The following is a 72,089-nucleotide window of genomic DNA, read 5'->3' as shown; positions in this document are numbered from 1 at the left end:
AAAGATCTATTTTCCATGTTTATATTGTATGAAACTGATTACATGTTGTGTAATTGGTTTGTTTGTTTCTTCTGCATGCTCATTTAAAGATAAATCCCTCTAAGAGGTTTGGAAGTAAGGTTCAACATTTCAATGACAAGAGTGTAATTAATGACTTGAAAGCTAAGTTGACCAAAAGTCAGAAAGCATTGTTTAAGAAGACGCCATTTGGGCACTTCTTAGAAGTATCTGATATTCATTTCCAAACCCAACTTGCCCAACTGGTGTTGTTGAGAGAGGTGTCTCACGAGAGGGAGGAAGAGGAGATGTGGTTTAAGTTGGGTCGTAGAGTTTGTAGATTTTCTGTTGAGGAGTTTGCCCTAGTTACAGGTCTTAAATGTGATGGTGTTTTTTATTTAAGTCTTTTTCAAAAAAAAGAAAGTTCTGTTTAAGAAAAAAATATTTTGTCGTTTTGTTGGTAAAGTGTCAAAGGCCGAATTGCGAAATGCTTTCATTAGTAAGGACTTAGTTGATGATGTCGTGAAATTGGGTATAGTTCATATTTTAGTAAACTATTTGTATGGGTATACTAGTGAGAAGTTGGTTGAGATGGTTAATCGTGATATATCTGAATTGGGAAATATTAGTTTTGGGAAGTTTGTTTGGGATAGAAGTTTTCATTATTTGAAAATTGCTTTGAAGGGTAGAAATAAAATTTTTGATGGAGTTTTTGTTGATGGAAGGTTGGTGTTGACCGCATTTTTGGCGAACGACGTGTAGACGTCAAAACGACAAAAACCTTCAAGAGAAATAAACGACACAGACGATTTTTATAGTGGTTCAACCCCAATGTGTTGGTAATAGCCTAATCCACTTAGAGTTGTGATTATAGATCTACACTCAAGATCAGATGAACCTGAGTCAACTGAGATTCTTTAGTGCAGATTACAAGAATACAAGAGTTTTCTCAAGATACAAGTACTCTCTCTCTAGAAAATTAGAATCTGAATCAAAAGTCCTTTTTATGATGCCATAAGCCTTGTATTTATAGGCCCAGGATCGTACAGATGATGTCCCTCATAATCGGGATATTTTGTTATTCTCACCATATTTAATTTACAATAATATTCAAAATATAACGATACACTATATTCATGGGATAATCTGAGAGATTCTTGGGCAAGCCAAGACCGATTCTTGCTGATGCCGTTTCTGGGATTTTTTACGTAGCCCTACTCTGTCTAGTCGATCCATATCACATTCAGGCTGGTCGGCCAAACCTTCACTGGGCGAACACGCACCTGACTGGACAGACATGCACTTGGCTAGGCAGACATGCACCTAACTGGGCAGACATGCACTTGGCTGGGCAGACATGCACTTGACTGGTCGGACATGGTCATGACTGGTCGGACAAGGTCATGCCTGGGCAGACAAACATGTGACTGGTCGGACAAGGTCATGCCTAGTCAGTCATGACACTTGACTGGCCAGTCAAAATTCTTCACTGGTCTACCGGGTCACTCCTAAGCCAGATCACCCAACCATTCCTTGCCATTTGTCATTTCTATTGCCACGTCATCGTTTTCAAATTTTGGGGATAACATTTGCCCCCCAAGTTTATTATATGATGTTCTCACATAATAAACTTTTTTCTCCACAGCTAACGGCATAATTAAAAAAAAACTAACTGTTCATCTTCCCGCCCATGCAACAGACCATGACTCCATAGCAGACCACGATCACTGCAATTAACTGCTCATAGTCGTGGGGAGAAAAAATATCTAAGGAATTCCAAGGGTCCAAAAATAAGTGACAATTCCCACTTTTTTCCTTTAAATAGATACATGTCCACACTCCCACAAACACAATAGAGCAAAAAATCAAAAAAAATTCTCATCTTCCCTTTTTCCTTTCTTTGGCTGAAACCCACAAGTTTCTCTCCTCTCTTGGCCGAAAGTTCAAGGATCTTCAAGGAGGAGCTCTTATTTCTTCAAGCCTTCTCCAAGCAAATCCAAGGGCTCTTCAAGATTGGGTAAGTCCTTCTCCTTCATCTTCACTTGTATTGTTGTTTTTTTTTTCAAAATTTCATGAAAATATGGGTGTTGGCCGAAACCCTCTTGGAAAATTTCCCCTTGAATCTATGTGTGAATCTTTGAAATGCAATGTATTTTGTGGCTAGTTTGATGTTGTTTAGGTTATGGGTAACTCAATTTTACCTTCAATTTCATAGAAATTTAAAGAAAAATGAGTTTTTCAACCTAAATACATGTATGGTTTTATGGGCAATGGATGATATGAATATGGTCTCTAGAACATTTGAAACTTTACAAATTCCTCATTTTGATCTTGTGGTTATGTGTTTTGGATGAGAAATTGTGTTTATGTCCTAGGGATTTAGGGGTTTTGTTTTTCGGCATAGGTTTAGGGTTGTGGTATGGGGTATGGTCGATTGGCCATTACTTTTTATACTTTGAAAGCTTTAGTCCGATCGGATGCCTAGCCTTGGGCTCGGTCTAGGGCCTCACTACTCGGACTAAGGACTCACTGCTCCTCGGTCACACACACCTCGGACACATTGGGCTCCTCGGACACAGGTGCTGCTAGTCGGACACCCTCAGCATGCCCCTCGGACACCAGGCGAGTTGCTCGGACACCCTCAGCGTGCCCCTCGAACACCAGGCAAGCTGCTCGGACATCCTCGGTGTGCCCCTTGGACACCAGGCGAGCCGCTCGGACACCCTCGGCGTGCCCCTCGGACACCAAGCGAGCCGCTCAGACACCATGTGAGTTGCTCGGACACCCTCGGCGTGCCCCTCGGACACCATGTGAGCTGCTCGGACGCCAGCCTTTTTTAACACTCTTAGCACTTTTAGGCACTAAAATTATTTTTTCCTCATGCATATTAAAATTTTACTACTTAGATAAATTTTTTCTAAGTAGAAAAATAAACATTGCTCTGTTGATTTACATTTGTATGGTTACTCACCTCCCCATTTTTATTTTTTGTAGATGAATCTCTTCGACTATAGGGGAGGTGACAACCACACAAACTCTGACACGTCCGTCCCGCAGTCGAGCGATACTCCTCAAAGCAGCGACTCCTCGTCGAAGTCTCCTGACAGTCGCACTCCTGAGGATCGCCTCTGCCGTTTTAAGAAGATCCTCCCCCGTTCAGCTTTATATTTTCTTCACGAAGAGCAGTTCCTCCATCAACAAGCTGAACAGTCAACAATGAGGGTAAAGAAGTCCAACAGACTCCCGCAGGACCAGGATCCTTAAGTAGCCCGCAGAGCGGTACAAAAAGTGGTGGAACACAATGAGGTCCGAACTGCGGCTTCTTCAAGACCACCCCGCTAGACGCCAAAACCAAATAAGCCTCGGAGAAAAATTACCCAAAAATTCGCTACCGAGATCCAGCGTCTGGCTGTCCAAAAACCAAGGAAGGAAGGAGAAGAAACACTTTCTTGGTTTACCGCCAAACCTACAAAACTTAACCCTGGGATGTTCGACAAACACATCCAAGCCTTGGGCTTGAGAGGGGTGAATGTGATATGTCCGCGTCCTCATCAGAGAGCTAACAGGCCTGGCAGACCTTACTGTGCTTGGTCTAGGCACCATATATATGCAGGAGCTACTATCCCGCAACACCCCTTCTTCCGATCAGTAGCAGATTATTTCAACGTCTCTCCCTTCCAGATCGCTCCTAACGGGATTCAGGCGTTGTCCGCCCTGTTCATCCTTTATTTCCTGCAAGGCTGGGATCCGCCTACTCCTCACGAAATACACTACCTATTCGACTTCAGAACCAACCTGAGCCATAAGAACACATGTTTTTTTCCACCTCTTTCATAGGCATAAAGGGGTTAAATACCTTTATGGCATTGCTCACAAGTCGAATCCTGGGAAATACTATACAGAGTATTTTCTCACTTCGGACATCAAAGCCAACAACCTGGCTTTCACGCATGCGGGTCCATTTCACCAACCCTTGCCTACAAAAGAAATGTTTGACCGAGCAGAGGAGTTGGCCAATATGTGCATCGAGGAGAAGGATGTGAAAATTTTGGTTACTGTAGACAATCTTCATATGGTGAGCCTACTACCAAGTAACCAGAACATCACAGTGGAGAGCACCACCGAAGAAGCTAATGCAACTGATCAGTCCAACACCGGCACTGTAATGCCCCGAATTCTTCGTTATGGTTTAATGACGGGAATAGTAGGCCGGGAGGGCCATACTTGTTTAATTATGCCATTAATTGATAAAATGCATGTATATGTGGATTATATTATAATATGATGTGAAATGCATGCATGTGAGTCCATATTTCTAATTACAGGGGTGTGATGGTAATTTGGCCCGTTGAGGGTAAATTGTATATTTGTATGCATGTCGATGATATATGTTGAGACCACATTATCATGTGGGTTTGTTCGAGCCATTTGGCATGAGACGACCATGGTATGCTAATTAGCGGTTTGGTCATAACAGGTTTGAGTTCGAGGCTCGGGAGGAGTCTCGGGGTGATTTTGATGATTAGAGTGTTACCGGGAATTATAGGGTAATGGGATATGAATTATTGGTGTTTGAGATTATCGGGATTAGCGGGAATTGGAGAGCGTTAATTATGATTAACGAGATAGGTGGAAAATACCGATTTTACCCTTGGGATGACTTTAGAAACCTTAAATGACCTAGGGGCATTTAGGTCATTTGGTTTGGATTTATATGATGCTTTAGTTGGCTGTAGAAAATAGAACAAAATAGAGCAAGGTTTTTTCTCCTTCCCGTACATCATTTTCTCTCATTTTCCCTTTGGAGTTTTTGAACTCAAAGTGAGGAATCAAGCTAGGAAATCAAGGAGCTGAGTTCATAGGATTGGTTCATCCATTGAAGGGGGTTTAATTTCAAGTTTGAGGTGAGTTTCAGCCATTAACAATCTGGTTTTACTCTGTTTTGGTTTAAGTTTTCAGCTTGTAATTCTTTCGTGGATAGTTGGAATTAATGGAAGCTAGGTTGATGTTTAACTTGGGTTTTGATGAGGGTGAGTTGTAGATGAAGTTTAGGGGTTGAATTGGGTGTTAGGTTGATTTTTGGGATTGGTTTGAAGGGTTGGTTTCAAGGAAGAACGCAGGGGAGAAATTCTGGTTTTTGCTGATTTGCGTAATGAGTCGCGGCATGGCAATGGTGAGCCGTGGCCCACGATGCTTGACAGGGAAAGGCCGCCTCTATTTGAGGGGCAAGCCGCGGCGCAACTAAGGAGGGCCGCGGCCCATAGGGCATTTTTGGCCAAAAATGGATTTTTAGCTTGGGGATTCAAGCCTTAGGCCTCGGGGTCAATCCTACTACCCAGTTTAGTAGTGTTTGATGTCTCGGAGGCTAGGTTTTGGTTTGGGAACCCTTTGTTATTCATTTTATTGATGGAATCCCATAATTGGTTATGACCAGGTAACCGCTAAAGGACTAAAAGCTAAACCGTTCTCAAGGGTCGTTCTTTTATTCATTCTAGCTCGAACCAGAGGTAAGAAAACTGCACCCCAAATGTGACATGCGTGGTTATTCATGAGGCATGTTGGTTGTATGAATGTGGACATGAATCGATTGTGGAATACTTAGCAAATGTTGCTCACTTGTGCATGGTACTGACTCATTAGTCAGATTTGGCAAAGGTGCTAGTATCAATTATGAAGCTGTGACTCATTAGTCAGGTTCGGCAGTGGTACTGGGCACTGGTCACATAGCGCTGACTCATTAGTCAGGATGGCCTTAGCGTGTTCAACACAAGCCAATAAAGATTAGATCTAATCAACTTTCTGCATTGAATGACTCAAAGAGCATTAATGCCGGACCGACCTCAAGTTTGATGAATATTATAAGCGCTTAAAGGCTAGTGGCTTACCTAGCAGCCACTCTTCCATTTGAATTAGTGACCTGCTTGTCAGTCACTCAGTATGGTTTACCAGAACCTCAAGTGATATTCACTCATCTGTTTGAAAACTATGAGCTCTGTGTGATTATAATGATAATCATTTGATGACGTTTACATATAATGCTATGTTTTCTTGCTGGGCTTTGGCTCATGGGTGCTATGTGGTGCAGGTAAAGGGAAAGAAAAACTCACCCAGCCTTGAGTGGAGAGCTTAGGTGGTGATGTGTACATATGCGGCCGCTTAACCACCACGGCCAAGGAGTTCTCAGAGGAACTAGGGGGTTTACCCTATTTTGCCGCTTAGGTCGGCGGGGTTTGAAACTTTGAAACTATAACGACCTTTTTGAGTTGTAAATGTTCTTGTGGGCCCATGAACAGTTTTATGTATCAAATAAAATATATCCTTTCCTTTTTATTGGTTTTCACCTTAGCCTATTAATAACACTTAGAACACGTTTTTAACCAAAGGACTCAGGCAATGGGTCAAATTTCCGGTTCACCGTAACTGTTCTGGGGTAACCAGGGCGTTACGGGCACTGAGGTAGTGACCGATCAGTTCTCTCCTGGACCATCTCCTCACTCCCGCAGACCAAGTGATCTCATCATTAGGGAGCCCCAGCCAGACGACCAGCGCAGACCTGCTATTCCCACACAGCCTGGGAAGGGGAAGGCCATCCAGCTTGAGAGGTCATCATCCGACGACGAGGATGACTTCCTCGACCAAATCCTCAACTCAGGTCTAGAAGTCATAGTGAGATGTTTGATAACTTTGTTATATGGGATTTATAGAACTGTCTAGTAGTAGTAATGTACTTATCCACATATTTCTTTATTTTTCTTTTACTAACAAATCTTGTGCTTTCTCTTTTGCAGATTCAGAGATGTTTAGGCATTTCAACGCCCCTCCTGCCCCAAAGAGGAAATCCAGGGAAGGAAGTGGCTCCACTCCTCTGAGAAAAGTCCCAAGGACCATTCCACCCAGCCAAGGGAGGCAACCCAATGAGTCGACCGTAATCCCGCAGCTGACTCCTTCCTCGCTTCCTCCCTCTGCGAGCCTAACTCCTACTCGCTTGACTGGCTTGAGTGAGGTCCTTCGCACCGCTAGTGGCCTCAGAAAGGAACTGCTTGACGAGACTATCCATGATACTTCAATGCTTCAAAGCTTCGAATCCTTTCCTCGGCTTAGCGTTGAAGTCGTCTTAAGAAGAGGGCTTGCTCAGTTGATGAATGTAAGTGTTTTATCTTAAGACAATTTGTTATTAATAATTTCACTTGTAATAACCTCCTGTTTTCCATGCAGTCGCTTGTCACCATCAGTCACGCTCAGCTCCGAGCAGTTGATTATAAGGAGTTGATCAAGGTCCTAAATGATCAACTAGTGGATGCCCAAGCTAGAGTGGAGACTCTAACTGCTTCGGAGAAAGACCTCACATCCAAGCTGGAGCAGGCAGAGAGGACCGTGGCTGAGCGGGATGAGTCTCTTAGGAGACTGTCTGATTAGAATCAACAACAAATTCAAACCAACAAGTCACTAACTGATCAGCTAGAGAAACTGACTCGTGAGAACGAGGAGTTGACTCGCGAGAATGAGGAGCTAAGGCGGGAGAAAGAAGCCGATCTTGCTCGTTACGAGGAAATCTGTTTCAACTGCTTTTACCAGGTGTGGAAACTGAACAAGCCTCTCAACCTCGATTTTCTCACAGAGGAGGTCAAGGCAGAGGAGCTTGCGAAATGTGAGGCAAAGGCTGCCGAGGAAGCAGCTAATCCTGCCGGCACTACATCTGTTTCCCCCACGCTGTCATTCCGACCGGAAGAAGCAGCTGATGCTGAGGAAGGGGTTGATCAACCTGCCATAGCCGACCAGTGAGCTCCCATCTGACCAGAGAGGCCTTCATCCGACTAGACAAGTTGTCATCCGACCAGCTGACTAGTAGACTTTTGTTTTGTATTTTGCTACTGCACTTTTGCTCGTATGGCCGAGCTATAAACACTTTACTTTTATAGACTTAATCATTTAAAAGTTTTATTACATAGATGCCTTATATTTTCATGTGAGTACTTAGTTTTCTAACTTAGAAATTCTAGACATTTCATAAGTTCATACTAAGCATACTTTCTCACACTCTTATTGCTCTAACATTTTATGAGCCTAATGTTTATTGCCACACGAATATTTGCTTCTAACTTAAAATTTTGAAAAAATAAAATTCCAAGTTAATTAAGCTTTGTAAAACAAGTTAGCTTAACGACCCTTTCGACTTCAAAAACTTCAAAGTCAGCCTAAAAACAAATATCTTTGCTCGTGCTCTTATTGCCTGTGTTGAAGTGTATGCCAGTATACCCTATGTGCCCCCCAAGTGATTGAGGGTTGAAAAATCCTTGATCACTTGCTACTTGACCGAATTTGTCTGAGCAGTTATTACTCGTGAAACACATAGAATATACAAAAATATTTCAGCAGTTAACCACTGCAAAAACATGCAACTATGTAAACGTTGGTCATTCATCTGATGGATACCGACCAGTTGAACACTGCCCGGTATTTCTTTTAGAAGACCTTTTTTGTTTTAAGTGTAATGACAGTTGAACACTGCTAAAGCAAGAATAATCAACACATATGCAAAATTTGTAGCAAGATTTGACCGCGCTGCGCGTGATCTCTTTTATTACTCGTAAAAAAAAGGACAAAACATGTCTAATTACAAGTCTCAAACAAAAGAACATTGTTCAAAATAACATGACTGGTTAGCAAATAGCAAGTTCACAAACAAACTTAAATAACAAGTTAAGCACTTGATACAAAGCTACTACTCTGTAAGCAGTATTCATTGATAATATTTCCTCAAGTGCTCGCCATTCCAATAGTTCCTCATCAACTCTCCATTTAACCGAGCAAGCTTGTAAGTGCCAGGTGGCAAGACATGCTCAATTTGATACGGTCCCTCCCAGTTTGGTCCTAGTACTCCAGCCACCGGGTCTCTGATGAACACCTTTCTGAGGACCAAATCTCCGACCTAGAACTTTCGATCTCTGACTTTGGAATTAAAATAGCGTGCCACCTTTTGCTGATGAGCAGCAACTCTCAAGCTTGCTTTTTCTTGTCTCTCCTCGAGGAAATCTAAAGATTCAGCTAGCAATTGGTGATTCTCCTGCTGGTCATACGTGGCTCTTCGATGAGATGGTGGGTCTACTTCCACAGGTAACATGGCCTCATACCCATATGCCAAGGAAAAGGGGGTATGACTAGTTGCTGTCCGGGCAGTAGTCCTATATGACCAAAGGACTTCAGGTAATTCTTCCACCCAAGCACCCTTAGCTTGCTCTAGACGTTTTTTTAAAGTATCCTTCAGAGTTTTATTTACAGCTTCAACTTGCCCATTGGCTTGTGGATGGGCTACTGAGGAGAAGCTTTTTGTGATGCCATGCCGAGTGCAGAAATCGGTAAATATGTCACTGTCAAACTGAGTGTCGTTGTCAGACACTATCTTCTTGGGTAGACCATAGCGACATATTGTATTCTTAACCACAAAGTCTAACACTTTCTTCGAGGTGATCGTGGCTAGTGGTTCGGCTTCAGTCCACTTGGTGAAATAATCCACAGCAACCACTGCAAACTGTACTCCTCCTTTCCCTTTAGGTAATTTCTCGATCAGATCAATACCCCATACTGCAAAAGGCCATGGGCTCTGCATTTGCTTCAAGACATTCGGAGGTGCCCTGGGCACTTTAGAAAATCTCTGGCATTTATCACACTTCTTTACGTACTCCATAGAATCCTCATTCATTGTAGGCCAGAAAAATCATTGCCGCAAAATCTTTTTGGATAGACTCTGCCCCCCAGCATGATCTCCACAGAACCCCTCGTGCACTTCAGCTAATAAGTTTTTTGACTGGTCGGGTACTATGCACCTGAGTAGAGGCAAAGATTACCCTCTTCTATACAGCACCCCATCCATCATAATGTACCTAGCAGTTTGCCTCATAATCTTCTTTGCTTCATTACGATCATCTGGGAGGGTTCCTTGCTCAAGGTAAGCAATGATGGGTGTCATCCAAGTGTCAACTATTGTGATGGGCATGGCTTCTTGTTCAGTAATGCTCGGCTCCGCCAAGTATTCCACCGGTACTATATTTAGAGTTTCAGCATCTTTTGCACTAGCTAGTTTTGCTAGAGCGTCTGCGTTAGAGTTATGTTCCCGTGGTACCAACTTAATGGTATACTCCTCAAATTGTGCTAGCAGATCCTTGGTCTTATTTAAGTACGCCATCATGCATAGGCCCCTTGCTTGATATTCCCCAAAGACTTGGTAGACCACCAATTGGGAATCACTGTTCACTTCAACTGACTGGGCACGAACATCTCTAGCCAAGCGCAAGCCTGCTAGGAGGGCTTCATACTCCGCCTCATTATTAGAAGCATTGAATCCGAATCTTAATGCACAATGAATTCAGTGCTTCTCTGGCGTGACCAATATAATTCCAGCTCCTGAATGATGCTCGTTCAACGACCCATCAATAAAAAGTTGCCAAGTAGGAAGATCCTCTTTCTGCCCAGTGACACGGTCTTGTTGGTCGGGAACATCAGTGATCCTAGTACATTCAACGATGAAATCCGCCAAAGCCTGACCCTTAATAGCAGATCTCGGTTGGTACTTGATTTCGAATTGGCCCAATTCAACCGCCCATTTAAGTAGCCGACCAGATGACTCCGGCTTCTGCAAAACTTGACGTAGGGGTTGGTTGGTAAGGACTTTAATGGGATGTGCCTGGAAGTACGGCCGCAACTTACGTGATGCAAGTACCAAGCAATAGGCCAACTTCTCGATCATGGGATACCGAGATTCTGCTCCTATCAATCGCTTGCTAACGTAGTACACCGGATGCTGCACTTTATCTTCTTCTCGTACTAGGGCAACACTAATAGCATGCTTCGTGACTGCTAGGTAAATAAAGAGGTCTTATCCATCAACTGGCTTCGAAAGGATAGGAGGTTGGGCCAAGTGTTCCTTTATGCTCGGAAAGCCTGCTCACATTCTACCGTCCATTCAAACTTCTTGCTCCCTCTAAGCATGTTAAAAAACGGGACACACTTGTCCGTCAATTTAGAGATGAACCTGCTTAGAGTTGCAATCCGCCTAGTCAAGCTTTGCACATCCTTAATTCTGGCCGGAGACTTCATTTCTGCGAGCGCCCTTATCTTTTCTGGATTTGCCTCTATTCCTCGGGAGTTCACAATAAACCCAAGAAATTTTCCAGAACTTACTCCAAATGAGCATTTGAGGGGGTTTAACTTCATGTTTTACTTCCTCAATATTGCAAAGCATTCCTCCAGGTCTCGTACATGTCCTTCAGCTTCCTTTGACTTTACCAGCATATTGTTTACGGACACCTCCATGTTCTTGCCGATTAAGTCACGGAACATACCATTCACCAAACGCTGGTAGGTAGCTCCCACGTTTTTCAATCCAAAGGGCATGACCTTATAGCAGTACAACCCTATGTCTGTTCGAAAACTGGTATGCTCTTCATCAGGAGGATGCATGCTAATCTGGTTATACCCCGAATACGCATCAATGAAGGACAATTTTTCATGACCAGAGGTCGCGTCACCAACTGGTCTATTCTTGGCAAAGGAAAATAGTCATTTGGGCATGCTTTGTTCAGGTCGGTAAAGTACACACAAGTTCTCCATTTTCCATTGGGCTTGGACACTAACACTAGGTTTGAAACCCAGGCAGGGTAATATGCTTCCCTTATGAACCCGTTTTCCTTTAGCCGCTCCACCTCCTCCTTGAGAGCCTTTGCTCGATCTTTGTCAAGCAATCTCCTCTTCTGTTGCACTGCTGGATAGCTTTCATCCACGTTGAGCACGTGGCTGATCACAGTTGGTGAGATACCCAACATATCCTTGTGAGACCAGGCGAAGACATCTTGATTCCTTCGCAAAAATTCTATCAGTTGTGCTTTCACTTCTGACTTCAACTTTTTTCCAACTTTGACTCCTCTGGTCGGGTCATTCTAATCTATTAGGACCTCCTCTAACTCCTCGGACGGTCCCACCTCACTTTCATAATCCCCAAAGCGAGGATCAAAGTCCCTTCCCTCGCTTTGGGCAACGCCCTATTTGGTGACTTCATCACCGGATGGGGCTTTTTGTTCTCTTAAACCAAGAATGCTTTCTTGGCCAAACTCCTCTAGCATTTCTTCCTGATCGACTACGACTGTGAAACTTTGATCGACATCCATCTCGTCTACCTCCTCTTTCTCGGCACATACAATCATGTTGCTCTCCTTGGCCCCCTTCCTTGCTTTAGCTACCGAGGCATTATAACATTCCCTAGCCTCTCTTTGGTCTCCTCGGACGCAGCCTATGCTGGCACTGGTCAGGAGCTTCATGGAAAGGTGCCATATAGAGACTGCTGCGTGCAAGGCTGTGAGCAGTGGCCGACCAATAACCACATTATAGGCGGACGGGCAGTCAACTATCAAAAATTCTGTCATCACTGTCTCATGGTTGGGAGTATCCCTCGTTGTGACTGGCAACTTGATCGTTCTAGCTGGTGACAATCCTTCTCCAGTGAATCCATAAATGACTTGAGAGCATGGCTTCAAGTCATTGATAGATAGCTTCATCCTCTCAAAGGATGATTTATAAATAATGTTCACATAACTCCCTGTGTCGACCAAACATCTCTTTACTTTCATATTCGCAATTTGGACTGTCACGACGAGAGGGTCATTATGAGGATATCTCACGTGTCGAGCATCTTCTTCAGTGAAAGTGAGGGACTCACTTTCGTATCGTGGGTTCTTCGGAGGCTGCTCCTCCACAACCATAACTTCGGAGGTTGATGCTGCTTCCAACTCATGACGAAGGGTACGAGCATACCTCTCCCTTGCCTTGTTGCTGTCCCCTACCAGATGTGGACCTCCACATATGGTGTCTAGAGTGAAATCCACAGGCTTGGGTTGCAAAGGCGGGGACCATTGCTGCTTGAACCCAGGATTGTTGTTACTTCCCTCTCCTTGGGTCTTCTCTACTCGATACTTTTTCAATTTCCCCGACTGGAGGAGAAACTCTATCTCATCCTTGAGATGATTGCACTCATTCGTGCCGTGCCCATAGTCTCCATGGAAGCAACAGAACTTGTTCATATCTCTTTTACTCATCTCCTTCTTGATTGATGGGGGTTTCCGGTAGGGGACCTCCTGATGACTTGCGAGATATATCTCCGCTTGGCTCACTGAAAGAGTTGTGTAATTGGTGAATCGAGGTTCGTACTTAGTTGGCTTGTCGTTTGACCCCAACTTAGCCTTCTTTTCATTGTGGCGGTCAGACTCGTTATTCCCACGTTTCTTACCACCACTTTGGTCATTTCCACCATTCTTGGGAGGATCAGTCGATCCACTCGAATTATTCAGGCCCTTCTCTCCCTTCTCAATTGCGTCATCCAATTTCATATACTTGTCTGCCCGGTCAAGAAATTGTTGTAACATTGAAATTGGATTGCGATGAATGCTGTCCCACAAAGGACTCCGATAGATTATGCCGGAAGAAATTGCCACCATCTTCCCCTCATCTCCAGCTGCAGTAGCTCGGTTAGCTTCTCTCATGAACCTTTGTATATAGTTCTTGAGAGACTCGTCCTTCCCTTGTTTAATATCCGCCAAGTGATTGGCGTAAACTGGAGGGGTCCGGGCAGCACTGAACTGCTTGCAAAATTCCTTCCTAAAACTTTCCCAAGAAGTGATGGAGTTTGGCTTAAACTTCCAATACCACTCCTGGGCAGTGTCGGACAATGTGGTGGGGAAGACTCTGCATCGATAGTCATCACTCACTCCGAGAAGCTCCATCTGGTCTTCGAATTTCCCTACATGCCTTATCGGATCTGCCTTTTCTGTATAAACTGGCAGTACCAGTGCTTTGTACTTCGCTGGTGGCTGGGCTGCCACTCCTGTGGTCTACTGGATCGATCGCAGAGGGTCGTTTCGACAGACCCTGAACTGCTGTTGTCAGAGCATCAAGCTGGGCTTGGATGCCTGGGGCCACTGCTTGGGACTCATTCTCGGGACCGCCTAGTCAGGCGCTCCTGTCCGGCACACCATCATCAAGTATTTCTACTTGATTGGTAGGTCGGTTCGGATCTCGCCCTTCGACCGGGACAGTCCTTCTCCTATTAGCAATGACGTCTCTTAGATCCTTTTGAGCGGTGTGCCTCCCTAACTGATTGAACACCGTACTCCAAGTCTTTTCGGAAGGCTTGCCATGCGAAACATGCTCCTTGCCACTACGTTGGTTGGGATGCAGTGGTGGTCTTCCTGTCTGCGCTGGGCGATCTTTTCCTCCTCGATGGTTGTTATCATTCTTCTCCTTCGACTGGTTAGTGTGATGACTATCAGCTTCACCACGACCATGCCCATCTTTGAAGTGTGAAGCTTCTTTACCTCGAGGAGCTCTATTTTGCTCCTGCTCAGGTGGAGTTTTCTTGCTACCTGATTTATGACTTCCGGATTTAGAAGTCTCTGATCGGTGGCTCCTTGAGGGGATTCTGGAGTTCCCCCTTTGGGTTGAGGCAGTGCCCGATCGGACCCCATCCTCTTCCCTACTAGGTGGGTTACTACCACTCCTGTTTGGCCCTCGAGAATTGGGTCTATCAGTGTTTTTGCGACCAGCTTCTGTGGTCCTTGCTCCTGGGGTGGCTGCTCCTCGTGTTGCTGTTGGTTTTTATTGATCAAATCAGAGATTATGCACAGCGGAACAACAATCAAATTGTCAGATTAATCCCATAAGATTTCTAGATCTACTTCTTCACACTCATATATATATTGAATCAAGGACAAGAATAGAAAAAATTACCTCAGGTCCTTCCTTGCTGCTATCTTTTCGTATGGCTGAATCCTTGAGATCTCACACCAAGATCTTCCAAAATGTTCTCAGGCACACAAAGAACGAGTGTGGGCTCGCTATACAAATAATAGGCAATAACTATTTATCAGATGTTCTCAACACATGAGATCTGATAAAGTTTGGACCTAGGTTTTGTGAAGAACAATGACCTTTGTTTTTGTAACTGTTCTCTTTTCTCTGAGAGAATCCTAGATATTTTTCTATCCCTGAAAACTTACGTTCTGTGAAAACTAATATCCCATATTTAATAATATCCAATATATTAAAATATTTGTTATTTTAAACAAATTCAAAATAACTGATCAGTTATCAGATTTTTGTTTAAATAATAATATTTTAATCATATTAAAATATCTCATTATTTATTTAATATTTAAATAACTAAAATTGTGGAATCAAGAGACTCAGTCCATCTCTTATGCGTGTAGCACAGTGCCTGTGCACTGTGCCACACGTGTACCACATGCATGTGCAGGCATGTGATTTTTCCCAATTTTTATTATTATTTAAATACCAAAAAATAAATTAATTCAAAATTAATTATATTTTTGTTAAATCAAATAATTAATTAATTACACATAATTAAACAATAATTATGTTTGATACATAGAAAAATATTTTACTTATCACATAAGTCCTTTTTGCCCATTTTTGTATTTGCCTTTGACAGTGATTGTGTTGAGCCATTTTGGGGACCATGGACCTATAACATTAAGCTTCAATAAATTAAAATTAAATAATTAAACTCTTTAATTATAATAGTTAATTTATTAATTCTGATATTACTCCACTATAAATTCAGAATTGCACTCTTTATGTTATAGATATACTTTTACAGAAATCTTTTTCTTAAGTCGTCCATTGATATAACCATCTTACAATAGTTCAACCCTCTAATTAATTAGTTTATAAATTAGAATGGGAGAATTACCATTTAACCTTTCTAATTTACTTCTTATTCCTTAAGTACCATTAATTCACTAGTGAATAATTAATCTATAATCTAATTATAGATTTGAGCTCAAAATCATTCAGTTCCAGAATTAACCCTTAAGGGAACTAATATACGATCCGTTAGGAAAGATTAGATTCCGTATTGTTGATACATATTCCCAGCCATCCATGATATTAAATCTCCAAAACAAAAGTCATTAGCCTCATTCTTTGAAGAGACCTTAACGAATGAATCAAAAGATTTAATAAACATGAACAGGAGTTCATGAACACTCAGGATTTAGGTTGATCTATAAATGATCATCAGTTATGATATGAATTACAAGTCTTTATTATTAAATGGTTTTTGGATAAAGACTTTAATTCATATCGGTCCATGTCATATATAATCATATTATATAAAGCACCTTTACCAAGATGTCTTACCACATCAATAATCCGAATCTAAATTATTTGTATCATTATGATACTCAGTAAACCGTACTTACAACTCCAATTAAAGAATTCCATAACTTTAATTTGTTGTTGTTGACTATTTTTATTCATTCATGTGATCTTAATTCTCTCGTACTAATACAAGATCACATCCTCAATAATGAATATGGAATTTTTCTGATATTTACAAAATTATTCAAACAATAATTTAACAATCTAAATATGATAATAATAATAAACCATTGTATTCATTTATTCACAGAAAAAACAAATGTCTTTACATGCTTTTAGGACACACTCCTAACAGCTGCAGCTTAGGCATTGGCCTGGGTCAGCTGCGTAGCTACCTCCAGAGCGAGTGCAGCCTCGCGATGTCGCCTATCGGCCTCCTCCTGCTATCGCCGGATCTCCTCACTCCTAGCGTCCATCTCCCGTCTTTGCTGCTCGAATGCAGCCTTCTGCCTAGCCATTTCTTCAGCGAATGCCTCCTGTCTGGCGTTGAATTGTGCCATTTCCTCCTGGAAGGTCCCCATGGCCTCCTGGATTTGTTCAACCTCTGGAGTTACGTCCTCGAGCATGACTCTTGGCTCAGTTTCATGGTCTTGTGGGCCAGGACCTTCTGATCTGGCAGGCTCTTTAGAGGAACCTGTCTTCTTGGAGGCTGCATTGGTGTTCTTAGGCGCCATCACACTACAGGGATCGTCTATCTTTCTCTTCAGGCTCTCAATGAAAGCACCAAAATGTTGACCGCGTTTTTGGCCAACGACGTGTAGGCGTCAAAACGACAAAAACCTTCAAGAGAAATAAACGACACAGATGATTTTCATAGTGGTTCAGCCCCAATGTGTTGGTAATAGCCTAATCCACTTAGAGTTGTGATTATAGATCTACACTCAAGATCAGATGAACCTGAGTCAACTGAGATTCTTTAGTGCAGATTACAAGAATACAAGAGTTTTCTCAAGATACAAGTACTCTCTCTAGAAAATCAGAATCCGAATCAAAAGTCCTTTTTATGATGCCATAAGCCTTGTATTTATAGGCCTAGGATCGTACAGATGATGTCCCTCATAATCAGGATATTTTGTTATTCTCACCATATTTAATTTACAATAATATTCAAAATATAACGATACACTATATTCATGGGATAATCTGAGAGATTCTTGGGCAAGCCAAGACCGATTCTTGCTGATGCCGTTTCTGGGATTTTTTACGTATTCTTGCTCTGACTAGTCAATCCATATCACATTCAGGCTGGTCGGCCAAACCTTCACTGGGCGAACACGCACCTGACTGGGCAGACATGCACCTGGCTGGGCAGACATGCACCTGGCTGGGCAGACATGCACCTGGCTGGTCGGACATGATCATGACTGGTCGGACAAGGTCATGCCTGGGCAGACAAACATGTGACTGGTCGGACAAGGTCATGCCTGGTCGGACAAGGTCATGCCTGGTCGGTCATGACACTTGACTGGCCAGTCAAAATTCTTCATTGGTCTACCGGGTCACTCCTAAGCTAGATTACCCAACCATTCCTTGCCATCTGTCATTTCTATTGCCACGTCATCGTTTTCATATTTTGGGGATAACAGTTGGGCTTCACCCTTACAAACTTCTTGGTTTTCCAATTGCTTTTCTGGTTTGGATATATGAATCTATATCTGAATTGAATCCTGAGTTTTGTCAGAGGGTTGGGAAAAAATATCCCCGTTTGTTGAATAGGAAGAGTACTGATAATGCCTTCTATTCAAAACTTGGTGGCAAAGATTTATAACAACCAAAAGGTATAATATTTTGTTTTGTAATTGGTTACTTGCTAAATTTGTTTTATTCATTTTAGGATTTTTGTTTGTAAACCTGGTTACAGATCATGGTAACCAGTTTCTTGGTTTTTTTTAATATATATTTTTTTATTTATTCAGTTGACTATCTTGAATGTTTATCCAACTTCTGAGATGAGGAAGAAACCAGTAGTGAAAAAGTTTAAGTTTGAGCCTTTATATTTGCCAAAGGAGTGTGCTGACGATGGAGATAGTAGTTCGGGTACCCCAGGTACTTGTTAGTGTTGGTGTTTGTTTTAGTTAAAAAAAAAAAGAAATATTATTTTGTTTGAAATTTATAGGTTTGTTTTTATTTTTATTTTTTGCTGTTTTGTAAATTATTTTATTATGTTTTTTCAGGGTGATAGTGAAAAATTGAGATTGATTTGTGAATCAATATCTTCAATAAAAGAGAGCCAACAATATATTATTAGTGATATTGCAATTATGAGATCTGAGCTCATGGGGAAACTCAGTGATTTGTCTGCAATGATTGCAAAAATTGTTGAAAAAAATTCAGAAAAAGTTGGAAGTTCTAGTGATGAAAGTGCTGGATATAATGAAGTGAAAAAGCCAGCTGATTTTGATAAAGTATCCAGCCCTATTTATGATGATTCTAAGGTAACTTGTTTGTTCTATGCTTTATTGTTTTTTTTAACCATTTTTTGTTGTAATCAGATTGTTTTTTTTTTTTTTGGTCCAGACTTGTGGGATGGATTTAGGTGAAGATTTTGATGGTAGTAAGGTAACTGGTTTATGTTTCTTAATAGTATGTTGTTTTTTGTTAGTTTATTAGTGTAACCAGTTATTGGTGTAACCAGATTCATTTTTTATTTTAGGGTGTTGGGAAGGATTTAAGTGAAGATTTTGATGTTGTTTATGTAACGCCCCATGTCACTATGGCTGCTTCCTGGAATGACGACTGGCCCTACAAACCAACACGAGTCTTTCCAGCGTGCTTTGTCCTCACTCGCACGCTTCCTGGGAAAACTTCATAGGAGGTCACCCATCTTGAGATTACTCTACGTCAAGCACGCTTAACTTTGGAGTTCTCAAGTGATGGACTACCGAAAAGAAGATGCATCTTGTTGGCATAGGTAGTACCCATCAATCCATTTAAGCCCTCTTCAACTGTGTAGTCCCATACCTACATAGTCTTAGAATCATCACACTTGACCTTCCCCAAGCAGTGTGGGATTGCACAGCTTTACTCGGTCTTTCCCCCTACGGACGCTCTGGATAGCCAAGACCGCTACACTGTGTACTTATAAAGGTGCATGACTTGCAAATCAAGTCATTTAGTGAAAAACATGATACAAAAACCACTAATGAACTAGGGTTAAAAGGTTTTGGTCTCAAAAGGGTACATTTCATATAGCTAAACATTTTTACACATGGGATCCCAAAAAGGAACAACGTTCAAAAGTCAGTCAGCAAAATTTCCAAAGTTTAAACAGTCATTAGCCACTCTAAGGGCAAAACAGACATTTCTCGTTCTCCTGTTCCTGTCTCCCTCTCAACCGTGGCGGCTGAGCAGCTGATCATGTACATTATGCTCTCAGAGCTCTCCGAATCAGGGCTGATCAAGCTTGCCCTTGCCTTTACCTGCACCACAAAGCACCCGTGAGCCAAGGCCCAGCAAGAAAACATATCATATTATATAACAAGCAATAATAACATTTGGATAACCCTTTAAGCATGTTCATACACAACATACCACAGTAATCACAAAACATGAAGATTCAACCAAAGAATCAGCTAATCATTACTCAGCTACACATCATAACAATCCATCAATCAATAATAACAAACAAGTCACATAATAATCAGGGTTGACGCCTTAGGTCGCACCCTCTATTTATCCTACTAACTCCGGCCCGCTTAAACCGAGGTCAGTGCATAATAAGCTGTCCTCAGCTACTAGTGGCCGGCCGCGCCCTGTGCGCTAGTGTAAACTTTGGCACTCTTAGGCCATTGGTTTACTGTTTACATGGCATAATACTATCCTTTCAAAGCATACAAAATAGGGAACCCTTAGTCCCATTATAAATCCACAACCGGGTGCAGTTTTCTTACCTTTAGCTCCCAAGTGTACTGACTACGAGCGATGCCTCTTGAGCACGATCCGATCCCCGAGCCCTAGCTTAGTACCTAGTCACAACCAAGATAAGGGATACCATCAATAATCATAAAATGGCTTCTAGTTGAAGTTTTAGTCTCTAGAACATTGAATTCCACCAAACATGGTAGTTGATTCAATCCCGAGCACCCTACGTAAAATTCCCATGCTTAAAGTCCCAAAATCCCTTAAGGGTCACGGCTTAAGCCACCCATGCCGCGGCATAGCCCCCAAACAGAGCCCATCTAGGCTCAGAACCAGACACGGGCCGCGGCCCTACTCAGACACGGGCCGCGGCCCGCCCTCCTTCTCCAGCATCCATCAACTTTAGAAGGCCGCGGCTCACCAGGAACTATGTCACGGCCCGACCCCTTCGACCCCAGAAAAACCACCATTTTTTACACCTAAACCTCACTTAAAACCATCCAAAACTATCCCAATTCCACAACTCAATTATCCCAAAACTTCTCACATGATTTCAGCAACACAACCCAGCTGAAACCTAGTCTAGAAACTCATTCAAAACTCACTTCAATCTCTGAAACTCACATACTCAAAAACATCAAAACCAATCATGCAAACTCGGAATTTAAACTCTAAATTACGAATTGAAGCTTACCTTCTTTGATGAACCAACTTCCTTAACAATTTATGAGCTGAAACCCAAGCTTTCAAGCCTCAATTTTGCCCTTCAACACCAAAGTTCATAAGCACTTCAAAACCCAGCTATAACATAGAATTTTAATCACCATGCTTCAAGTTTATATCTTACCTTAGTTCTTGACTGAGTCCCTAGCTGAACACTGGACTAATCCTTCCAAACTCCAGCCCAATCCACTGAATTCCCAGCTAAAATCCTCAAGTTCTAGTAGTTTTCCTTTGAGAGAGAAAGGGAGAAAGAGGGAGGGTCGGTTACCTAAGTTATAATGTGTTCTGAGTCTTTTTACTTAGTATATCCTTAGATAATTAAGCTAATCCCAAGGCTCGGGGTACCGAAAACGTCCCCGAGGGCAAAATGGTAAAATTCCCCAGTATTCCCACCTAGACTTCCTAACCTCAAATATATCTCCAATTATTTATTTCCATAACCCAATAACCTAAATAATCATCCAATACTTAAAATACCCCTTGACTTACCCGAAGTCAAGTACTAAGCCCCGTTGTGACTTTCCCGCTAGCTAGCTCCCTAGGATCGCCTCAAGTTGCATGCTTTAGATTTACCCACATAATAATGTGGTTCTCACAATTATAGCATATAATCACATTTATATTCATATAAACATACTAGCATGCTCATCATATAATCATGCGTTAAAACTTAGTAAATTCACACGTAAACCAATTGTGCCCTCCCGGCACACTAATCAAGGACCTTAAGCCATATTAGTGATTTTGGGTCGTTACAACTATCCCCTCCTACTGAGAATTTCGTCCTCGAAATTTACCTGAATAGCTCGGGATACTGATCCCATATCACTGTCTCTAACTCCCAAGTCGCTTCCTCGACCTTGCTGTTTCTCCACAACACTTTAACTAACGGAATCGTCTTATTCCGTAGAACTTTGTCATTCCGATCCAAAATTTGAACTGGTCGCTCCTCATAAGACAAATCTGTCTGTGACTCTAAGTCCTCATACTTCAGCACATGTGTCGAATCTGAAACATACTTCTGCAACATGGAGACATGGAATACATCATGAACTCCCGACAATGACGGTGGCAAAGCCAACCTGTAAGCCACATGTCTAATCCTTTCTAGAATCTCGAAAGGTCCAACAAATGGAGGGCTTAGCTTGCCCTTTATGCCGAATCTTCTCACCCCTCGCAGTGGTGAAACTCGCAGAAACACGTGGTCCCCAACCTGGAACTCCACATCTCTACGCTTAGGATCAACGTAGCTTTTCTGTCTACTCTGCGAAGCAAGCATCCTAGCTCAAATCTTCTCAATAGCTTCATTTGTCTTCTGAACCATTTCTGGCCCCAAATATTTTCTCTCACCCATCTCATCCCAATGAATGGGTTGTTGGAAAAAACTTATACAGGATCTTTATTTATTTTCATGTATATCTAATATTAAACAAATTAATACAAGATAGCCTAAAACATGTTTCTAAAATTGAATTCAAAGAGAAACAAATAATATAATACTTACAGTATACGCAGCGGAATTAAGAGTCCTTCCTTCAGTTTCTCTAACTCTTGTATCCTCTCTGTCGCAGAGTATTATCAAGAAACTGAACCGATCTTCTATTTTCTTCACGATCTTCCAATGTATCCTTAGAACCACCTAGACTAGTGTGGGCAATTCTCAACACATGAGATAGATATAGAGAGAAGAAGAGAAAATAACAAAGTGGCTTAGAAAAGGACTTGTGTTTAGAGAGAATATAAAACTATCAGAAAATCTGACTTGTGACTTATCTGCCGTCTCTGAAATATTCTCTCTAAGCACTCCTCTAATAGACTCAATTAGGCCATTTAATTTAATTAAAAAATCAATAAAATAACAGCCATTTTGAAGCCCTAGGTCGAAATTATCATGGGCTATAGGCCCGTAAAATTTCCCATTTGATTATAAGCCCATTTGACTTAAAATCAAGGCCTGTATTATTTTCTATTGATTTAATTAATTAAATAATTATTTAAATCCTTTATCAAATTAATTATTTATAATTTGAACCTTGATTTAAATTTATTTATTAATTTAGATACCAATTTATCTTAATTAATAAATCTGCCATAAATTCTTTTTTCTTCTCAAAATTACACAACTCTGTGAAACTATCCAAAATTGACCTGGTCAACTTTGATAATTCTAATTGATGATTAAATCAATTAATTGAGACTATCTAGATGATTTTATCCAAGTTACAATGGGGACCATGGGCCTATGAAATCAAGCTCCAATAAGTTATCATAAATTTAACAAATAAATTTACTAACTTATTAATTCCTCGTGACTCCACTATAGACTCGGAATTGCACTCTTGAATTCATAGAACGCTCTATAACAAATATAGATACGCTATTAATTATCTATTGTTACAACCATAATTGTCACTCAATCCTCTATAGACGGTCTACAATGAGATAGGACTAAAATATCATTTTACCCCTCATTGTATTTTATCCTTAAAACACTTAGTTACTTGTAAATGATATTTCAGTAAACTAATTTAATTACTGAAATGAGATCTCTATCATTTATCACCTTGAACCAAACTAAAAGGAAACCATCGTTTCACTTCTTCATCAGAAGCTATAGATGTTCATATCTATGATTAACACTCCCACTAAATTATACTACCGAGTTCCCAAGATGTAAGTATGGGCTAGTCCGTAGGGTAAGCTGGTAACGAACAAGTCAAAGAACTCAAATAATACAATCAGTTAGAATACTAACCACTCAGAATTGAGATTGAATTGACCTAAGGTCAACTATATGATATGACTAGAATAGATAATAACTGTATGTTTACTTATCTTATCAACTGTCAATATCGGTCCTGTCCGATGTAACAAATACATCTGATCTTATCTATTTTGCTAATGTTCTGGAAAGAACATAACACTGTAATGTGTAAGTAGATCATATCGTAGATTGGCAAGTCAGTGTAAATCCGGTGCACTGACTAATCTTAGGACTAACATATTTTTGAACATATAATCATATTTATATTCCACTGTGATTACGTCACTATAAATAAGATTAGCAATATGCTCGGGATTTAATAGAAGTTTATATTAAACAAATAATCATGAAAATAAAACATGTGAGCAAAGTGATTGATCAAGTCAAAAAATGATTTCTATTCTTTTATTGATAATAAAATGAGATTACAAAGAATTTGAGTTTTAATTAGGGCATAAAACCCCAACAAACTCCCACTTGCACTAATTGAAACTAATGCCTTAATTCTACTAATCCCATCTCCTTGATATGCTTATCAAATGTAGCTTCTGGTAGTATCTTTGTAAACAGATCCGCAAGATTGTCTTCAGTTGCAATCTTCATAACCTTCACATCTCCCCTGGCCACATATTCTCGAATAATGTGATACTTCCTTTCTATATGCTTACTCCTTTTGTGACTTTGAGGTTCTTTCGAGTTGGCTATCACTCCTGTATTGTCACAAAACAACACAAGCGGTTTATCCATTTCTGGAATAACTCCAAGATCCGAATAGAACTTCTTTAGCCAGACTATTTCCTTAGCTGCTTCTGATGTAGCTATGTACTCAGCCTCCATGGTGGAATCTGAGATTGCAGACTGCTTTACGCTTCTCCAAATCACAGCTCCACCCCCAAGAGTAAACACCATTCCAGAAGTAGACTTTCTGTCATCGACATCAGTCTGAAAATCTGAATCGGTGTAGCCTACCGGGTTCAGAACACCACCCTTGTAGACTAACATATAATCCCTAGTCCGTCTCAAATACTTCAGGATATGCTTAACTGCTATCCAATGTTCCGGTCCTGGGTTTGACTGATACCTGCTCACTACTCCCACTGCATAGCAGATATCTGGTCTAGTACACAACATGGCATACATCAGACTTCCAACTGCAGATGCGTAAGGAACTTTTCTCATTGCATCTTCCTCTTCAGGAGTCTGGGGAGACTGCTTCTTTGAAAGATGAATTCCATGGCAAGACGGTAGACGCCCTTTCTTGGAATTTGTCATTGAGAAACATTCAAGCACTTTATCAATGTAAGCTGCTTGAGATAGAGCTAAAAGTTTGTTCTTTCTATCCCTGATGATCTGGATACCTAGAACATAACTTGCTTCACCCAAATCCTTCATCTGGAATTGAGTGCTCAGCCAATTCTTCACATCTGATAATTTCTTAACATTGTTTCCAATGAGTAAGATATCATCTACATAAAGAACCAGGAATACCACTATTTGATTTGCCTTCAGTTGGTAAACACAGGGCTCATCAATATTTTGTTCAAAGCCATAGGTTTTGATTATTTCATCAAACCTAAGATTCCAGGAACGAGAAGCTTGCTTAAGTCCATAGATGGACCTATTTAACTTACAAACTTTTCCTTCTTGTCCAGATACTTTAAATCCTTCTGGCTGATCCATATAAATGACCTCGTCAAGCTTTCCATTAAGAAAAGCTGTCTTGATGTCCATTTGCCAAATCTCATAGTCTAGAGCAACTTCTATGGATAGGAGGACGCGAATGGATTTGAGCATGGCTACCGGACTAAAAGTTTCCTCATAGTCCACGCCTTCTCTTTGGGTATAACCCTTTGCCACTAATCGAGCTTTATAAGTCTCGATATTTCCATCAATACCTCTTTTCTTCTTGTAGATCCACTTGCACCCAATGGCCCTAAAGTCACTAGGTGCTTCCACAAGATCCCAGACGGAATTTGAGTACATAGACTCCATTTCCTGTTTCATGGCTTCGAGCCATAGTTCCTTTTCAGGGCTAGCCATTGCCTGTTTGAAAGACAATGGATCATCATCACTAGTGTCACCAACAACCATATTGGTTTCACCATCCAAACCATAGCGAATTGGGTTTCTAGAAACCCTCCCACTACGACGAGGCTCCGTGACTGTTTGCTCAGGAACAGTGGTACTTTCTTCATTTAAATCGACTTGCGTCGGTTGTACATGAAGAGTGGGAATTTCATCATCAACATGCGTTGATGACGATGGAACATTGGTTGGAGTCAATTCTTTAACCATATCCTCTAAAACTACTTTGCTGCGAGGTTTAAAGTTCTGGACATAGTCATTTTCCAGAAAAGTAGCATTTGTAGAAGTAAACACTTTCTTTTCTGAATGACTGTAGAAAAGTCCACCCTGAGTACCTTTAGGATAACCAACAAACATGCAAACTTCAGTTCGCGGTTCTAGCTTTCCCTCCTTTTTCCTCAGGACGTGAGCGGGACACCCCCAGATTCTATAATGGCGTAAACTAGGTTCACGACCATTCCAGCGTTCTAAAGGTGTTTTGGGGATTGATTTTGACGGCACGACATTGAGAATGTCATTTGCGGTTTCAATTGCATGTCCCCAGAACGAAGTTGGTAGAGTTGAGTAACTAAGCATGCATCTAACCATTTCCAATAAAGTTCTATTTCGGCGTTCTGCTACACCATTTTGTTGCGGAGTACCTGGGGCAGTAAGTTGTGACAAAATCCCAAGTTCAGTTAAATGATCTTGGAACTGCATATCCAAATATTCTCCACCCCTATCAGATCGCAAGATCTTTAACGTTTTACCTAATTGGTTCTGAGCCATTGCTAGGAATTCCTGAAACTTTGAAAATGTTTCTGATTTCCTATGCATTAGGTAAAGACATGAGTATCTAGAGTAATCGTCAATGAAAGTGACGAAATACTCAAAACCACCCCTGGCTTGTACATTCAAAGGTCCACAAACATCTGAATGCACAAGACCAAGTGGTTCTTTGGCCCTATCACCCTTTTGCAGAGAATGGACGTTTGGTCAGTTTGCCTTCTAGACAAGATTCACAGACAGGTAATTCACCTAAGGTGAGTTCCCTCAAAGGTCCGTCCATTGTAAGTTTTTTAATCCTATCATAGCCAATGTGACCTAGTCTCAAGTGCCATAAATACGTCATATTATTGTTATATTGGTCTTTTGACATTTATTGGTCCTAGGTTTAGCTACTTTGAATAAATCATTGTTAAGAGCGAGGGGTTCGTTAGGTCGCAGAATATAAAGCCTGTTTTCCAAACATGCAGTACACAATTGTGATCCATTGAAAGAAATAGATATATTAAAACTTGTGAAAGTCATAACAAATCGTTCTAATTGCAACATGGAAACTGAAATTAAATTTCTACTAAAATCCGGAATAAAAAAATACATCTTTTAAAATTAAGAATTTATTTCCGAACTTCAGACGAGCTCTTCCTCTAGCTTGGACCGCAACGAATGCTCCGTTCCCAACTCTAAGCTTTAAGCTGCCTTCGTTCACTTCCTCCCACGATTCAAGAAGCTGTAAAGAGTTACAAACATGGTTGGTAGATCCAGAATCAATAATCCAAACGGATTTATCATTCTCTAAAACACATGTTTCCAAGACAAATGAACTATAATCATTACCTTTGTTTTTAGCTGCTAGAAACTTTGGGCAATCTCGTTTCCAATGCCCCTTCTCTTTGCAGTGAAAACATTTATCTTTACCTTTCTTGTTTTTCATGTTCTTCCCCTTAGGCGTCTGTGCACTTGGTTGTGCACTCGTCTTTGCAACCTTTGCAGGTTTGGGGTTGTTTATTTGTCCACCTTTCCTCTTGTTTCCAGCTTTCGAAGACGAAGCTTGGTTAGCTTCAGCCTTAGCTAGATGAGCAGCAACATCAGTAGTCTTATTTTCACCTCCTTTACTAAGTCCACCCATGACAGGTTCAATAATCTGAAACTCGTTCATGAGCTGCGTCAGACCATTGTTGAGTTGAGCATGAACGTGCAGACACGGTGCCATCCGAGAATTTACGGTGCCATCACGAATGTGCAGAGACGGTGCTATCCAAGCATTTACAGTACCATCACGAGCACTGACGGTGCCATCACTAACGTGCAGACACGGTGCTCGTTCTGGGGATTCCTCAATCATGACGAATTCAGAGTTGTCACCAATCAACTCTATGTTGATATTCTGCTTCCAATTATGGAAGTTTTCTCCGGTGAGTTTCTCAATCGAAAGTTGAGAAAGGATGGGAGTAGACACTACTTAACTTAAAACTACAAATTATCAATAAAATAGAAATCAATCACATTTGCTCAATAAAACTTCTATTCACACAAATTTCAAGAAATAGCACAACATATACCAAAAATATGTAAGATATGAGAAAAAATACCAAAAACAATCATATCTCTATTTCTTTAGGTTTTTAACTAATCTATGATATCCTTGTCCCGGTTGGCGAGAGTCAAAAATACCACTAGCTAAATAGAGTTGTAAACTCATTTAATAATGGACGCCATTATTAACAACCTACTATTCGATCAAAATAAGAAAACAAAATCTCTTATTTTATGAGCTAGACCCACGGTTTCAATAATCATAGATTTAGTCCTAGTAGTCACCGTAGGGGTGAGTCTAGTAGAATTTGACCTATAATTATCTATCTTTCAAAATCTAACCTTGTCAAAATAACTAATGAACACCTTCCGTAGGGGGACGAATCAAAGCGCCTCGAGGCCCCATTAAGCTATTGACTATGTTAAACCAACAGTGGAGATCGAATAAAATTCTTAAAATAAGCTCATTATAAAATTAAAATTAGTATTTTTATTATTTATTTTTAGAAAATTAATGACTATGGTTTTCTAAAAAAAAATTAAACAGATTAAAATTTTTAAAACTAAAGTCCTATAATTTCTTATTAATTCTAAAGTGTCACATTGAAACAGATTCAATTAATTTAGAATTAATTTGTTGCTAATCAATATTTAGGTTTAACTAATATAATGAACCTATACAATTAAGTTCAACTCAGGTAAATGGGCCTTAACAATTGGGCTTGTATGGAGGAGGGCTGGGTCCAGTATGTCGTTCCCACTACAAAGGCCCACTATCTTCCATACAAGGTCCAAAAGACAGGAATTTAAACCTTCATTTTATTAATTGTTATTAATTGATTAGGCCCACTATAGTCATGCAAAGCAAATAGGCCTTCACAAGTGGAATCACCCACAAGAGAGGAATTTAAACTTTACATTTTCTAATGGGCCCAAATAAAACCTATCATTTTTATGAATATTTTATTTGGCAAAATACCATATATCTAACAAACATATGGGCCACTATATGCATCTAAGTCCAATTGCAAAAATACCACATATAGTGCAAACAAACATGTTATAATTGGATGGGCCTAATCATGTTACTATATGAGCAATTCTATGAATTTATGCAAAAATACCACAATTTATTTCATTTGCAAAAATACCACAATTAATTATCTAGAATTTATCCAAAAAAAAATTCAAATTAATTAAATTTTTACAAAAAATAAGTCAATTTAAATAAAATTTATCAACAATTAACAATAGTTAATTTAAATTTCATTTATCAACAATCAACTTGGTTTTAGGTTAATTTGAAAAATATATATATTAATTTAATTTAAATAGGATTTATCAACAATTAACCAAAGTTAATTTAAATCCCATTTATTTAAAAAAAAAATTTTATTAATTGGTTGAAAAAAAATGATATTTTTCAAAATTTAACCAATTTTAAATTTTAAAAACAATATCTAAACTATTTTCCAAAAATATCTTGTGTTGTTACAATTATTATCTAATATTTTAACCATTTAAAAATAATAAAATACAAATAGTTATAACAACCCTAAAATATCTCAAATAGTTAAACAAATTCAAATATCCATAAAAATATCTAACTAACAATGTTCAAATTTCAAATAATTTAAATATTAAAAACTATAGAATAAAAAGATATCTATATTTTCAAATAAAGATTTAATAAAACAAAATCAAGAATTTAAATGAAAATATCTTAAATATCTGATATCATAATTCTAATATTTAATATATTAAAAGATTTAAAATTAAGTTGTTAGTTTATTTTTAAATTTGAATTTAAATGTTTGTAGAAAATATCTAATTATTTAAATCCCAACTAACAAAAATATCTTTATTTAAAAAAAAATTAAATAGTGAAACAAAAAATATATTTTTGGTTTTGATTATAAATAATTTATTTCTACAAATTTTAATTTAAAAAAAAAAATTGGATGAATAGTACCAGTGGTACTGTTCATCGCTGGTGGCTGGTGTGCGTGGGCGTGCGCGCGGGGCGTGCGGGTGGTGCAGGCGCGCGCGCGGGCGTGCGCGCACGCATGGCAGCCACGCCAAATTTTTTCCAAAATTTTTTTTGAGCAATTTTTCAAACCAAAACCATTTTCTAATTAATTTTTAACATGTTTTACACAAAATAAAGCATATATAAAAATTAATAGCATAGAAAACATAACAAAATAACCTAAAAATTGCTAAAATTCACATAAAATCAATATGTTCATAAAAAAATGAAAACCATCCAATTATTCAAACATATCAAATAATCCAATTTTAAACATGTTCATGCATGAAAATAAATATTACCAAAGGCTCTGAGGCCAGTTGTTGGATTTGCTTATACAGGATCTTTATTTATTTTCATGTATATCTAATATTAAACAAATTAATACAAGATAGCCTAAAATATGTTTCTAAAATTGAATTCAAAGAGAAACAAATAATATAATACTTACAGTATACGCAGCGGAATTAAGAGTCATTCCTTCAGTTTCTCTAACTCTTGTATCCTCTCTGTCGCAAAGTATTATCAAGAAACTGAACCGATCTTCTATTTTCTTCACGATCTTCCAATGTATCCTTAGAACCACCTAGACTAGTGTGGGCAATTCTCAACACATGAGATAGATATAGAGAGAAGAAGAGAAAATAATAAAGTGGCTTAGAAAATGACTTGTGTTTAGAGAGAATATAAAACTATCAGAAAATCTGACTTGTGACTTATCTACCGTCTCTGAAATCTTCTCTCTAAACACTCCTTTTATAGAATCAATTAGGCCATTTAATTTAATTAAAAAATCAATAAAATAACAGCCATTTTGATGCCCTAGGTCGAAATTATCATAGGCTATAGGCCCGTGAAATTTCCCATTTGATTATAAGCCTATTGGACTTAAAATCAAGGCCTGTATTATTTTCTATTGATTTAATTAATTAAATAATTATTTAAATCCTTTATCAAATTAATTATTTATAATTTGAACCTTGATTTAAATTTATTTATTAATTTAGATACCAATTTATCTTAATTAATAAATTTGCCATAAATTCTTTTTTCTTCTCAAAATTACACAACTCTGTGAAACTATCCAAAATTGACATGGTCAACTTTGATAATTCTAATTGATGATTAAATCAATTAATTGAGACTATCTAGATGATTTTATCCAAGGTACAATGAGGACCATGGGCCTATGAAATCAAGCTCCAATAAGTTATCATAAATCTAACAAATAAATTTACTAACTTATTAATTCCTCGTGACTCCACTATAGACTCGGAATTGCACTCTTGAATTCATAGAACGCTCTATAACAAATATAGATACGCTATTAATTATCCATTGTTACAACCATAATTGTCACTCAATCCTCTATAGACGGTCTACAATGAGATAGGACTAAAATACCGTTTTACCCCTCATTGTATTTTATCCTTAAAACACTTAGTTACTTGTAAATGATATTTCAGTAAACTAATTTAATTACTGAAATGAGATCTCTATCATTTATCACCTTGAACCAAACTAAAAGGAAACCATCGTTTCACTTCTTCATCAGAAGCTATAGATGTTCATATCTATGATTAACACTCCCACTCAATTATACTACTGAGTTCCCAAGATGTAAGTATGGGCTAGTCCGTAGGGTAAGCTGGTAACGAACAAGTCAAAGAACTCAAATAATACAATCAGTTAGAATACTAACCACTCAGAATTGAGATTGAATTGACATATGGTCAACTATATGATATGACTAGAATAGATAATAACTGTATGTTTACTTATCTTATCAACTGTTAATATCGGTCCTGTCCGATGTAACAAATACATCCGATCTTGTCTATTTTGCTAATGTTCTGGAAAGAACATAACACTGTAATGTGTAAGTAGATCATATCGTAGATTGGCAAGTCAGTGTAAATCCGGTGCACTGACTAATCTTAGGACTAACTTATTTTTGAACATATAATCATATTTATATTCCACTATGATTACGTCACTATAAATAAGATTAGCTATATGCTCGGGATTTAATAGAAGTTTATATTAAACAAATAATCATGAAAATAAAATATGTGAGCAAAGTGATTGACCAAGTCAAAAAATGATTTCTATTCTTTTATTGATAATAAAATTAGATTACAAAGAATTTGAGTTTTAATTAGGGCATAAAACCCCAACATGGGTGACCAACACTTCATTCCATATAGCATCTCATAAGGAGCCACTCCAATCGTGGACTGATAACTGTTGTTATACGAAAATTCAATCAATGGGAGATACTTACTCCAAGACTCCTCGAAGTCAATCACACACGCCCTAAGCATATCCTCCAACACCTGAATTGTCCTCTCAGACTGTCCATCAGTCTAAGGATGAACGGCTGTGCTAAACTTCAACTGAGTCCCCATGGCTCTCTGCAGAGCTCCCCAGAACTTGGAGGTAAAGATAGGGTCTCAATCAGATACAATAGACTTGGGAACTCCATGGAGACGAACTATCTCCCCCACATACAACTCTGCATACTGATCCATTGAGTAAGTTGACTTCACTGGCAGAAAATGAGCTGACTTGGTGTATCTGTTCACTACTACCCACACCGAGTCATGAAGTCCTACCGTCCTGGGTAGACCTCCCACAAAATCCATTGTGATGTCCTCCCATTTTCACTCCGGAATACCCAAAGGCTGAAGCAATCTCGCTGGTCACTGATGCTCAGCCTTCACCTGTTGACATGTTAAACATCTGGCCACATACTCTACCACATCCTTCTTCATCCCGGGCCACCAATATAATGTCCGTAGATCCTGATACATCTTCGTGGTACTCGGATGAAGCGAGTATGGCATAGTATAAGACTCATCTAGTATCTCTCGTCTGATCCCTTCATTTGCCGGAACACAAATCCGTCCCTGATATCGAAGCACACCAGCCTCAGAAACAGAATAGTCCTTAGCTATCCCTGCCAAGACATTCTGCCTAACTTCCTGTAACTGCGCATCTACCAACTGCCCTTCCTTGATCCGCTCTAGCAGGGTCGACTGCAAGGTAATATTGGCTAACCGACCCACCACCAACTCTATCTTTGCCCTAGTCATCTCATCAGCTAATTCTCTCGAGATTTGGGTGGAACTATACAACTGACCTGGGCCCCTCTGGCTCAACGCATCTGCCACTACATTGGCTTTCCCCGGATGATAAAGAATATCACAATCATAATCTTTAACCAGTTCCAACCAACGCCTTTGCCCCATGTTCAGACTCTTCTGGGTGAAGAAATACTTCAAACTCTTATGGTCATTGTATATCTCACACTTCTTCCCATACAAGTAATGCCGCCAAACCTTTAGTGTGAATACCACCACCGCTAATTCCAAATCATGAGTAGGATACCGCTGCTCATACTCCTTCAGCTGCTGCGATGCATAAGCTATAACTTTCTCATTCTGCATCAACACACAGCCTAAACCCATCCTCGATGCATCACAGTATACTATAAATTTTCCTTCATCCGAAGGAAGATTCAGTACAGGTGCAGTAATAAGTCGTCGCTTCAGCTCTTAGAAACTGCTCTCACATTTCTCTGACCAAACGAACTTCTGATTCTTTCTTGTCAACTCTGTCATTGGTGAAGAAATTTTCGAAAATCCCTCTACAAACCTCCTGTAATAGCCTGCCAACCCAAGAAACTCCGCACCTCTGAGGCGTTCCTTGGTGTCGGCCAATCTCTCACCGCTTCCACCTTGGATGGATCCACCTTAATCCCCTCTGCGCCAACTATGTGCCCAAGAAAAGTCACCTTTGGCAACCAAAACTCACACTTCTTAAACTTGGCGTATAGTTGATGCTCCCTTAACCTCTGTAAAACCTGTCGAAGATGCTGCTCGTGCTCTGCCTCTGAACTGGAGTATACCAAGATGTCGTCGATGAAGACAATGACAAACTGATCCAAGAAGTCCTTGAACACCCTATTCATCAGATCCATAAAAGTTGTCGGGGCGTTGGTCAAACCATAAGATATGACCAAGAACTCATAGTGCCCATAACGTGTTCAGAAGGTCGTCTTCGGTATGTCCTCGTCCTTGATCCTCAGCTGGTGATAACCAGATCGAAGATCAATCTTTGAGAACATCTTCTTTCCTTGCAGCTGATCGAACAAGTCATCAATCCTTGGTAGAGGGTACTTATTCTTAATGGTCAACTTGTTCAATTCCCTGTAGTCTATACACATTCTCAAAGTCCCGTCCTTCTTCTTAACAAACAACACTGGAGCGCCCCATGAAGAGTAACTAGGCCTGATGAATCCCAAATCCAGAAGTTCCTGCAACTGTATCTTCAATTCCTTCAACTCTGCTTTTGCCATCCTATATGGTGCCCTTGATACTGGTTCTGTCCCCGGTGCTAACTCAATAACAAATTGGATCTCCCTGCGTGACGACAACCCTGGTAACTCTTCAGGGAATACGTCTAAAAACTCACAAACCACCACGCTCTCTCCCGGCCCCACTGGCAACACCCTGGTGGTGTCCGCAACACTAGCCAAAAAACCTATACATCCACCCTGTAACAAGTCACTGGCTCTCAATGCTGATATCATGGGTATGCGGGGTCCACACACTGCACCCACGAAGACAAAAGGATCCTCGCCCTCGGGCTAAAAAGTCACCATCTTCTTCCTGCAGTCAATAGTAGCCCCATACCTGACCAACCAATCCATTTCTAAGATCATATCAAAGTCCTCCATGTCAAACTCAATCAGATCTACAGAAAGCTCCCTACTATCAACCATCACTGGCAGTGCCCTAATCCACCTCCTAGAAACTACTAGTTCCCCAGTAGGCAATAAAGTCCCAAACCCTGCAGTTCGATACTCACTGGGTCTACACAGTCTATCAATCACTTTACTAGAAACAAAGGAGTGTGTAGCACTAGAATCAATCAATACAGTAAAAGGGGAGCCAGCGCTAGAAAGCTAACCTGTCACTACCAAGGGACTAGCCTCGGCCTCTGCCTGTGTCAAAGTGAATACTGATAACTCTACAAAATAGAGTTATTTTACCACTTTTTATATGCCAAATGTTGCTTAATTCTTGAGTTTTTAATTAATTTATTAAGTTTTTGAGTATTTTTGAATTTATTAGTCTTATTTTGATTTTATATATTTTTGTGTGTTTTTATAGTTATTTTGTTGTAAAATGTTGTAGTTAATTACTTTAATTATTGTTGTTTAATTTGAGATAAAAAAAATGTTATATTATTGAACTTAAATGTTAAATATAAATTAAGTTTTAATTAGTATTTTCATGGAACTTATGTTGTATATTTGATTATTGAAAATATTTAGTTTTAATTTAATTTATGTTTTTTTTATAGGAGATATGTTGTATTTTTGGGCTCTTGAAAAGCAAGAAAAATGAAGGAAAATGATATTTTTGAGAGAAAAGAAAGGAGAAAAATAGTATTGTTGAAATACCAAAAACATTCCAGCCCAGCAGCTCCACGCAAGGCCCACTCCCAGCCCCTTCGGCCCACCAAGCCTCCAACAGCTGCTCTTGCTCCCACCGAAGCTTCCCACCACGCCCAAGTGCCTCCCTTCCTCTCCAGCCAACACACGGACCTGCTCTTCTGCCTCAGCACCCCTTCGGCCCAATGCCTAACACTGCACCTGCCAGGCCAAAGCTTCAGCATCTCAGACAGCCCAGCCCGCTGGCTTGACTCCAGCGCCTGGTTCCTTGCCTCAGCTGCTCCCAGCAGCCAGCCACCTCCACCTGCCATAGCCCACAAACCATTTTTCTCTTTATTTTTGTTGAGCCCAACAAAAGCACCCTTGTCCCCTTTGTCTAAAAATATCATTTTTTACCCAAACTTTTCTACACATTTTACTCCAAAATATCATCATTACACCCTATAATTTACCCCTATTTACCATATTATTATTAATTTAATTAATTTAAATTGATTATTTTAATGCTCTCATTTTGGCTATAAATAGGGAATTTTCAAGACCATTTAGGTGTGCTTGATTTTGGGGGGGAGGTTACACTACACACTTACCACATTTCAAAACTTCTCTATTCTCTTCATCTGATTCTTCTTTTTGGTTACTTTCTATGTATTTTTAGAGGAAAATTTTGGGGGGTTTCCTCCAAATTTTCCTAAGTTATGTTTGTAATTTTTTTGTTTGTATTTTCTATTCTAGTTATGAGTTTCTAATCTTTTTAAGATTATTAAGGTGATAATGAAACAATATGTAACTAGATAGTGTTTATTTTGTATGTTGATTTCTCATTTTGTGCAATAAAGTTTATGGATTTCCTTCTTCAAATATTTTCTTTCATCTTAAATATCTTGTATTTTAGAGTGTTAGAACATATTTACACTTTATTCTTTATTAGTGCAAAAACATAATATTCTTTGTGTAAGATGTGTCACTAAATTGTACACATTCAATGCTTAGAACAAAAATATTATGTTTTGCCTTATAAATAATGTTCATTGATTTATTTGTTACTTCATTAGATTGATTTACACTAAATGCTTTGAAATTATAATTTTAAAAAGTGAAGAAAAATCTTATATTTTTAGAAGTAATTTGTGCTTAAAATTATAAATCTATTTGGAAAATGATAGTTTTATTTATTTTAACTATCACTAAGACTTGGGAATCAATGTACTTATAAGTATTATTGAACTTATATTTTGTGGATTCTAATCCTTAATAATCTTATTTTACCATCTTGATTTCTAATATTAATTTATTTTTATTTATTGTCTTAATTTTTTTTTACTATTATCTCTTATTTGATTTTATTGTCACAAAAATCTCCTCAACCTTTAGAGCTAGGTTAGAATTTATTAATTTTGATTTAAAATAGTTTTCTTTTTTATTTTAGACAACTCCTTTGAGTTCGACATCATTGCTTACACGATCACTATTCTATACGAACGATTCGTACGCTTGCGATTTATAAATATTTAAAACATACTCATTTTGGGTCCATTAAGATTTTGGCGCCGTTGCCGGGGAGTTGCAAGAAAAGAAACAAATTTTATCTCAAGGTTAATGAATTCTTGTACTAGTTATTTTATTTTTTTTGTACTAAAAAAAAAACTATGTATGCAAAAATATATATATTTATATAAAAACTACACAAAAAAGATAAAAAGAAAATTTGAGACGGTTCTACCACCCATAAAAAAAACTTACTTATTTATTTATATATATTTTTTTTTAGTTGACGGCACTTGTGCCTCCTATCCATCTTTTCAATTTTTATAATTGACGGTACTTGTGCCTCCTATCTATCTTTTTAAATTTTTATAGTTGATGGCACTTGTGCCTCCTAACTTTGTTATAATTTTATTTTGTTTATATCTTTGTTAGTTGACGGCACTTGTGCCTCCTAGATTTTGTGTTATTATTGTTATTTTGTGATAGTTGACGGCATTTGTGCCTCCGAACTTTTTATTTTATTATATTGTTATTAGTTGATGGCACTTGTGCCTCCTAAATTTTGTTTAATATCTTAACATTGTTTTTGTTCTCTTAATTTTATTTTATTTTCCTTTTTACCTTAGTTGTCATTTTATAAAAAAAAAGTTTGTCATTTAGTTTTTACCATATGTATTATTTTAATTATAGTTGGAATTTTGAGTACAACTATTATGAGCACTCAAATTTAAATTATGGAGAAACTAATGATATGTATGATATGCATAATTCTTTTGATATCCCATTTGCCCCCACCTATAATCCAAGTTTTTCATGGAGTCATACCCATTCTCCAATAGAGCATGAATTCAACATGCCTAATCCAAGTCATGTCCAATCCGACCTATCATATCCCATTCAATAAGAAACGAATCCATCTTTAGAGGATACCCTACAACAGTTCCTGCAATCAACCTACCAAATCTTACTAGCCCAGTCTCAGTCAATCTCAAAAATTGAAACAATAGTAGGACAACTTGCAACTGTTATAGAGTCAGAAAAATAAGTTTATCCCAACCAACCCATTCCCAATCCAAATAGTCAAATTCAAAGTGAAAAAGAGAATGAAGTAGTTGAAGAATTTGTAATATGCATCCAACCCCCTAATAAAACAAAAGAGTTGGATGAAATAATTTTCGAGGCTCATGAGGAAAATGAAAAAAGATATGATTATATCTCAAGAGCCCATAAATGAAAAAATTTGTATATTTACTCAAAATGAAAAAGAGCCTAATATAGATATGCAATTTTCTTATTTTATTGATATTCCCTTAAAATTGCATATTTCTAATTTTCTTGTAGGTGTGATGTTGTCAATCATTATTAATGACATTTACATCAAAGTCATAACTCACCCTACTAATAAAATTTTACACCATCGATTGGGTGTAGGTTGAAAGAAAAAAATTATAGTCGAGCTAAAGACTATAAACTAAAGCGCTTTGTGGGAGGCAACCCATACTTTCATGTTTCATTTTATATTTCACTTTTGTTGTGTGTTATGTTTTTCAAATTCCAAAAAGCTTGAAGGAAACTTCTTGCCCAAAAAGAAAAGAAGAGAAGCAAACAAAAGAGCCAAATCAAGAAAGCATTCATCAAAGGGAGTAGTTCTTAATTTTTTTCCATTTTATTAAACATTGAGGACAATGTTTCATTTAAGTTTGTGGGTAATGTGTATGCATTTTTCTTTGTGTTTATGTGTATTTTTCTTTGTGTTTATGCATGCTTTTCATTTGTTGTAAAATTCAAAAAAAAAATTATTTTCCTTATTTGTTTTTCTTTTTGTTTTTATGTGATTTTCATTTGTTATATAATGTAAAAAAAAAATATTGGTGATTTTCATTTTCCGATGATAAGAATTATGATTAAAATTGTTCTTAGTTCTTAGAAATATATATATATATATAATTATTAAGATTTACTTTTAATTTTTAAGTTAGTTTTGTTTATATATATATTTTTCATAATATGTCACTTTTCTATTTTATTCGAATTTGTGATATTTGGATATAGTTTATTTAAACATTAAATTATTTAAATCTCTAAAAAAAAAAAATTAAAAATCCTAGAATTTGCTTGATTATCTCTTGAGATTTAATTTATTTTTGTTTGCATAAGCTTGTCTAAATGTTCACATGATGATTTGATGTTTTTGTGTTTGTATGTTAAGTATCTATTTTGAAAACAATTTTAACTTTTAAAATTAATTACATAAGCTTTGCTTTTATTTGTGATTTTTTTTGAACTATTTCCATTATGTAATTTTTGAGGTAAACATTTGACATCACCAATTAAAAAAAAAAGTGTGTTTTTAATTTTTCTTTTGCTCGAGGACTAGCAAAATATTAAGTTTGGGGTGTGATAACTCTACAAAATATAGTTATTTTACCACTTTTTAGATGCTAAATGTTGCTTAATTCTTGAGTTTTTAATTAATTTATAAGTTTTTGAGTATTTTTGAATTTATTAGTCTTGTTTTGATTTTATATATTTTTGTGTGTTTTTATAGTTATTTTGTTGTTAAATGTTGTAGTTAATTATTTGAATTATTATTGTTTAATTTGAGATAAAAAAATGTTGTATTATTGAACTTAAATGTTAAATATAAATTAAGTTTTAATTAGTATTTTCATGGAACTTATGTTGTATATTTGATTATTGAAAATATTTAGTTTTAATTTAATTTATGTTTTTTTTTATAGGAGATATGTTGTATTTTTGGGCTCTTGAAAAGCAAGAAAAATGAAGGAAAAATAGTACTTTTGAGAAAAAAGAAAGGAGAAAAATAGTATTGTTGAAATACCAAAAACATTCCCGCCCAGCAGCTCCACGCAAGGCCCACTCCCAGCCCCTTCGACCCACCAAGCCTCCAATAGCTGCTCCTGCTCCCATCGAAGCTTCCCACCACGCCCAAGTGCCTCCCCTCCTCTCCAGCCAACACACGGGCCTGCTCTTCTGCCTCAGCAACCCTTCAGCCCAATGCCCAACACTGCACCTGCCAGGCCAAAGCTTCAGCAGCTCAGACAGCCCAGCCCGCCTGGCTTGACTCCAACGCCTGGTTCCTTGCCTCAGCTGCTACAAGCAGCCAGCCACCTCCACCTGCCCTAGCCCACAAACCATTTTTCTCTTTATTTTTGTTGAGCCCAACAAAAGCACCCTTGTCCTCTTTGTCTAAAAATATTATTTTTTACCCAAACTTTTCTACACATTTTCCTCCAAAACATCATCATTACACCCTATAATTTACCCATATTTGCCATATTATTATTAATTTAACTAATTTAATCAATTTAATTAATTTAAATTGATTATTTTAATACTCTCATTTTGGCTATAAATAGGGAATTTTCAAGACCATTTAGGTGTGCTTGATTTTGGGGGGAGGTTACACTACACACTTACCACATTTCAAAACCTCTCTATTCTCTTCATCTTCTTCTTCTTTTTGGTTATTTTCTATGTATTTGTAGAGGAAAAATTTGGGAGTTTTCCTCCAAATTTTCCTAAGTTATGTTTGTAATTTTTTTGTTTGTATTTTCTGTTCGGGTTTTATGCCCTAATTAAAACCCAAAATATTTGTAATATCATTTATTATCAATAAAAGAATAGAAATCATTTTTTAGACTTGGTTAATTGTTTTGCTCACATGTTTTATTTTCATGATTATTGGTTTAATATAAACTTCTATTAAATCCCGAGCATATAGCTAATCTTATTTATAGTGACGTAATCACAGTAGAATATAAATATGATTATATGTTCAAAATAAGTTAATCATAAGATTAGTCAGTGCACAGGATTTACACTGACTTGCCAATCTATGATATGATCTACTTACACATTACAGTGTTATGTTCTTTCCAGAACATTAGCAAAGTAGATAAGATCAGATGTATTTGTTACATCGGACTGGACCGATATTGACAGTTGATAAGATAAGTAAACATATTGTTATTATCTATTCTAGTCATATCATATAGTTGACCATATGTCAATTCAATCTCAATTCTGAGTGGTTAGTATTCTAACTGATTGTATTATTTGAGTTCTTTGACTTGTTTGTTACCAGCTTACCCTACAGACTAGCCCATACTTACATCTTGGGAATTCAGTAGTATAATTGAGTGGGAGTGTTAATCATATATATGAACATATATATCTTCTGATGAAAAAGTGAAACGATGGTTTCCTTTTAGTTTGGTTCAAGGTGTTAAATGATAGAGATCTCATTTCAGTAATTAAATTAGTTTACTGAAATATATCATTTACAAGGAACTAAGTGTTTTAAGGATAAAATACAATGAGGGTAAAACAGTATTTTAGACCTATCTCATTGTAGACCGTCTATAAAGGATTGAGTGACAATTATGGTTGTAACAATGGATAATCAATAGTGTACGCCCTGATTTTCCCTCGGGCTGATTAGCGAGCTGAGGTGCGGCCTAATCATGATTACTAGGCAGACATCCCCAGGACCGGAGCTGCCATCGTAAGGTCCTACCTCCTTAGCTCGGGGTAACCTAAGGGTTCGCCAAGATTGCCTAAGGATTGAGTCTGGACCCGGAAGGCCGCAGGTCGAGTGAAGATCCAGCTCGTGATACGAGCTGGAGTTAGAGGCTGTGACCCCTTATAAAGTCAACCACGCAAGGTAAACGTGCATATATCAGACATCACGTGTTGGATATATCCCTGACTTCTCGGACACGCAGCAGGAACGTGCGTATTCAGACTCCCACGACAGGTTTGGGCCGTGCGGCCCATTATCCCCTTATTTATTGATTTGACCACACTTATGTGTCAGGTTTAGGAATTAATCATGAATGTCACAAGAGTTGACATGATAGGTAAGAAGGTCACGGGATGACCTTCTTACCAACTCCCAGGTGCCTTATCCTATAAATATGGAGACCTTGGGAGTTAATAAGGGTTGGGTTCTCGATTGTAAGAAATACTCTGTAATCAAACACCCAGTATATAGCAATAATACTGACTAGTGGAGTAGAAGGATTTTAACCTTTGAACCACTTAAAAAACGTACTTTGAGTCACCATTTCATTTTCAAAGATCATATATCTGTTTCGGTTCAATCTAAGCGTTAATCCCTTTCTCTTCTTTTCTTAATTACCTGTTGGCGAAGAACCGCGTCAACAGTTTGGTGCTTTCATTGAGAGCAAGTTCGATTAGCGCTGTCGCAAACATCCAACTATGGTGACTACTCGATCCAGGCACGGTAACGAGACAGAACAGCATGATGGGCAGGAGGCTCATCATACTGCCATCCCTGGTGAACAAGTCCCTGAAGTCCAGCAGCGGCCAGGAAAACAGCCGGCGGGCCAAGATGACACCGGAAGTTCGGCGCCCCGGCCGCCTAATCCAAACCCATGTTATTACACTGCGGTGGAGATGGAGAATGCTCAGCTGAGGAGCCAGCTAGCAATAGCTAACCAGCAGATCAAGGATGTGCTGGCCCGACTACCCCCTCTCACAACCGACGCTAACGTCAGAGAGAGGCAAGGCGAGGCTCCTAAGTCTCGCCGGGGTAACCGGTCCAGGCATAGCCGCTTGGACAGACTTCCGACAGCCAACTCCACTCCTTCATCACACCATCGAGAGGCAAACTTCGAAGAAGTGCCTAGAGCCGGACAACAGCAGTACAACTGTTCGATCAGAACTTTGACTCCTAGCTCTGAACCAGCCTCGAGCGCGCCCAGGGCAACTCGAAGAAACTCCAGAAGGAGGTCCGGGGAGGGCTCGCAGCATTAGCCCGTCCCCAACAACCGTCCTGCGCCTCGTCCAGATCGCTAGGCGCGGGACCAGCAGGTTGGCAGGGCCGAAAGGCCCCCACCGAACTTGATCTGTCCTGACGGAACCAGGATCGCCTCTCCGGTCAAGCATCCTCCGTCTCCAATCAGATATCCATCCCCTCCTCGGCTCGTCCGAGATATCCCAGCCTATGGGAGTAGCAGGAGAAACCCACCATCAGCCGGACCTTCTCGACGTAGCAGGGCGCCAAGGGAAAGCCCAGATCCTCAACACCAAAGGCGAGCTCCGAGCCTCTCTAGCAGGAGTTACTGGACCGGCAGTCGCCGGAGTGACCTTTCTGGCAGGGACCTACGTCAGCGTCTATGTTCGGCACAAAGCCCACAAGCCACTCGGGGAGGCGATCTGCGAGATCGCCTTAACTCTCATAGAGGGGAGCCAGCAGGAGGAGATAGCCATGCTTGCTCGGGGGGGGGGGGGGGGGCTTGTCCGAAGTATGTAATGACGGGAATGCCCCAAATAACCTATCTCAAGATAGGAGGGGCAATAACCCACCAAATATGTACAATGGATCCGGAGCTGTTGAACAGCCCCGGAATAACCAAGGACATCAGGACCAAACCCTCGAGTGCCTGGCCCAGATGGAGGAGCTGATGAGGAAGCTCTTGTCAGAAAAAGAAAAAGATGAATATGATTCAGGGGACAAGATGGAGCTCTTCGCCCCCAGCATAGCAGCAACGGCGTACCCACCTGGTTTCCGTATGCCGCACCTGTCCAAGTTCAATGGAGACGGAGATCCGTCGGATCATCTGGGGATGTTTAACACCCTGATGATGGCCCACAACATTGGCCCCGAACTGAGATGTTTAATCTTCCCTTCCACACTGACTGGACCTGCCATGCAATGGTTCAAGCAAGGTAAAAGACAATCAATCAGCTCCTGGAAGACTTTCTCAGCAGATTTCAAAAGGGCATTCCGAGCCTCCCTGGCTGCCTGCGTTCAGGCCGACTCTCTGGCTAACGTGAGGTAGCAGCCCGACGAAACTCTGAAGGCCTACCTGAGCAGATTTGCGAACGTCGCTGCTCGGGCCAGAGACGCAGATGATAACTCCAAGCTCATGGCCATGAGAACTGGAATTCTCGTTGGAGGGGATCTCTGGAAAGACATACAAAGAAAGGGAGCCAGCTCGGTTAACGAATTCCTTAACAGGGCCCAGGAATGGATCAACTTGGAGGAAGCCGAAGCCGAAGCCACAGGAACCAGCCAGGTCCCTGATCAACCCGCTGGAGTGGGGACGGAGGTCGTGGCGGCGACCCAAAATGTCACACAGAACAACCAGCTCGGTGGAGGCAAAAGAAAGGGGAATGGTGAAGGCAGCCAGCACGGCCAAAAGAAGAATAAGTCCGTGGATAAGTTCAAGCCCGTCTACGCGACTTATACAGAGCTCACTTAGTATAGGGAGAATATTTTCTTAGCTAATTCTACTCGCCTCCCCTGGAAGAGGCCGGAGCCATTGAAGCACCAAAAGGGGAAGAGAGACACCTCTAAGTTTTGCCGCTTTCACAACGATGTTGGCCACAATACTGATGATTGTAGGCATCTAAAAGATGAGATCGAGACTCTCATCCGAGCCGGCCCCTTGGCTCAATACACGCGTAATAGGGTCCCAGCAAGTCGACCTGCTCCAAAGGTCCCGACCAGTCAACCCGGGTCTCGGATAGATCAAGACGTCCCCCCTCCCGTGGTAGGAGGGGAGATATCAACCATCTCTGGAGGACCGCATATGGCTGGCGCGAGTAGGGGTGCCCAGAAGAGGTACATGAACGAACTTAAGGCGCACAACGGAGTAGAGTTTGTCCCAGAGCAGCGTCAGCCAAAGCAGCAGTGATTGGACAGGCAACCGATCATTTTTACAGAAGAAGATGCGGGCCATGTCCAGTTCCCTCACAATGACCCTCTGGTCGTGGCAGTTCAGCTCGCCAGTCGGAGAGTCAGGAGGGTGCTGATCGACAATGGGAGCTCTATGAACCTCCTATTCCAGTCCACATTGGAGAAGATGGGTTTGACCGTCACCGAACTGAAGGCGACCTCCATGATGCTGTACGATTTTTCGGGAGAAGGATCAGCAGCAATAGGGACGATCGAGCTAGTGATCACCCTCGGAGAAGGATCTCGGACGGTCTCCAAACTCCTCAAGTTCGTGGTCATCGACTGCTCCGCTGCATACAACGCAATTTTGGGATGACCTACGCTCATAGCTTTTGAGGCCGTCACTTCCATTCGCCACCTCGTGATGAAATTCCCTACTTCCATGGGAATATGCACTGTCCAGGGCGATCAGCTCGCTGCTAGGGAATGCTACAGCATTTCCATGAAGGGAAAGTCTAAACCCGGGCAGCTGGCAATGGCCATCCAAGGTGGTGAAGAGGAATCCCGGGAACCCTTAGCTGATCCTGAGATTGAAAAACCTCAAAGCGCCGAAAGGGAAAATATCGTCTTAAGTGAGGATATTGACCCCCGAATAGGTGAGGACAGATCCGAGCTCCAAGCCATTGAGGAGCTCGAGGGAGTAAACATCGATCTGCAGAATCCATCACGGATGGTCAAGCTCGGAAAAAACCTCTGCAGCGAGAGGAAGGCAAAGCTGGTCAGATTTCTGCGGGATAACCTAGATGTGTTTGCGTGGTCACACGAGGACATGGTGGGAATCAGCCCGAGTGTCATCATGCACACACTTCATCTGGATAAGAGCGTTCTTGCAAAGTCCCAGAAGCAGAGACGCCTAGGAACGACCCGGGCTGAAGCCTTGGAGGAAGAGGTGGCCCGGCTCAAAAAATGCGGCTTTATCCGTGAAGCCAAGTTTCCAATTTGGGTCGCCAACCTCGTGCTGGTCTCGAAGCCCAACGGGAAATGGCAGACCTGCAACGACTGCTTCGACTTGAATAAAGCCTGCCCCAAGGATTGCTTTCCATTGCCAAGGATTGACCAGTTGGTGGATGCCACGGCGGGGCACGAGCTCATGTCCTTTATGGACGTGTACTCGGGCTACAATCAGATCGCCATGAATCCGGCGGACCAGGAGCACACCAGTTTCATGACCCCGACTAACGTTTATTGTTACAAGGTCATGCCTTTCGGACTGAAGAACGCCAGAGCTATGTATCAAAGGTTGGTGAATAGAATGTTCGCAGACCAGATCGGAAAAAACATGGAAGTGTACGTCGATGACATGCTAGTCAAGTCAAAGACTGCCGATAACCATGTTTCCGACCTGGAAGAATGCTTCAAGATCCTACGGGAGTATGGCATGAGGCTAAATCCACAAAAGTGCACTTTTGGAGTCGCATCGGGAAGTTCCTGGGTTTCATCGTCAATACCCGAGGAATCAAGGCAAACCCCGATAAGATCAGATCATTGCTCGAGCTTCCCTCACCCAGGTCGCGCAAAGATGTCCAAGGCCTAACAGGGAGAGTGGCAGCCCTCAATCGGTTTATTTCCAAGTCCACCGATAAGTGTTTGCCGTTCTACAACCTACTCCGAGGAAATAAGAAGTTCGAGTGGACAGAAGAATGCGAAAGCGCTTTCCTCGACCTGAAGGCACATCTGGCCGAGCCACCCGTACTATCCAAACCAAAAGCAGGAGAGCCTCTTTTTCTCTGCTTGGCTGTCGCAGAGGACGCAACCAGTGCCGTGTTGGTCCGGGAAGAAGACCGGATTCAGAAGCCAGTCTACTACATCAGCAAGAGACTTCTCAGAGCTGAATTCCGGTACCCGTTGATGGAGAAATTGGCGTTCTTCCTTATCATGGCCTCGCGAAAGCTCAGGCCGTACTTCCAGTCCCACTCAATACACGTCATGAACGATCAACCTTTAAGGCAGGTTTTGCAAAAACCTGAAGCATCAGGACGCTTGTTAAAGTGGGCAATCGAGCTTAGCCAGTTCAAAATTTTGTACACTTCGCGAACTGCTATAAAGAGTCAGGCCCTGGCCGATTTTGTAGCAGAGTGCACAGGATTCTGGGAGGATCTTGTAGAAGACTCGCCCTAGGCCACCTCGGCCCAGGCGTCGTGGAGAATATTTGTGGATGGTTCATCCAACGAGAACGGCTCTAGGGCTGGAATCATTTTGATATCCCCTGAAGGACATAGGTTCCACTCGGCGTTGAGGTTCGGGTTCAAAGCCTCCAACAACGAAGCCGAATATGAAGCTTTGCTGGCTGGGCTAAGGATAGCCCAAGAGCTAAAGGCGAGCTCCGTCCAGTGCTTCAGTGACTCCCAGCTTGTGGTAAACCAGGTTCTGGGCGAATATCAAGCACGGGGACCTAAGATGGCTGCCTATCTAGCGAAGGTAAAGGTTGAGCTGTCCGCATTCGGGCGGGGCTCGATCGAGCAGATGCCTCGGGAGCAGAACGCTAACTCAGACGCTCTCGCCAAGCTCGCCACCTCTGGGGAGACGGAAACCCTGGGGTTAGTGCCAGTAGAATTCTTGGAGAAACCAAGTATAGAGGAAGCCAGGGCGGAGGTCGAGATGATCGAAGCCAGGCCGACCTGGATGACTCCCATCCTTGAGTATCTCGTCGAAGGAAAGCTACCTGAGGGGCGTAATGACGCGCGGCGAGTTTTGTGACAAGCTCCTAGGTATACGATAGTAGACGGGGTGTTATACCAGCGTGGGCACTCCCTACCTCTCCTACGATGTGTTCTTCCAGGCGAAGCAAAGGCCATCCTGCAGGAAGTGCATGAGGGTTTTTGCGGAGATCACACTGGGGGGCAAAGCTTGGCCTTAAAGGTCCTGAGGCAAGGTTATTACTGGCCAACTCTGTCCAAAGACTCAGTCTCATACGTGAAGAAGTGCGACAAATGCCAGTGGTTTGCCACAGTTGCTCGAGCTCCCCCAGTCGAGCTGGAGATGATCTCATCCCCATGGCCGTTTGCAGTTTGGGGGATCGACTTGGTTGGCGCCCTCCCTACTGGAAAGGGTGGGGTCCGTTACGCCGTGGTTGTCATTGACTACTTTACGAAGTGGGCTGAAGCAGAACCTTTGGCAACGATAACTTCCAAAAAAGTCCTTGACTTCGTGGTTAAGAACATTATCTGCCGATTCGAGCTGCTCAAGAAGATTGTCTCTGACAATGGGACTCAGTTCGACAGCGACCTGTTTACCGAATTTTGCGAAAGGTATAGAATTGCGAAAAGTTTCTCCTCCGTGGCCTATCCTCAGGCGAACGGCCAGGTCAAGGCTGTCAACAAGACTCTCAAGGCGAGCCTCAAGAAGAGACTGGATGAAGCGAAGGGGGTCTGGCCAGAACAGCTCCCCCAGGTTCTCTGGGCGTACCGGACCTCGCATCGGACTCCTACAGGTCATACTCCTTTTTCCTTGACCTTTGGGAGTGAGGCAATCCTACCTGTGGAGATTAAGGTGCTTTCACATAGGGTCCAGGCATACGACCAAGATCGCAACCACGAGCTACTTTGCACTTCCCTAGACTTGATTGATGAAAGACGAGAAGATTCGCAGCTCCAGCTCGCACATTACCAGCAAAAAATCACTCGCTATTTCAACTCAAAAGTCAAGAATCGCGCCTTTAGCATTGGCGACCTGGTCCTCAGGAGAGTTTTCTTGGCCAGTAAGGACCCCAAAGATGGAGTCTTGGGACCGAACTGGGAAGGACCATATCAGGTCATCGAGGTCATTAAGGAGGGAACTTATAAGTTAGCTCGTCTTGATGGAGGGGCAGTCCTACGGATCTGGAACACCATCCATTTGAAGAGATACTATCAATGATTCACTTGTAAGGCCTGAAAGGCCATTTTTCATGTATTACGCAATGAGAATCAACTTTTTGTTTATGTTTGTACATGTTTTTCAAGTGTAATCTAAAGTAACCACGAAAGACCCTTTCCCAGTTACTTGGGGGGGGGGGGCATATGGTACCTGGATATAACCAGGTCGCCTTAATGACTTAGAAGTTGATTCATATCAATTGACTGTTGTTTTTTCTTAAAAAACGCGAGATATTGATAAGGATTAACGCGAACTAAGTCCTATCCTGGATATAACCAGGTCATAAAACTTAGAGGTTGATTCATATCGATTGATCGTTGTTCTTCCTAAAAGAGCTCGAGATATTGATAAAAATTGACACGAACTAAGTTTTCAAATTAAGTTCCTGGATATAACCAGGTCATAAAACTTAGAGGTTGATTCATATCGATTGATCGTTGTTCTTCCTAAAGAGCTCGAGATATTGATAAAAATTGACACGAACTAAGTTTTCAAATTAAGTTCCTGGATATAACCAGGTCATAAAACTTAGAGGTTGATTCATATCGATTGATCGTTGTTCTTCCTAAAAGAGCTCGAGATATTGATAAAAATTGACACGAACTAAGTTTTCAAATTAAGTTCCTGGATATAACCAGGTCATAAAACTTAGAGGTTGATTCATATCGATTGATCGTTGTTCTTCCTAAAGAGCTCGAGATATAGATAAAGATTAGCGCGAACTAAGTTTTTCAAAATTGTAACTAAAATGCGTAGAGGCAAAGGGGAGTAAATCAATTAAAAATAAAATTGAGTTAAACTGTCTCGAGGTGGAAGCACCTCATGCAAAGGTTACACAAAAAAATTAAAAAATATTGAAGGAAAGGGCACGAGAGAGGAAGGCCCTAAGCTCCGCCAGGTGGCCCCTTGGAGGTCGCCGTCTCGCCCTGATCGGCTGCGCCGGAGCCTTCCCCGGCCTCGGAGGGCACTTCTTTATCGAGGCGAGCTTGGAACTTCACCAGCAAGGGCTCCCAGATGTTCGCTGCCAGGAAGGAGAAGTCGGCGTTCTGGTTATAGGCCCAGCAATGGTAGAACATGTCTTCCATGGCGGCCTCTAAAGTTGCCCGTTCGGTCGCCAGCTCGGCCTTGGCCTCCGCCTTCGCAGCATCTAGGTCTGCCCGCGCAGTGGCGAGGGCGGTCTCGAGCTCTTGAAGCTTCGGGTGAGTCTCTTCTAGCTCAGCCTGCGATGCCGCCAAGACATCCTTAGCCGCCTACAGAGAAGCCTGGTGGGTGGCCACGGCCGTCTGGTGCTCGTTCCTCATCTCCTCGAGCTGAGTTTTGGTCCTGGCGATGCTCCGATGAAGGGCAACGGCGCTCTGCGAAAGCGGAGAGGAAATTGCCTTAGAAAAAAGAGAAGGAAGAAAGAAAAAACAGGGCAAAGTGTAATAATAAAAAACCACAAAAGGTCAAGGTTAGCTTACCGTCATGGCCATGCCCAGTGAAGACTCCAACACGCCCACCGGGCTCCTGGTTTCGATGGCCCAGAGCTCCTTCTCGTTGAACTTGTATATGTGGCTGATGGCGTAGTTCGCCGACTCATACACTGTTCCCCGGAAGGCCTCTGGAATCTTCTCCAGGTCCTGGGGATTGACTGGGATGCGTACCTCGGAGGGTACAATCGCCAAGGCCTCGAGCTCCGCCCCTGCATCCCGGACGGGGGCTGGAGCTTGCGGAGGGGGTGGGGGCATGTTGCTTCCCCCTGCAGCAGGAGGAACTGTTCCCACAACCTGGGCAGCCGGGGGTTGCTCTTTCTCCTTTGCAGGAGACTTGGTGGGGGTCCCAGCGGCGTGCTTGGACGTCCGGAGCCTCTTCATTCTTGGTCCGAGGCCCCAGCTGAGGGGTTCCCCCCGGAGAACGCACCTCGCAGACTCTCGTCGGGCTGAGACATCTCTTCTGTCAAAACAAAGAAGTGGTTAGCACCAAAGTTAGCAGTCATGCAAAAACAAAGGGGGAAAAAAGATAAATTCAAGTATATGTATACTAAAAGGGATCCTACCCCCGAGCTAGAAGAACCTATGGTTACGACCATCGGCTCCGGAGCTCCCGCGGGAGAATCTAAGTCGATTATCTCTCGAGCTGGGGCAAGTTCTGGATCCGAATCTGGTTCTGGACTAGATTCTTCTACATATTGCCTAAGTCCCGGAGCTACGGCACCCCTCCGGAGTGATGGCCAAGACTGAAGATTGGTCCCATACTCCTTGAATAGGATCGGCCTAAAGGCTAGGGTGTTATCTATGACTACGGTACCCCTAGGTCGGCTATCTTGGTAGTCCAGCACGAGCTGGTCGACACAGTGGAGCAGGGTTGTGTCCAGGTCCGGATCCCTTCGGTGACGTTGGACGATCTGTCTGGGATTGAACCTAGCTAGCCGGGGGTCGGCGATGGCCCTATCTAAATTCCTAAACATGTAAGGGTTACCTTGGCCAGAAGGACCCGTGGCTGCTCTGGACTGGATCCTCTCCTCTCCCGTCCTCTGGGCGACCTCCAGCGCCCGCTTTCTGTTCCTCACGAGGGGAGCCTCGTCCTCCTCATCTTCATTTCCCGCGACCTCCTCCACGATGGTAGGTCTGGTGTCGTGAGCTGGGGGAAGCCCCCGGGGCCTCCTTAGGTTCAAGGTCTGATTTGGGAAATCAGCTTGCAGGCCACCATCATCTCGTCTGTTACGATCACGCGGTAATCCTTGTCACTGGGGGGCAAGCCCGCCAGTGTCTCATATTGGGCCCCGAGGGTCACAGATTTCTCTGTCCTCGTGAAGATAGCTGCAGGATTAATCTAAGTCAGAAAGGGATACAGGAGGAGCTAAACGACACTTAACTTACGAGCTAAGGTTATAAAGCACTTACGAGGATGATTGAAGTAGTGGAGCTCGTAGTTTCTGAACCCCGTCGACATAAAGAATTGATCTTTGAAGTCGTTGGGGTGGCTGGGCAGCTCGATGACCGCAGCCGTGTTGGGGAATCGGGTTAAGTAATAAAACCCGTCGCCTCGCCCCCGCTGCTCCGGGCTGGCCTTGAGGCAGAAAAAGTACAAAATATCCGCAGGAGTGGGGACCTCCCACTCGTGTTTCAAGAATAAATATCGTAACCCCGCCAACAGCGGATAAGAGTTGGGGGGGAGCTGGAATGGGGCCAACCTCACGAAGTTGAGGAAGTCAGCAAAGTACTGGTCCAACGGGAGGAAGGCCCTCGGCTTGAAGTGCTCGTCGCTCCAGGCCGCAAATGCCTCGTCGAGCGGCGCGCAGCTCCGCTCGCCTTCCGCGGGAGGTCAGGCAACCACTGATGCTCTCCCCAGCCCGATGTTGTGGGAAAGGAAGATTTTGTTGACCTTCGCCTGGTCGGTAATCTTTGAGACGATCCTCTCCGCCTCAAAGAACGCGTCAGGAGCCACCTCGAGCTCCTGTTCCACCGCAGGCCCAAAGTTGGGGATCGGGGATTCGAGCATCACCGCTTTTCCTTTGTCTTGCTGGGAGGATGAGCTGCCAGTGGTCTTCTTTGGAGCATTCTTCTTCGGTGCCATCTGGTCGCCTAGTGAACAAAAGAAAAGATTTCAGAAAAGGCGACCCAAGCATGAGGAAAAATCAAATGTTCTTTGCACGAGCTGAGGTAAGCCCAGCCCGTGGAGAGTGAGACCACGCGGTTCTATGAACACGCGCCTGTGCTCCCAACAAATCCCCGATTACTTGGAATTCGTGTGTCAGGAGGGTCAGGTTAAAATGTTGCCTTGGAGGGAAAGTTCCAATAGGCTTGAAAGGCAAAACCGCCTGTGAAGCGTGTCCCCTAAGCTACCCGGTTTTGCACCCAAAATACCAAAAATCCTGCCCAAAAATTTTCCCCAGAAAAGGCATCCTGTAAACCATACTCCTAAGTGATTTCCTACTGCAAAAATACCCTAACCTAAAAGGCTTTCACCCTTCATACCCACAAAAAACCAGTAAACCCTTGCATGTGGCTACAGTAAATATTTACCTAAGCTACAGTGAAAAATATTTTCAAAACATGCACAGTCAGGAGACTTACATAGTGTTTAGCTGGAAAGTGGGTGTAGGGGTCGCCTAGGTTGGAGCATCGTCGAAGTATTTGTTTCCAAAGCGTTGAAGGAGTCCTTACGCCTGAGCTTCTTGAACGCTGAGGGTGGCAGACGGAAAGAATAGGGTTGTTCTTCTAAGATGAAGAGAGAAGAAGAAGAGAATTTCTGAGAAATTTCAAGTGAAAGGGTGGCCACCCCTTTTATATACGTGAAGGGTCACATAAAGAGGGCCGTTGGATGGCCCTGATGTGGGATCCAAGGCCCTCCACTCGATATACGAAACGACGGCTGGGTATAGGCTAGGCCATTAAATGCGGTTCTTGGAAGACGTACCGTCCCCAACCACGATGCTCCACGTATTAGGCGCCTGCGTAAAAGGTGGAATGTGAAGAGTTCATGGGGAAGCCTAAAAGCCCCTACTGTGGCCTTACACGACGTCGTGTACCACGAGTAGGGGCTTGGGGGGCAGATGTACGCCCTGATTTTCCCTCGGGCTGATTAGCGAGCTAAGGTGCGGCCTAATCATGATTACCAGGCAGACATCCCCAGGACCGGAGCTGCCATCGTAAGGTCCTACCTCCTTATCTCGGGGTAACCTAAGGGTTCACCAAGATTGCCTAAGGATTGAGTCTGGACCCGGAAGGCCGCAGGTCGAGTGAAGATCCAGCTCGTGATACGAGCTGGAGTTAGAGGCTGTGACCCCTTATAAAGTCAACCACGCAAGGTAAATGTGCATATATCGGACATCACGTGTTGGATATATCCCTGACTTCTCGGACACGCAGCAGGAACGTGCGTATTCAGACTCCCACGACTGGTTTGGGCCGTGCGGCCCATTATCCCCTTACCTATTGATTTGACCACACTTATGTGTCAGGTTTAGGAATTAATCATGAATGTCACAAGAGTTAACATGATAGGTAAGAAGGTCACGGGATGACCTTCTTACCAACTCCCAGGTGCCTTATCCTATAAATATGGAGACCTTGGGAGTTAATAAGAGTTGGGTTCTTGATTGTAAGAAATACTCTGTAATCAAACACCCAGTATATAGCAATAATACTGACTAGTGGAGTAGAAGGATTTTAACCTTTGAACCACTTAAAAAACGTACTTTGAGTCACCATTTCATTTTCAAAGATCATATATCTGTTTCGGTTCAATCTAAGCGTTAATCCCTTTCTCTTCTTTTCTTAATTACCTGTTGGCGAAGAACCGCGTCAACAAATAGCATATCTATATTTTTTATAGAGCGTTCTATGAATTCAAGAGTTCAATTCCGAGTCTATAGTGGAGTCACAAGGAATTAATAAGTTAGTAAATTTATTTGTTAGATTTATGATAACTTATTGGAGCTTGATTTCATAGGCCCATAGTCCCCATTGTACCTTGGATAAAAATATCTAGATAGTCTCAATTAATTGATTTAATTATCAATTAGAGTTATCAAAGTTGACCAGGTTAATTTTGGATAGTTTCACAGAGTTATGTAATTTTGAGAAGAAAAGAGAAATTATGACAGATTTATTAATTAAGATAAATTGGTATCTAAATTAATAAATAAGTTTAAATCAAGGTTCAAATTATAAATAATTAATTTGATAAAGGATTTAAAAAATTATTTAATTAATTAAATCAATAGAAAATAATACAGGCCTTGATTTTAAGTCCAATGAGCTTATAATCAAATAAGAAATTTCACAGGCCTAAAGCCCATGATAATTTCGACCTAGGGCTTCAAAATAGCTATTATTTTATTGATTTTTTAATTAAATTAAATGGCCTAATTGAGTCTATAAAAGAAGTACTTAGAGAGAAGTCAAAACATAAGTTTAATCACTGGTTTTCTGATAGTTTTAGATTCTCTCTAAACACAAGTCCTTTTCTAGGCCTCTTTGTTATTTTCGCTTCTTCTCTCTATATCTATCTCATGTGTTGAGAATTGCCCACACTATTCTAGGTGGCTCTAAGGATACATTGGAAGATTGTGAAGAAAATAGAAGATCGGTTCAGTTTCTTGATAATACTCTGCGACAGAAAGGATTCAAGAGTTAGAGAAACTGAAGGAATGACTATTTCATTCCGCTGCGTATACTGTAAGTATTCGATTTATTGTTTCTCTTTGAGTTCAATTTTAGAAACATGTTTTAGGCTATCTTTCATTAATTTGTTTAATATTAGATATACATGAAAATAAATAAAGATTCTATATAAGCTTAATCCAACAATTGGCCTCAGAGCCTTTGGTAATATTTATTTTCATGCATGAACATGTTTAATATTGTATTATTTGATATGTTTGAATAATTGGATGAGTTTCATGTTTTTATGAAGCATATGATTTTATGTGAATTTTAGCAATTTTTTAGGTTATTTTGTTGTGTTTTCTATGATATTAATTTTATATATGTTTTATTTTGTGCAAGACATGTTAAAAATTAATTAAAAAATTGTTTTGGTTTGAAAAATTGCAAAAAAAAAAAAATTTCGAAAATTTTTGCTTGGCGGCCATGCGTGCCCATCCCAAATTTTTTTTTTGAAAATTAAAGAAAATTAAAATTGTGGAAATAAATTATTCATAATCAAAACCAAAAATATCTTCTTTTTTTTTATCATTTAAAATTATTTTTTTAAATAAGATATTTTTGTTAGTTGGGATTTAAATAATTAGATATTTTCTACAAAGATTCAAATTCAAATTTAAAAATAGACTAACAACTTAATTTTAAATATTTTAATATATTAAAATATTAGAATTATGATATCAAATATTTAAGATATTTTCATTTAAATTCTTGATTTTTTTTATTAAATCTTTATTTGAAAATATAAATATCGTTTTATTCTATAGTTTTTAATATTTAAATTATTTGAAATTTGAATATTGTTTGTTAGATATTTTTATAGATATTTGAATTTGATTAACTATTTTGAGATATTTTAGGATTTTTATAACTATTTATATTTTAATTTGTTAATGGTTAAAATATTAGCTAATAGTTATAACAACAAAAGATATTTTGGAGAATAGTTAAGGTATTGATTTTAAAATTGGTTAAATTTTGAAAAATATCAATTTTTTTCCAGCCAATTAATAAAATATTTTTTTTTATAAATGGGATTTAAATTAACTTTGGTTAATTGTTGATAAATCCTATTTAAATTAAATTAATATTTTTTTTTCAAATTAACCTAAACCAAGTTGATTGTTGATAAATGAAATTTAAATTAACTATTGTTAATTGTTGATAAATTTCATTTAAATTGACTTATTTTTTGTAAAAATTTAATTAATTTGATAAATTCTAGATAACTAATTGTGGCATTTTTGCAAATGAAATAAATTGTGGTATTTTTGCATAAACTCATAGAATTGCTCATATAGTAACATGATTAGGCCCATCCAATTATAACATGTCTGTTTGCACTATATGTGGTATTTTTGTAATTGGGCTTAGATGTATATAGTGACCCATATGTTTGCTAGATATATGGTATTTTGCCAAATAAAATATTCATAAAATGATAGGTTTTATTTGGGCCCATTAGAAAATGTAAAGTTTAAATTCCTCTCTTGTGAGTGATTCCACTTGTGAAGGCTCATTTGCTTTGCATGACTATAGTGGGCCTAATCAATTAATAAAACAAAGGTTTAAATTCCTATCTTTTGGACCTTGTATGGAAGATAGGGGGCCTTTGTAGTGGGAACGACATGCTGGACTCAACCCTTCTTCATACAAGCCCAATTGTTAAGGCCCATTTACCTGAGTTGGACTTAATTGTATAGGTTCATTATATTAACTGAATCGAGCTTGTCTCTGGCAGCGAATGTACATGTGCAGCCGATCTTCAGGAACCCTTAAACCTAGGATGCTCTGATACCAAGTTGTAACGCTCTAGATAGCCAAGACCGCTACACTGTGTACTTATAAAGGTGCATGACTTGCTAATCAAGTCATTTAGTGAAAAACGTGATACAAAAACCACTAATGAACTAGGGTTAAAATGTTTTGGTCTCAAAAGGGTACATTTCATAGAACTAAACATTTTTACACATAGGATCCCAAAAAGTAACAACGTTCAAAAGTCAGTTAGCAAAATTTTCAAAGTTTAAACAATCATTAGCCACTCTAAGGGCAAAACAGACGTTTCTAGTTCTCCTGTTCTTGTCTCCGTCTCAACCGTGGCGGCTGAGCAGCTGATAATGTACATTTTTCTCTCAGAGCTCTCCTAATTAGGGTTGATCAAGCTTGCCCTTGCCTTTACCTGCACCACAAAGCACCCGTGAGCCAAGGCCCAGAAAGAAAACATATCATATTATATAACAAGCAATAATAACATTTGGATAACCCTTTAAGCATGTTCATACACTTAACATACCACAGTAATCACAAAGTATGAAGATTCAACCAAAGAATCAGCTAATCATTACTCAGCTACACAGCATAACAATCCATTAATCAATAATAACAAACAAGTCACATAATAATCAGGGTCGACGTCTTAGGTCGCACCCTCTGTTTATTCCACTGACTCTGACCCACTTAAACCAAGCTTAGTGCATAATAAGCTGTCCTCAGCTACCAATGGCCGAGCCGCGCCCTGTGCGCTAGTGTAAACTTCGACACTCTTAGGCCATTGGTTTACTGTTTACATGGCATAATACCATCCTTTAAAAGCATACAAAATAGGGAACCCTTAGTCCCATTATAAATGCATAACCGGGTGCAGTTTTCTTACCTTTAGTTCCCAAGTGTACTGACTACGAGAGATGCCTCTTGAGCATGATCCGATCCCTGAGCTCAAGCTTAGTACCTAGTCACAACCAAGATAAGGGATACCATCAATAATCATAAAATGACTTCTAGATAAAGTTCTAGTCTTCGGAACATTGAATTCCACCAAACACGGTAGTTTATTCAATCCCGAGCACCCTAGGTAAAATTCCCATGCTTAAAGTCCCAAAATCCCTTAAGGGCTGCGGCTCAAGCCACCCATGCCGCGGTATAGCCCCCAAACAGAGCCCATCTAGGCTCAGAACCAGACACGGGCCGCGGCCCGCCCTCCTTCTCCAGCATCCATCAACTTTAGAAGGCCGCGGCTCACCAGGAACTATGTCACGGCCCGACCCCTTCGACCCCAGAAAAACCACCATTTTTTACACCTAAACCTCACTTAAAACCATCCAAAACTATCCCAATTCCACAACTCAATTATCCCAAAACTTCTCACATGATTTCAGCAACACAACCCAGCTGAAACCTAGTCTAGAAACTCATTCAAAACTCACTTCAATCTCTGAAACTCACATACTCAAAAACATCAAAACCAATCATGCAAACTCGGAATTTAAACTCTAAATTACGAATTGAAGCTTACCTTCTTTGATGAACCAACTTCCTTAACAATTTATGAGCTGAAACCCAAGCTTTCAAGCCTCAATTTTGCCCTTCAACACCAAAGTTCATAAGCACTTCAAAACCCAGCTATAACATAGAATTTTAATCACCATGCTTCAAGTTTATATCTTACCTTAGTTCTTGACTGAGTCCCTAGCTGAACACTGGACTAATCCTTCCAAACTCTAGCCCAATCCACTGAATTCCCAGCTAAAATCCTCAAGTTCTAGTAGTTTTCCTTTGAGAGAGAAAGGGAGAAAGAGGGAGGGTCGGTTCCCTATGTTCTATTGTGTTCTGAGTCTTTTTACTTAGTCTATCCTTAGATAATTAAGTTAATCCCAAGGCTCGGGGTACTGGAAACGTCCCCGAGGGCAAAATGGTAAAATTCCCCAGAATTCTCACCTAGACTTCCTAACCTCAAATATATCTCCAATTATTTATTTCCATAACCCGATAACCTAAATAACCATCCAATACTTAAAATACCCCTTGACTTACCCGAAGTCAAGTACTAAGCCCCGTTGTGGCTTTCCCACTAGCTAACTCCCTAGGATCGCCTCAAGTCGCATGCTGTAGATTTACCCACATAATAATGTGGTTCTCACAATTATAGCATATAATCACATTTATATTCATATAAACATACTAGCGTGCTAATCATATAATCATGCGTTAAAACTTAGTAAATTCACACATAAACCAATTGTTCCCTCCCGACACACTAATCAAGGCCTGTAATGCCCTAAACTCCAGGGACCGTTATGGTGTGCCTTGTAAACAGTGCTAAACTCGCTAATCGAGTCATTTGGCCAAAATCGTGTAACTAAGTATGATTAGCGGTTTAGGGATTAAAATTTTTGGTTAAGATGTAACGTTTCATTAGAACGTTTATTATATACATTGAGATCCCAAAAATATAATTTAGAGGTCTATTACAAGAAAATATTTACAACCAGCCGATCTAGGCGGCAAAACAGGGTTTAACCCTAGTTCCCTTCAAACCTCGGCCGTGGTGGTCGAGCAGCTGCATATGTACACATCGTCACCTAAGCTCTCCAACTCAAGGATGGTCCAACTTTCTTTTTCCTTTACATGCACCACATAGCACCCATGAGCCGAAGCCCAGCAAGAAAACTTAATATGCTCATGAACAGTAATAAAATGTCATCAAATCATAAGGCACACGCCTAGCAGATATAGCCATATTCAAGCATCCAAATGAGTCCATGTAATGTTGAGTATAACACATCAACCAATGATCATAATAATCATACATGGCTTTTAGCCCCAAATAGAAGAGTGACAGTTGTAATAGTCACTAAGGTGGGTTTATTCCTAATAGCCATGTGACGATAAGGTCACCAGGGCTTTATAGATAAGTGAACCTTTCACTAGCTTAAACAGGATAGGTGCATGATGACTAGTCATCAACATAACCTTCCTCATGACCCTAGAGTCATAACTATGGAACACTGTTCCCTAGCCATGTGACAAGCAGTCACCTAGGCCTTGGCTCTGAGTAACTAGTCTTAGACTAGCCAAGCGCTTATAATTTTCATCGACCTTCGGGTCGGTCCAGCATTAATACCCCATATGAGTCATTCAACGCTGATGTCGATTAGATCTAATCTTCATTCGGCCCTGCATTCAGAACGCTTATGCCATTTCTGACTCTTAGGTCAGTATCCCTGACTAGTCAGTACCATATACAAGTAACCAATATTCGCTAGCATTTAATATGCAATCAATGTCCACATTTATCAACCAACATACCTCAACAACAACCATGCATGTCATATACATAGGGTGCAGTTTTCTTACCTCGGGTTCGAGCAAGAATTAGTAAAAGAACAACCCTTGAGAATGATTAATCCTTTGATCCTTTAGCAGTCACCTAGTCATAACCAAATATGGAATCCCATCAATAAAATAAATTATAAAAAGGTTTATAATCTAAAAGCTCACTCCCGGGATCCATCCCACATTCTCAGGAATCTCAATCTACCTAAACGGGGCAAAAGAACCCATCCCCGAGCCTTAAAAGTCATCCCGAGCCCTAAAATAGGGTTGCTGGAAAATGGACCAGCGCTGCAGCCCTATCAAATGGCGCTGAGGTGCTATGTCAAGTCAGAGAGGCCCAGCTCTCTGCCCTGCCTAGCGCTGCTATGCCAACCACAGACCAGAACCTTTCTGGTTTTCCCTCCTTGCGATTTCCCTTGAAACCAACCCTCCAAACCAATCCCAAACATCACCCAAACACCCAATTCAACCCCTAAACCTCATCTACATCACATCCTCATCAAAACCCAAGCAACCAAACTCAAGAACTTCCATTAATTCCCAACTAACACATCAAAATCCTCAACTGAAAACTTATTAGAAAAACAGGGTATAACAAGATTTTCATGACTGAATTTCTTACCTCAAGCTTGATTTAGATCCTCTTCAATGAATGAATCAAGTTTCTAAGCTCCCACCTTTGATTTCCTAACTTGATACCTCAAATTAGGGTCAAAAATTTCAAAGAAGAAGAAGAGAAGAAGAGGTACGGAAGAGATGTTTTTCTTACTCTGTTTTTATTACACTTTATACAGCTTTCTAAGCCTTAATGGCTGAAACAAATCCTTAAGGTCAAAAGACCATAATGCCCCTAGGCCAATTAAATCCCTCTAAAGACTTCCAAGGGTAAAACCGTCCTTTCCCCCTTATCTCGTTACTTATAATTAACACTCTCAAATTCCCGCTATTCTCAATATTCTCAAATGCTCATAATTCATATCCCGTTACCCTTTAATTTCCGGCAACGTTCTAATCACCAAACTACCCCGAGACTCACCCTAAGCCCCGAAACTAACCCCGTTATGACGAGACCGAAAACTTGCATTCCATTATCGTCTCATGCCGAATGGCTCGAACAAATTCACATATCATGTGGTATTATTTATAATTCACCCACATGCATGAAAATACACAATCACGCCCTCAACGGGCCAAATTACCAAAATGTCCTTATAATTAAATGTGGACCCATATGCATGCATTTATCATCATATAATAATATAATTCACATAAACATGCATATAATCATTTAATAACATAATAAATTAATTATGGCCCTCCCGGCCTCTTAATCAAGGTCCTAAATCTTATTAGGAAATCTGGGGCATTACAAGGCCCTTAAGCCATATTAGTGATTTTGGGTCATTACAGGCTGCTTCTTGGAATGACGACTGGCCCTACAAACCAACACTAGTCTTTCTATAGCGTGCTTTGTCCTCGCTCACACGCTTCCTGAAAAAACTTCCCAGGAGGTCACCCATTTTGAGATTACTCCAGGTCAAGCATGCTTAACTTTGGAGTTCTCAAGTGATGGACTACCGAAAAGTAGATGCATCTTGTTGGCATAGGTAGTACCCATCAATCCATTTAAGCCCTCTTCAACTGTGTAGTCCCATACCTACACAGTCTTAGAATCATCACACTTGACCTTCCCCAGGCAGTTTGGGATTGCACAACTTTACCCAGTCTTTCCTCCTACGGATTACGGGATATTGACTGTCACAGTTTATTCTAGGTTGGAGTTGTCAAATGTTGTGGGTGGAGATAAGGTTTTGAATTTTTTTTTTTTGTTTCTTTGTACTATTATTTTTAAAATTGAATTTGTTGTAACTGATTTTATTGTTCTTCATTATATGATTTTTCAAAGAAGCCTGAGTTCAGTTCAGTTGGTTTAAGTTTTGAAGAAGTATATTTTGATCCAGAGATTTTGAAGGTTATTGATAAAACTGTTGAGTATGCAGAAGGAAAAAAGAGATTTAGTGTGAGTAAGGATGATTGGAAAGTTGTGATGGTTGGTGATGTTGATGAAGTTCCTGTTGCTATTGAAAAGAGGGAGCCTAAACCTAGTACTCATGTTAAATCTCCTTTTGTTACTAAGTTTGGTTCATCTGAAGTAAAAGAAATTGTGAAGAGGAAGGGAGAAGAAGTGGTGATTGTTATAGGGTTGCTTCCATTTAAAGATGAAATTGGACAGAATGTTTCAAATAATGAATGCATGGATTATATTACATGGATTGAGGATAAAATTATTTTTAAAAATAAGTATGTTTTTTATATTTTGTTTAATATTATTGTTCTTGATATGAAATTGTCTGTTAATATATATTATTTTGGTTTGAAGGAAGAAGAAATTTTCTGATGTTAATAACATTATCAATCCAATGATTGATTATTCTTTTGTTAAAATTTCTGTGAAGATGTGGTTTTACAAGCTTCAAACTTGTGGGGAGGACCTTATGGACAATGTAAGTAACCAGGTTCTTGGTATAATATTTATTAACTAGTATTTGTTTGTTTAGATGTTTTGTAATTTTTGTTGATCACGGTTAAGACAAGTAACCAGGTTCTTTTAGTAATGTGTGTAACTTGTTTTGATTATTATTTATGGCTAGTAACCAGGTTCTTGTAGTATTGTGTGTAGCTTGTTTTGATTATTATTTATTGGTTAGTAACCAGGTTCCTAACTTTTGTATGTTTATTTATTTTTTGTAGCATATCAATGTATGTTTTTATTACTTGAGGAAGAAGATTAAGTTGAGTGATAGTTTGAACAAGAGGGTTACAACTACAAACTCTTGGTTTAATGCAACTATCAATGGTTTGTATGATAACTTTTTGGCAGCCAAATGTGAACCAAGCAGCATTCGTTTTTATAACCTCATTTCATATTACATTATTGGTGAATATTTGTTTTTTTAACACTCCTTGGGTGGATGTGGATCATGTTCTTTTTCCTGTGCATGTGAAGGTTCAGTTGCATTGGGTTTTTAATCACTTTTCCATAAAGAGTAGGATGTTAACTGTCTACAACTCTTTGCTGGGGAAGAAGAATGTGAGTATTGCTTTGCCATATGTGAAGACTTATTCTGTTGTTTTACCATATTTTCTAGACTTTCTTGATTTTTATGGTTCTACGAAAGATTTGGACTTGAATGTTGGTCCATATTTTGTTGGGAAGAAGAATCCAATTGATTTTAACTTTGCCAAATGCTTGCCTTCTCAAGAGGACAAGTAAGTAACTGGTTTTTGTAATTTGTTGTTTATTTTTCTATTATGTTTGTTTTTAATAATTTCATTTGTTGTTTTTTGTTTGTTTTGCAGTGATTGTGGAGTATTTGTTATCAAGTATGCTGATTTGTTTATCCATGAGAAGAATGATGACATCCCAAAGAACATGGCTGCCAAAGTTGCTACCTATCGCGATTATCTTGCCATTAACTTGTATAGTCATGCGAAAAATAAGTAGATTCGTGGGTACAAGACAGAAGATGATGCTCCATCAAAGAAATCAAAGAAGAGGAGGAATTATAAGTAGAGATTTTTGTATTTTTTTTAAGTTGTATTAATGTCCATGTCTTTTTTTTCTTTCTTTTTTTAATAGTGAAGTTGTGTTTTGTAACTGGATACTGGTTTAGAACTGTACTTGTTTCTGGATACTTTTTTTTTGGTCAATGTAAAGAACTGGTTTCACATTTTGACTTAATATAAAGTTTTTTTTATTTGTATTTTATTTTAATGTGTATGTTTTTTTTTAAATAGAGTTGGTGATTTTTTTAAAAGTTTGAAGATATTGTTATATACATGTTTTTTTTTTCATATAGGTTTCAATCATTTTTGGAGAAGTTTGTGTGCTAATGGATAACTGATCAATGTATAGTTTGAAAAGATCAATTTTACATTACAGGTAACTGGGTACAATTTTTTTATTTTTATTTTTAGTTTATGAATTATTTTTTGTTAAATTATAATAATTTTTTATTCATGAATTTTCAAAGTATTTTAAAGAGATACTTCATTATGTAACTGGTTTGTAAATGTTAATTTTTTTGTAAGTAGGTTTGTATGAGGATGGTGTAACCGGTTACTTCTGTTTTTGATAGTGAAAGTCATATGTTTCAGGTAACTGGTTACTGTTTCTTTAGTTTTATTTTTATATAAATTTTTTTTTTGATATATTGATGTTTTTTTGTTTGTGAAAGATTTGTGATTATGTAACTAGGTTTTTAAGTTGTTTGTTACATGTATATATAGTCGTTTGTTAAACTTATTTATAGTAACTGTTTTTTTATAATATGTGTTGTAACCAGGTACTTGAGTCTTCAGATTTTGAATATCTTGTGTTGGAACCAGGAAGTTGAGTATCAAGTTTATAAAATGTAAAATGCTTAAAAAGTCTGTACTTTTATTGAAGTAGAAAACATTAGGATACAACTTTATTATATCAATTGAATTAATTGAAATTGTAGTCTATCTACTCTTTACAAATTTATTATTCTAATTTCTTTGACTTTGTTGGGTTTTGCTGCTTTGGGAATGGTTCATTCTTGCATGTTTTTCTATTATGTCTTGGTTGCGCGCATCTTCCACATTTTATCTGCACTTTTGGTTCTCCTCTAGATCTGATTCTTTTCCTTCTAGGGCGGCCTGGTGGTTTTCTTGATTTTGGTGGTAGGACAATTTTGTTTAAAGTCTTTGGTAGTGTCCATTCGCTTTCATTTGGCAATGGATGAACAGTTGACTCATATGTTGCTTTCATAGTTGTAGTTTTGTAGTAATCAGCAACATAATCATATGTTTTCAGCTATGTTTTGGCAAATACCGCTATTGCATGTGCACATGGTATTTCATCTTGTTGGAACCTTTTGCATTCACATGTTTTCTCCATTAGGTTGACCAAAAAATTTCTTTTGTCTTCAACCACAACTTGGTACAGTATAGTGTTTACTGGGAAGACCTGTTTATTTTAGTAGAGGAATACATGTTAAAAACTGGATTCTTTGGTAATTATTAGTAACTAGTTACTGAAAGTTTTGGTAAATAATATTCAGTGCAGAATATATGTTAGTTACCTGAAATTTAATGGCTCGAATAAATTTTTCTCTAAGCACAGTTTTAGTATTTGTTGTTACTTGTGTGAATGTTCTGTTTGCTTCATTACCATTTTTCCATACCCATTTTTGAAGTAAACTTCGAAGGCCTTCCATCATTGTAGTGATTGGCAGTGTTCTTGCAGCTTTCAATGCAGCATTTATCGATTCGGCTATATTTGATGTCATCATTGTATATCTTCTTGTTGGAGCATGGCATCTAGACCAAGTGCAATATCCAATTTTTTGTAAATACGATCTTATGCGAGTGTCAATCTTGTCTATTTCATGCATGTAGTGCTCAAATGATTGTACCCTGTATGCCTTTGCTGCTTTGACAAAGTTTATGTTTAGGTCCTCCCCATGGACACCGAAATTGACTTTGATGTTGTTTAGCATGTGGAATATGCATGCTCCATGGAAAGCTTTTGGGTATACATTGTCTACAACATTTTATATGCTTTTGTGCCTGTCTGAAATGATTGTTATACCTGTTTGTAAAATCACAATGAAGTAACTGGTTATTGTGTCCAAATTAAGTAACTGGTTTCATTAATTTATATGACTATTATTTTTTTACACTTTTTTTACTATTATATTACTGGATTATTATTAAATAGTTTATTTTATGTGTTTAGTTTGTTTGAATAAGAATATAAAAAAGAAAACAGTACCTTCTCTTTCTCCATATGTCTCATTTAACTTTGTGAAAAACCATAACCATGATGAATCATTTTCAGAGTCTCCTATTCCAAAGACTAACGGAAATATGTTGTTGTTAGCATCCATTGTTGAAGCAGTGAATAAAGTTCCCCCAAATGATGTCTTCAAGTAAGTTCCATCTATCACAATGATTGGCCTACAATGTTTCCATACATATATTTGAAGTGATCTTTATTGTCTGTAACCAGGTGCGTTATTGTACCTGGGTTTGAGACTTTTAGCATGTGAAGGTAGATGGGAAGTTTTTGGTATGAATCATCTTGGTTTCCTCTTGCCAATTCTAAAGCTTTTTCTCTTGCTCTCCAGGCTTTTTGATACCCCATTGAAACACCACAATCATCTAGCATGTCGCTGATTATGTCATTTGGTGTGTGTACTCTCTTTATTGACATTTATTTTGTTTTTATTAGTTCTCCAATCACATTGCAATTGGCCTGCTTGTGGTCTTCCATAATGATATCCAAGGAGCAGGTGTGAGTTTTTACATACTTTCTGATTTTTAATGTTTATGTTTTCCTGAACTTTGAAGCTCTAAGTAACCAGTTACAATTGTCATCCACACAAGTTACCAGGTACTCTCTCGTTTCAGATCTTTTTGTCTTGAATTGGATGTTGTAGATCATAGCATAATAACATAGAGCAGATTTCATAAGCTTTTTGTCCTTATAAATCTGGCATTCTTCAACTTTGAAAATTTTATGATCAGTTATAATTTATGTATCTACTTATCTTTTTCTTTTGTTTTCTTCTGTTCTCTCTATGATAAAATCTGCTACATTATCAGCTATGTCTGTAATATTTGGGAAGGTTTGTACTTGGTTATTTGTCGTGAAGGTTGCTTCGTCATATTGTAATTCTGTAGCTGATTGCTGGTTGTTTAGTTGAAGAACTAGCATTTCTAGATCTATGTTCTGTTTTTGTGTTTCTTCTTCATATGTATTATGTTCAATAGTTTCAGCTATTGTTTGATTAAAAGTGGTGATGCATAGTGGTAGCTCTGTTACTGCATTTTTCTTCTTTTTAAGCTCAATGTAGAATATGACTGAATTGTCAGTGAGTAATTTCATTGGTGGCATACCTGATGATAACTGGTAACTCAGCTCAATATTTTGAACATTGCATTTTACCTCAGTTTTCACTAAATGAACCAAATTGTTTAGAGAACAATTTATTGGTATTATCAGTCCAGTCATGGTGTAGTCATCATACTGATATCTATCTGTCCATTTTCCTCCAAAACGAATCAATGTGATTATGGATTCCATATCTGCAATATAGCACAACATAATTTTTAGTGTTGTTTCAAATGTATCTGGTTACGTTAGTGAATGAATATTATCATATGTTGAAAATATGTAAGTAACTGGTTTCTTTAAGTGAATCAAGAACTATTTTCCAGGTTCTATAATTAATTATTTTGCATTATGTTTGGTTTTGCATGTGTAGCTGGTTACTTTAGTGAATGTGTTGTCTTTTTTTTTTTTTGATATTTCAAATATGTAAAGTTAAAATCATATTATGTAACCAGTTTCATAAACGTAAATCAATATCTATTTTTCCATGTTTCTTGATAAATTATTATGCAGAATGTTACGTGTGTAACTGGTTACGATATTTATTTTGTTGTTTTATTTTATATTATTTTGTAATATTTGAATTATGTAAGTGTTCTAGTTTTGTGATGTAACTGGTTTCATGTGAGTAATTAAAAAAGTAATTTTCTGTTTCTTTGTGTTATTATTTTGCATGTCGTATATTTCAAACAAGATTTTGTTTAGTTAAATTGTTACCTGTTGAGTAATCGTAGACATGAAGCTAAAATCAGATTGTTTGTCTGTGAAGGAGATGTGATTGTTGGACAAGAATCAAAATTTTGTTACGATCGGAGAAGAAGTCTGTTGTTGCTGGAGAAGACGATGTTTTGATCTGAAAAAATGGAGGATGAATTGAGGATGATCGGCGACTTGGTTTCTTGAAATTGGGAAAACGATCGGATAAAATGGAGGATGATCGACGACTTGGTTTCTTGAATCGAGAAAACGATTGGAAAAATTTGAGGATGAATTGAGGATGTTAAGTTCTCTGGAATCGGTAATTTAAAATGTTATGGGAATCTGATTTCTTAGTTTATGGAATTCCATATTTTATATTTTGTTTTAAGCTTGTATTACCATATTTGGCTTAATTACTTTTTTGTCCATATATACTGAAAGTTTAGTTAATTTTCCCATATTTATGTTAAGTTCTCTTAACTTATTTTAGTCACCAGTCAATAAGACTTGAAATAATTCTGGACACAATTAAATAATAAAATTGAGCCAATTGTTGCTAAATTATATTTTGCTGGTATTTTTAAAAAATATATATTTTTTATATTAATTATCAATTATCATGCTAATTTTTTGTTTTGTTTTGTTTTTTTTTAATCTAAATTTTTGTTTTCAAAGTAGTATAAATTTAATTTTAATTAGTTGATGTTATTTTTTAAATAGTTGATGATTAATATTTTTGTTGACCCTGATTTTGGTCAATGACATGGAGTCTAGGAAACGACAAGAAAACGATATAGAGCTTGAAAATAATCTAATGGAAAGATAAAGAACACAAGGATTTATAGTGGTTCGGCCCCAGCAATTGGTAATGACCTACGTCCACTTGATACTATTATTAATATTGAACTCCGAAGGTGTGATCAAAGAACGAAGGTTCCTGAGTTTCACGGACCTCAGAAGAAAACAATACAATGATGGATAATAGTAATGTAATTCTCTAAGCAAAAAGATCGATCCCCTTCCTTGAGCTATCTCTTGTATATTTATAGGCTCAAGAAGAGTTACATGAATTAGGAAATAATATCTATCCTTAATGATCAGATCTGCAGGTCATAATGAAGAGATATTCTCAGATATCCTCACAACTGTACAGATCTTTACATAAATAAGCGAACATATGACCAGGCTGGTCGTATATAGAATTTGATCTCTTTGTGTAAAAATAATGTTGGTCGATAGGCGAGTCGTATCTTTGCTACGTGTCCGCCACGTGTCAAAAATCCTTGCCACGTCATCAGCAATTGATTTATGGATAAACATTTGCCCCCAAGTTTATTTATTGCGACCAGCAATAAGTAAACTTAGGAAAATAACTTTTCGTATACCCCACGAAATCTGTCAGAACTCTCGTGCGTTCTTGAAAATAGTGAACTAATCACGTCCAATCATGCCTTTTCAGTTTTCAAGAAATCATTCCGACGGCTGTTACACTCCCCCATACCTTGAAAAAGGTAACCCATGATTACCCCTTTTCGGCACACATCAGCTCTATAAATAATCCCCACAATCTTCTTTTAACTCTTTACACACCATCTTTTTGCCAAGAACTCTAAAGAAATATATTTCAGAGCCCCGGACTTTAAGGTTTTCAGACGCTTTGCCGAGGATCTCTCTCCTGCAAACTCAAAGTTCTTCCTTCTCAGAATCTCCAATCTCCACTCAGGTAAACTTTCTTCGACATTTAACCCTTTGAGATGCCATGCATGATGCTTCTGTGCTCTGAAACTTTTTGTGTTCTTGGATAGAAATTTGTGAAGATTTTGCATATACTGTTTGATGCTTGATAGGGTAGTGTACTTTTGCTTTATATAAGTTAGGAATCAGTTTGATAGTCAGAATCATGGATTTAGGGCATAAAATCGAAGTAAAAATTCGATTTTTAGGCTAGCTGAAAAACTGGTTTTTTCCCGCCCCTTTGGAGTTGAAAAAGCTTTTTTTCAGAAAAAACTTTTTACTTTCACTTTTTGATCCGTTTTTCAAACTGCTCGCATAAAACTTTGTATTTCGGTTAGAATGCTGCTGGTCGATAGACGCAAGCAACGTTATTCCAACTTTCAACATAAGCTCCCAGGTTGTGCGTCTTATCTCCCCCTTTGTCTGTTTGCAGTTTATATGCAAGACCCGTGGGGAGGAGAAAGACCCATCGATGACGATTTGCTGGCTCAACTGCTCGAGGACGAAGAACAACCCTCGACATTGATACCCAACATTCCTTTTTCTCGTATTAATCCAAACAATTCCCCAGTTTTGACCCGAAACATGGCTCGCACCAAAACTAAGGCCCAGAAAAGAAAAACCTCCAACACTTCTCATCAGCCTGCTGCTGATGCTCCCTCGACCAGTGGTTAAGAGGAAAATGTCCCTGATCCAAACATCCAAAGACACGTCTGCCCTCGACACGCTACTCAGTCGGATGTCGAGTGGCATGTAGTCTCTGAAAGTAGGGTGACGGTTAGAATGATCGCCAACTACTTAAGAAAATATAGTTTGACAGGGGTGATCCTAGTCAAGCCCAACCCATACCAAAGGGCTAATCTGCCTGGAGGCACCTACAGCGCCTGGTCACGGTTTCATGTTGAGGCAGGGGCCACCTTGCCTCTTCATCCATTCTTTCAGGGGGTGGCCAACTATTTTGGAGTTGCCCCCTTCCAAATTACCCCAAACGGATATAGGATGCTCGCTGCACTCTATATTTTGTACAGCCAGAAAAAATGGCCCGTACCATCGCCACATGAGGTCAACTATCTGTTCGACCTCAAATCTAACCCCAACCATGAAGGCACGGGGTTCTTCCATCTTTGTCATCAGGAAAACGGACGCACTTTCCTAACTAACACGACCCACATCTCAAACGTGGGGAGGTACTACCAAGAGTACTTCCTTACGCTTGACCTGGTCGCAGAAAACCTGGCTTTCGCGCGAGGAGGTAAAACTTTCGTATTGTTGGCTGACTTCTTCACTTAGTGTTTTCCTCCACAATGTCTTAAACTTTTGATGTCTTCCAGGCCCGTGGCTGTGACCAAACCCAACTCTGGGAATGGAGTCAAGATCGGTACTCTTAGCTAGCATGCCAGATGTTGAGAAGAGTGTCAAGAATCTAGTTACAGAGGCTAACCTTAGGTTGGCTGGCCTCTGAGCCCCTCAATCAAATACAAGGGGGCCTTCGGCAGGGAGTGTTCGCGCCGAAGAGGAACTCGAGCAGCAACCCCGAGCGTCTCCTCCGTGGAGGAGACCGACTGGGATCACGATCAGGGAACCTGCTAGCACTCCTCGAGCAGAGAAGCCCTCGGCCCCCTCGGGGAAAGGAAAGCAGAAAGCCACCGAGCCTGCCGAATTCTCTGATGACTCATCAGATGACAATGGTATAGTAATTTCGCTTTTAAAAAATTTGCCAATTCCCTATCATCTATTCAATGGGGACGACAATTTTAAACATGCTCCACACTTAGGGCCAGACTTCTTTGTGTCAAAGAATGAGTGTAAGACTAGTAGAGTCTGTAGTGTAGCGACCAGTAATAATAGCTCGGGTATTGGACTTTGCAATCCTTTTTTGTTTCTTTTTCTGATGTAATGTGATTGGCTATTCATGCTATCTCATGGTTTGAATTTGTTCTTGTCTTTTAGGTATGGACTCCACCAATGTATTCAACCTTTACAGCACCCCAGCGGTTGTTGCTGCCCCTCAGAGCAAAAAGAAAGCCAGCAAGAGACATGCTGGGGAGAGCAGCAAAGAGCCTCAACCAAAGAAGGTCCGAAATACAGGCCCTTCGGAGGCCGGGCCCTCGGCCACCACGACTTCGCCTTCCCCCCGCGAGCAACAGACTCCATCTACTGCGGTCGGGTCGACTCCTTCTCCTGCTGCCCCATCTGACCAAACCCAGCAGGAAGCTCCTGCCTCAACCGGGAATCTGATGGTTGGCCGTTACTTTAGATTGATCAAGGAGAGGCTTACCAAAATCGCCAAGCATGACTGCTGCTGGGCGGAAATGGCGGCTACAGAGACGATGGGCGTCGACCCAATTATGAACCGAGCTCTGAATGAGTTCACCAGTGTAAGTTGTCTCCTTTGTGACATTAGGCTTTTGGTAATTTTACTGTTTGTCTAATTTTTGTTCTGAATGTATGCCATGCTGACTCTTATTGCTGGCCGTATCCGCCTTGGTGTCGTCACTGAGGAGGCCAGGACCTCGGATCAACGGCACGAGGACAAACTCAAAGCTGCCGAGGCCAGGTACGCTGATCAGTTGGCGGTGGTGACTGCGGAAAAGGCCCAACTGGCCAAGGAGTTGGAGGAGAAGCTGAAGTCTCTAGAAAAAGCCCGCGAGCTGAGGGACCAATACAAGGAGTCCAACCGCTCTAATTATAAGGTGGCTAAGCAGCTCGAGCTGGACTTGATCGCGAGTAGGCTAGAAACCAGAGACATGGAGGACCGAGTTAAGTACTTGGAGAAGACCAATGCTGCCAACTTAGAGAGGTACAAAAATGCCACCCTGAGGTGCTTCTATGACTTCTGGAAGCATAATCAAAGTGCCAATTTTGACTATCTTCCTGAGAACGCGAGGGAAGTTGAGCTGGCTCGCTGCGCAGCTCAACTTGCTGAAGAAGAAGAAGGGTCAAGGGTCCCTTCTTCCCC

The sequence above is a fragment of the Humulus lupulus genome, chromosome 3 (genome assembly GCF_963169125.1).
Source record: "Humulus lupulus chromosome 3, drHumLupu1.1, whole genome shotgun sequence".
In the NCBI taxonomy this organism is placed as follows: Eukaryota; Viridiplantae; Streptophyta; class Magnoliopsida; order Rosales; family Cannabaceae; genus Humulus; species Humulus lupulus.
The sequence above is the reverse complement of the archived record's forward strand: the minus strand, read 5'-3'. Positions refer to the sequence as shown.